This window comes from Rhodamnia argentea, chromosome 7, assembly GCF_020921035.1.
Source record: "Rhodamnia argentea isolate NSW1041297 chromosome 7, ASM2092103v1, whole genome shotgun sequence".
NCBI classification, from domain to species: Eukaryota; Viridiplantae; Streptophyta; class Magnoliopsida; order Myrtales; family Myrtaceae; genus Rhodamnia; species Rhodamnia argentea.
The window spans coordinates 11,601,038-11,662,607 of NC_063156.1; the positions used below are offsets into that span (position 1 = coordinate 11,601,038).

At 38.2% G+C, this 61,570-nt stretch overlaps 4 protein-coding genes across 6 annotated transcripts; 3 read left to right on the plus strand and 1 right to left on the minus strand.

Annotated features, from left to right (window-relative positions):
* The first annotated feature begins 2,146 nt into the window (after positions 1 to 2,146).
* On the plus strand, positions 2,147 to 6,819 carry LOC115737779 (calcium load-activated calcium channel). 2 transcript variants are annotated; one of them, XM_048282724.1, is made up of 3 exons: positions 2,147 to 2,882; positions 4,405 to 4,441; positions 6,412 to 6,819. In XM_048282724.1, exon 1 carries the CDS (start codon positions 2,236 to 2,238, stop codon positions 2,827 to 2,829), a length of 594 nt encoding a protein of 197 aa, XP_048138681.1. In that variant the 5' UTR covers positions 2,147 to 2,235; the 3' UTR covers positions 2,830 to 2,882; positions 4,405 to 4,441; positions 6,412 to 6,819. The 2 variants fall into 2 exon arrangements, with proteins under 2 accessions (XP_048138681.1, XP_048138680.1); XM_048282723.1 differs by lacking the exons at positions 4,405 to 4,441; positions 6,412 to 6,819 and adding an exon at positions 4,977 to 5,175.
* Positions 6,820 to 7,423: 604 nt separating this feature from the next.
* LOC115737749 (regulator of MON1-CCZ1 complex) lies at positions 7,424 to 17,694 on the minus strand. The gene is made up of 15 exons (XM_030670072.2): positions 17,458 to 17,694; positions 17,180 to 17,249; positions 16,253 to 16,354; positions 16,028 to 16,147; positions 15,746 to 15,937; positions 15,327 to 15,586; positions 14,152 to 14,305; positions 12,715 to 12,824; positions 12,543 to 12,630; positions 10,955 to 11,293; positions 10,800 to 10,874; positions 9,533 to 10,119; positions 8,462 to 8,570; positions 8,179 to 8,358; positions 7,424 to 7,890 (listed from the first exon to the last, which is right to left on the minus strand). Exons 5-15 carry the CDS (start codon positions 15,911 to 15,913, stop codon positions 7,717 to 7,719), a joined length of 2,244 nt encoding a protein of 747 aa, XP_030525932.1. The 5' UTR covers positions 15,914 to 15,937; positions 16,028 to 16,147; positions 16,253 to 16,354; positions 17,180 to 17,249; positions 17,458 to 17,694; the 3' UTR covers positions 7,424 to 7,716.
* A 7,114-nt stretch (positions 17,695 to 24,808) lies between these two features.
* Positions 24,809 to 26,424, plus strand: LOC115737761 (defensin-like protein 155). The gene is made up of 4 exons (XM_030670086.2): positions 24,809 to 24,815; positions 25,072 to 25,099; positions 25,381 to 25,583; positions 26,113 to 26,424. The coding sequence occupies exons 1-4, from the start codon at positions 24,809 to 24,811 to the stop codon at positions 26,295 to 26,297; spliced, it is 423 nt and encodes a 140-aa protein (XP_030525946.2). The 3' UTR covers positions 26,298 to 26,424.
* A 10,802-nt stretch (positions 26,425 to 37,226) lies between these two features.
* On the plus strand, positions 37,227 to 44,900 carry LOC115737763 (carbon catabolite repressor protein 4 homolog 1-like). 2 transcript variants are annotated; one of them, XM_030670091.2, is made up of 12 exons: positions 37,227 to 37,860; positions 39,527 to 40,280; positions 41,145 to 41,231; positions 41,303 to 41,386; positions 41,468 to 41,554; positions 41,649 to 41,735; positions 43,328 to 43,381; positions 43,479 to 43,570; positions 43,653 to 43,767; positions 43,861 to 44,008; positions 44,111 to 44,263; positions 44,591 to 44,900. In XM_030670091.2, the coding sequence occupies exons 1-11, from the start codon at positions 37,703 to 37,705 to the stop codon at positions 44,254 to 44,256; spliced, it is 1,812 nt and encodes a 603-aa protein (XP_030525951.1). In that variant the 5' UTR covers positions 37,227 to 37,702; the 3' UTR covers positions 44,257 to 44,263; positions 44,591 to 44,900. The 2 variants fall into 2 exon arrangements, with proteins under 2 accessions (XP_030525951.1, XP_030525952.1); XM_030670092.2 differs by having other exon boundaries at positions 44,600 to 44,900.
* The last annotated feature ends 16,670 nt before the right edge of the window (positions 44,901 to 61,570 follow it).

Below are 61,570 nucleotides of genomic sequence, written 5' to 3' on the forward strand. Positions count from 1 at the left end.
TTGGTATAATATAATGTGTAACAGCACGATAATCCGTCCGATTCAAATGGCATTCAATTTCAATATCAATGTGTAATTCACAACAGTGCACAATTTATATAGCATACAAGTTCAACCAGCCGAGCGCTTTCATCCAATCAGCGTACACCTCGGGCGTCCACGTGTCAATTCAAGCTTATCATGCGTTTTACCATCGACATGAATAGTTACAATACGCTAGAAATAATTTTTTTTTTTTGGGTCGAAGACATGCTCGATTTGGATGCAATATTTTAAGATTTCCAATGGTACCATACTCGCAATCCGACATATCACTTCATAAATCAATTTTAACAATGCTTGCATTATCAAATATCTTTCGGAGAGAAATTTTTTTTTTTCCAAATTATTGATCGATTATAGAGACCAATAGAGTTGTTATCGGATAAAAATGATACACCACAACATATGGACAAGAATATATTATCAGTTTTTCCTTAATAAGCAGTGTAAAAAGTTTGGCATCATTTTGTGAATTTAAAAAAACTATTATTATGAGGTTAAATCGATAATATACGCAAATAAAGAAAATTTGCAAGTAAAAGTGCCATTAAATTTATAAGGATCGTAATAATTGAATTTTCTTAGTTACCTCTCACGAGAAATTAAAAGATTAGTGTATTAGTTAATGTGAGCATAATCTTATATAATCATACTTTCTATGACAAAATGATAAATTGTAATTGACAGGTCACGTCTTTTATATATATATATATATATATATATATTATTACTATGTAATTCTAAGCCCACCGAAACAATTACCATTTAATGATTTTCCCATTTAAAAAATTATTTTTAAGGATAAAGAAAACCAAGGCCTTTTTAGATATTCCTCAATAAACATACCTAGAGATTCAAGATATTCGATTTTAACTTAAAAATCGGATATTAAACTGAAAACCATAAAAGTATGAGATCAGTCACTTTTCCGCACGCGACAGAAAATTTGAACTTTTAATGTGTTTTTTTTTTTGTTTTTGTAAAGGTAAGATTTGTATTGACTTTAACCAAAACACAGTTTTACAAGGGTGAAACCCGACACCAACAGAAAGAACTTTCAATGTTTTGTTTGTATGATAAGGAACTGATAAAGCCCTATGAGTACTGGATTGTGTGAAGAGACACGCATGGCCGAGATTCCTAGTTGTGAAAAATAAAAAATTGAACAATAAATAAATAAGAACAAGGAAATAGATTGGAAATCGAATTTATGTGGCTCGGTCAATGGTGTCTGCTCCACGCGCAAGAAGCGGGATTTCACTCTAAACCAAGCGACAGCGGAGATTACAACTAAATTAGAATTATTCAAGCACTCCGCGTTTCTCAACCCTTGTTAAATCCGATAAGTGACTTTTGATCCTCTTGATATCTCGCAAAATAATCTCTTAATCTTACGAAAAAATTCACAAATCTTACCACGAGACGGATTGACTTGAACACCAAAAGCTCCTGGTGAATGCAATTCACGAAGAAGACTTAACTTTTTATTCATAAAAGATTCGTGTACAACATAAAAAGCTCATTTTCAAATCAAGAAATATATTGGGGATTTAGGAAAATTTTCAAATAAAGACTTGAAGTGTCATTATTTTCTAAAATAATTATCTAAAGTAGACATTATTTCAAAAAAAAGCATGAAGTTCCCTTTTTGCTTGAAGAAGGAACTCGACCAAGAACATTTCCGTTATTTTTTTTTCTTTTATGTATTCTTCAGTCTTTTTCTTTTCTTTTCTTTTTTTGGTGCCCCTCCTTCTGGCCAATGGCCGATCTCCAGCGATAACCAGCCCTCGCCTGGACAAGGAGAATCCGTCGAGGGCTGCTCTCATCATGCCTAGGCAAGGGTAGGAAAAAAAATAGAAAAAAGAAAGAAAGAAAAAAAGAAAAAAGAAAAAAAAAAAGCAAATGAGAAAAATGTCCTTAATCAAGTTCTTTTTGAATAATTAGGATATTTCAGGGTCTTATTTAAAATAATCTCAATTTATGCTTTTACTTAAAAAAAATGAGAACACTCTAAATCCTCGTTCGTAATCTTGTCACCGATGTATGACGAGAGATACGGAAGAAATTAAAATTTTGGGTGTATTTTCACTGAGAGTATATGTACAATTTTGAGTCTTTGACATTCCTCCCGTCTTTCTCTCTCTCTATCTCTCTCTCTCTGACTCCGCGTCCGCCTGTCCGCCCCACCCACCCATGGCGGCGACGCCCCATTTCCTCTCCTCCTTCAAGTACGGCGACGCCCTCAACGTCGTCGGGATCTCCGTCTGCACGGCCCTGGTCTGCGAGGCCATCTCGTGGGTCCTCATCTACCGCACCGCCTCCTACAAGACCCTCCGCTCCTCCATCGACAAGGCCTCCAAGAAGCTCGAGACCATGAAGGCCACCACCGCCACCTCCGCCGCCTCCTCCGCCATCAAGAAGCCCTCCAAGTCCAAGAAGATGGACCGCGTCGAGTCCAGCCTCAAGGAGTCCTCCCGCGACCTCTCCCTCTTCAAGTTCAAGTCCGGCGCCGTCGTCGCCCTCGTCCTCGTCGTCGTCTTCGCCCTCCTCAACTCCCTCTTCGAGGGCAAGCCCGTCGCCAAGCTCCCCTTCACCCCCTTCGGCCTCGTCATGAAGATGAGCCACCGCGGCCTCCAGGGCAACGACGCCACCGATTGCTCCATGGCTTTCCTTTATTTCCTCTGCTCGATCAGCATTCGCACGAATCTGCAGAAGTTCCTAGGGTTCTCACCGCCGCGGGGCGTGAGCGGCGGGCTCTTCCCGATGCCGGATCCGAAGATGAATTGATCGATCGGCTTGGTCTCCGCCTCGGTATTTCCCGCCAAACTGTTTGATTCGAGGTCATGGAAGTAGTTTCTCTTTATTGTTCTAATTTAGATTTATGTGATATGATGGGATTCTTCAGTGAGAACAGAAGTAGGCTGATTGGGATTTGGGATTTTGCGAGATCGCAAAAGTGCGAGGCTTGAATTGATCAGTATAATTCGTGTAGCGACAATTTCCTCGTTTTCGTCAATTAATGTCTCTCTTTTGAGAATGTCATGTGTGACGATGAATCTGTGAAAATGTTCATGTTAATTCGGGGCTTTTGTGTAGTGACTTTGTACGCGGCCGTATGTGTTGTGTCCAATAGCTATAGTTTGAATCTGCTTGAACTGAATGTCCTAGTATTAATTATGACATTTGGGAATTTTCTGGATTATGATTGGAGGTGTAGTACTGAATTAAATGACTTGGTATGTGACTACTGACTAGTGTTCCTTGTCGACTCTCTCCTTGCTTCAATGCTTTTCTTGTTCCGTCCCTGCGACTGTTTTACTAATTTTCGTGTTTATGTCAGCATATCTTTATCTTTTGGTGCGAATGCCTATTCGACTTTGCCAGTTAAAGAGCTCCTTTGTCATTGCCACAGGGGAATATTGGCCTACTGCCGGTATCATCAGTTTATTGAGTTTCTATTCCGAATGTGGTTATAGTGCTCTGTTTGCTCATTCTAATTAGTTTCTTGGACTGCACTGAAGGTAAAATTACATGCGTGTTTGATGTTGTGAGATAGGAGGTGAGAGAGTTCTTTTTCTTGGTTGATCTGTTAATTACTTGAAGATGTTGAACTTCATCAACATAAACATTGCAATTGTTTTTTTTCTCTTTTTAGTCAATGCCTAATTCCAATTACTTGACTTGCATGCTGTACTAGATGTCGGGATTCTTTGGCTTGTATCTGAGCTCCTTCCCTTCTGCGACTTCTTTTCTGAGTGGATGTGGTGTTCTCTTTTTTGTGCCCATCGACCAGACTTTTCTCTTTCAATTCAAAAGAAGTTCTCTGATTCTTCTTGTGTTTTAACAGATAGTTGCATTATTAGGAGCATATAAACTAGATGTGAGTGGTTAATTTTGACTGAGTATCTTAGAGTTATAGATTGCTTTGGTACTGCACTGAGAATGAGATTTATTTTGATTCAATAATGACGAGGACTTAATATGAAGTATTTGAAGTATAGAAAAGAGAACAGTGAGAATAATTCTTTACTGTGCTCCTTTTTTCTGATTATCATAGTTATCTTCAGCTTTTCCTGTTGAGACTCCATGTGCATTTAGCATAAGTTCTGCTGGCTTTAGTTCAACACGCTGCAGGAATTATCAATGACAATAGTTAGCTAGCATATTAACCCTGGTTTGATTGAACCGCAGTGTATCATTAAGACTTAAGAGGTAGTTATCTAGCATATTAAGCCTGGTTCGATCAATCCGCACTGTATCATTAAGACTTAAGAAGCTTGGAGATCTATTTTAGTCAGTACTATTCCCAGTGCCGCTATCATCAATGTACTGCTTTCAATACTGAATGAATTGCTATTTCAGGTTCATTGCTTTGTGGTGAATTCTTATCACCTGATGATTTTGGAGTTAGTGGCCCTTTCTTGGACTGCCTTGCAGGTGAAGTAGGAGTCTGTTCTTAGATCTTCTAAGTAGGAGAGACAAGATGGTTTTGTTTCTTAGGTTTTTTAACAAGTAACCTACTAACAGACAGTGGGTTCAAAACGCCTAATGTGAGTGTTGACTAATCTGGGATTGCATTGATTATAAGCTACAATAAGAGGAGGGGGAACAATGTGGAACAAGAATCTCACCTTTTGAAGGGGATTTGTTTCCTTAGTTGATGATCTGATTATTTGTCGAATTAAAGTTAGCTAGAAATAGATGTTCAGTTACCTAATATGTAGTTCGAGTTACGTGGCTTACATGTTATATCGAATATTGGATATTATTTAGCTTTTGTTTGAACTCTTATCTCTTGAGGTCTCGTTTAAATCGAATGTGGGTTGGCTCCTTTTGTGGTACCCATTGATTAGAATTCATTCGTTGATATTCAAAAGGAGAAGATTAGTTCCCTCGTTAGTTTTTTTTCTTTGACAAAGAGCTACATATTCGAGGTCATGGCAGTAGTTTCTCTTGATTGTTGTAAGTTAGATTTATGTGATATGATGTGATTCCTCAGTCAGAATAGAAGGAGGCTGATTGGCATTCAGGATTGCGCGAGATCGCAAAAGTGCGAGCCTTGAATTGGAATTTAACATAATTCGTGTTGCAAAGATTTCCTCGTTTGTTGAATTGATGTTTAACTTTGGCGGATGTCAGGTGTGACAATGAATCTGTGAAGTAGTTAGATTAATTTGGGGCATCGTGAAAGCGTGATGCAGTCCTATGTGTTGTGCCGATAGCTATAGTTTAATGTGCTTGAAGTGAAAATCCTAGTATCATTTTTGAGATTTGGCAATTTCCTGGATGATGATTAGAGGTGTAGGACTGAATTAACTGACTTGGTATGTGACTACTGACTAGTGTTTCTTGTCGATTCCCTTTTGGCTTCAATGCTTTTCTTGTTCTGTCCCTGCGACTGTTTTACTAATTTGCATGTTTATGTCAGCATATCTTTATCTTCTGATGTGAATACCTATTCGACTTTGCCACGTGCCACTCTGGAATATTGGCCTACTGCCGGTATCATCAGTTAATTGAGTTTCTATCCTGAACGAAGTTATAGTGTTCTGATTGCTTGTTTGGAATTTCTTTCTTGGACTGCGGTGAAGATGAATTAGATGCGCGTTTGATCTTGTGAGATAGGAGGTGAGAGAGTTCTGTTTCTGGGTAGATCTGTTGATTAATTGAAGAAGTTGAGCTTCATCAATATGCACATTCCCTTTGATTTTCTTCTCTCTTTGCCCAATGTCAGGTTCCAATTACTTGACTTGCATGCTGTACTACATGTTGGGATTCTTTGGCTTGCGTCTGAGCTCCTTCCCTTTAGCGACTTCATTTCTGATTGGATGTGGTGTTCTTGTTTTTCCTGCCCATTGACCAGACTTCTTTCTTTGAATTCAAAAGAACTTCTCTGATTCTTCTTTTGTCGTAACAGATAGTTGCATTATTAGGAGCATATAAACTAGATGTGAGTGGTTAATTTTGATAGATAGATTACTTTGCTACTGCATCAAGCGAGGTTTTACAATGTGATTTGTTTTGATTGAATAATGACGAGGACTCAATATGAAGTATTTGAAGTATAGAAAAGAGAACAGTGAGAATATTTCTTTACTGTGCTCCTTTACTGATTATCATTACTTATCTGAAGTTTTTCCTGTTGAATGTGTGTGCATTTAGCCTAATCTATGCTGGCTTTAGTTCAAAACACCGCAGGAATTATCATTGACAATAGTTATCTAGCATATTAGGCCTGGTTCGATTGGACAGAACTGCATCATTAAGACTTAAGAGGCTTGGGGATCTATTTTAGTCAGCAGTATTCCTAGTGCCAGTATCATCAATGTATTGCTTTCATTGCTTTGTGGGAATACATATCACTTGATGAATTTGGAGTTAGTGGCCCTTTCTTGGACTTGCCTTGCAGTTGAAGTAGGAGTCTGTTCTTAGATCTTCTAAGTAGGAGAGACAAGATGGTTTTGTTTCTTGTTTCTTAATTTTTGTTTGGAGGAGTAACCTACTAACAGACACTGGTTCAAAACGCCTTTCGCCGATGTTGACAAATCCCAGGGTTGGATTGATTATAAGCTACAATAAGATGCAGGGGGAACTCCAATGTGGGACAAGAATCTCACCTTTTGAAGGGGGTTTTGTTTCTTAGTAGATGATCTGATTATTTGTCAAATAAAAGGTAGCTAGAAATTGACGTTCAGTTATCCAATATGTAGTTCCAGTTACGTTACCTGCATGTTATATTGAATATTGGATGTCTTCTAGCTTTCATCTGAACTCTTATTTAGTGAGGTCTCATTTTAAATCGAATGTGGGTTGGCTCCTTTGTGGGGTACCCATTGATTATAATTCATTCTTTGATATTCAAAAGGAGAAGAAGATTCGTTCCCTCGTTAGTCTTTTTTCTTTGACAAAGAGCTCTGTTGCACTTAACCGTACATTTCCGTTGGTTTTTTCCACCCTTTGGCCGGAGATTAGGATGTGATACTTATTTGTTCGAATAACGACTGAGGATTCGTTTGTTGCATCAATGAAAGAACAGATTAGATCTCTGTTTTTGTTACTCCAATGACTGATTACTGCTGAGATAGGTTCAATGATAATCTCCTCTTGCTTCAGTTTAAAAAACTGCAGTTAATCCATGACAATGGTTATCTCACTACCCTTTAAGGTGGGAGGCAAATCATGAGTCGAATGTTGACAGATTAAAAACAAAAAGTAAACTCGTGAAATTGTTTTTTCATTTTGGACGAGAAAGCGGTTTACTGATGAAATTTATGGCGTGCACGAAATTAGTCCAAACTCTAGCCGGGATTGCCACAAGAAGTTAATGAACTGAAATCTTGAATTGAGGAAAACACTAGAAGGGTTCTAGCAGCCGTATATCATGTGCTTCCTTCCATTCAGCAGCAAATCAAAGCATCACTGGTAAGGGAATATTATCAGCCATTAAGCGTAAAACTCAGATCAATGTCATTCACTCCGCGAGCTACATGGGTGCTACATATTGCACACGAGATAATTAGTATAACATCTATTGCTGAAAAAAGTGCACGGGAAACACACCTAAACAGTATCTCACCCCAGAATAAAAGGGGAGAAGAAAAACAAAGCGAAAAGACCTATGCTATTCACATCTTCCACGCCGAAAAAGCTCCTTAAGTTCCTTTTTTAAGAAATCTAAGCAGCAGACATGTTCATCTCATTAAGAAGATGGTAATATGTGTTGTGGTCCGGACTGCTCCTGAATCCAGGAATATAATCTGAGAAAAACCTGAGGACCGCAGCTAGATGTTGTGAATCACTGGAAGCAAATGCTGCTTCGAGGAACATCGAAGGACGTACGGTAGTTACCTGAAAAATTCACTTTCTACATCTTAGGAATGGATGGTCGTTTGTCCAAATTAACAAACTATAATATTGGACAGATACCCCGCTATGCCTTTTTACTAGGAATTTGCTGTAAAATCTAAACAATGTAAATTACGCAAAGATAAGAGTTATTGGCAAAGAGCAAAACGTGAGTTGACTAGAAATACTGGTGCAAAACTAGGAAAGGAAATGATGATCATGAACCAGAACTAAGGTTTGTGACAATAAAGAGGTATCATAAAGACAAACTTTTGGCTTGGCACCATTTACCTTATGCTTCTTCATGTATCGTAGAGCTTCCAGGTAATATCCATCTTGGGCCAAAAATATCACATAATCATCATGCAAGGAGAGTTGCCTTAGCATGTCCAGACCCAACTTCCTAGTTTGTCGGTTATGCCTACCAGACTCCAATAATTGCAAGGCAACTTCTTTAGAAGGTTCAAGAATCTGCAACAAAATTGTTTTGAGTCTCATCAATAATGATACTATATATATTTTACTCTAAAGCACCTATGGGTGCCTTTACATGTCAAAGCAAACACTTGAGAACCTTGTTTATGATGAATAACCCGAGTTCTGCATATCTCTCATTGCGGGCCAGCAGTAGTGCCGTCAAGGAATAAATATTTGGCCGTACCTTAATCCTTTCCGAATTACAGCTAACAATAGAAGCACATCAGTACTCATCAAACCAAATTGAATAGCATTTAAACTTTGGCAAGAAGGAAAGAACATGAACACCACTCCTCAGAAAACTCAAATTTGTTATTTGCAATCTTTCAGCCGGCTAAGATGACCAATGGCACGATCCAAGCTTGTCCGGTTGTGTTGCCCATGTTCAGGCCCAGACCATGACTACTAGGTAGAGAAAGGGAAAAGGACACCACAAAATCCATAACTTTCGTACTACTCTCCCTTGAGTGCCATAACTTTTTTATGAATTACTTGAATGTCATTACTTATGTACATCGCTCACTTGAGCACCCTGCCTTTTAGTCTCATCGGTTGAGTGCCATATAACTTCTCAATCGATCACTTGGGTGTCATAACTTTTTTAAAAAGTTCACCACAAGTATCATGCCACATTGGATTTCCGGCAATTGGGTGAACGTTTTGAAAAGTTTGGCACTCAAGTGATCAATTAAAAGTTATGGCACTCAAATGGATAATTTTTAGAAGCCATGACACCCAAGTGGTTGAAAAAAAGATCAGGGAACTCACTTGAATACCCTACGAAAGTTGTGGCAATTGTAGTGTCCTTATCCCGGTAAAGAAGTACTCGGCTCTATAACTCAGAGCTGGCTAATTCATAAAATACACACAGTGATAACTTGCTAACCCACCTACACTGGCCAACTCTCTAGTGACCCACAAAAAAGCCTAACTAAAGAGGTGGTGGCCTCATAAGGAAAAAGATTACTTATACCATGTATAAGTCTGAACTGTCAACCCAATAACTATGGACACAAAGAAGCAGGAAAAAAGGTAAAAATTCAAGAAAAAAAGGATTTTTTTCACATTAACATTGAGGGGCATCATGGACGCATTAGATGAACAGCAACGGGCCATAAATAGTCTTTGCAGAGAAGTAGGATGGCAAAGGCATTCATTGGTCAAATACCTCCGAAGGAACTCAACAATGACCGCAACCAGGTATGATGGGTCTCCAGCCATCTCTTCTTCAACCGGAGCAAATACGTATGTATACATCTCATCAGGAGAAATTGCAGGTGACGTAACTTGGGGTTCAGGCTGTAAAGTTGATCTCAAAATGTTGTTATTTGCTCCGACATATTCAGAATGTAAAGATGTTTGACCTCCAGTTCTCCGAGTTTCAGCACCCAACAACAATTTACTGCCGCTGCCGTTGGAGTTGGGCCTCACATATCCTGTATTGCCATTTTCATCTGAGTCTGTCTCTGAAAAAGCTGATCTTTCAAAAGATTCTCCACCCAATCCAGCAACATATTCATGTTCCACAGACTTTCCAGTTGTATCTGATCTGCTAACATTAGCACCAGTACCATGAATAGCAGCATATGCTGCACCAGAAGCTTGTGCTTTCTCAGCTTTTGCTCCCTTAAAATAACCTGTTTTGAATGAATTGGAGAAGGATGTAACTAATACATCTATTGCTTTGGCAACCATCGTTACAGGTCTGCGTTCTAGAATGGCAGTACGTGCCATTGCCAAACACAGGTGTTTAGCCTGAAATAATAGAAGTAAATCCATAAGATAATTGATATGGATGTGTTCACAGAGAAAAGCTGAAACGATAAAGAAAAGACACATTTAGATTCTTTTGAAACAATTATTTCGCAATTGACAGAAGTTCCCAAGTTATATGACCCAAGTCTGCTTCAATGGAATCTTACAGAAATATTGAAGTCACCTCTTGCACGAACAACTGAAGTAGCCATAATAGTACGAGATTACCTCTAAATTTGCATCATAATCATATCTCATAGGACAATATTATTCTGTTAAACACATACTTTTTCCATAGGCAGTTTAAATCTAACCCAGCACCAGCCATTGCAGCCAAATGCAGATTAGCTATGCTCCCTTTGATTGCATATTACATGTATATCAAATGTCATCAATACATCCATCAAAATAAAGTCGCTACAATGTGCACCAATCTGTATGACCCATGATCCATAATATTTTGCGATATCAATCATCATTGAGTAACAAAATCGTAATAACCATTGCAACTTTTTATGCATAAGCTCCAAAGAAGTTCTCACATGACTACTACAATTAGATCTTCTAATAGCTACTGAAGCATATAATTTTAAATTCCAGTCTGCTTTGGTTTACCTTTCAATGGGTATGTCCTTTAATAACTAGAAAGATAGTTTTAACAAATGAAGAAAACAGCAGACCTTGTAAGCTTCTAATTTCCGTCGTTGCAAGAAATCAAGTACTGATGACACTTCTGAACTACTGGAAGCAATGGCCTGCACATAAGAAAGAGGAAACTAATCCAAGAAGAAAAATGCCATAAACAGAAAGAAAATAAATTTTCGATCAGATCTACCTCTAAATCAAGATAAATCTTCCACAGCAGTTTACTGGAAACGTCACATATCAGGTCGGGCACTAGGAACATCCAGTCATCTCCGTACATGGTTGCTTCATGATCACTTGGATAGCTTGCCACCTCTGAACTTTCTCCATCTTTAAAACTGGACCGTGCACCCAAACTACTGGATCTTGGAAAACCCCTCAACAAAAGTGGAAGTGGAGCCGATATTGGTGCTCGAGAGTCCAGAAATATGTCATATAGTATAACGACCTTGGCATCCACTTGATGCACAAGCAACACATTATCAACCACACTGACTGCAACCTTGCTTGAATAAATCGGCAAAGAGCCCTGGAAATTGAAATGGACGTTATTTACAACATGAAGCATGGTACAGCATAGTAACCTAAGATACTATTATATTAAAGGTAGATGCTGAAATTTTTCCTACATAACTTGCTTTCCGTGCATTCTGAGATCAAAAGAAGATACGCTTCAATTCTAACAATCAGGAAGATCATGTGAAAGTTTGAAAAACAGCAATAACTACTGTGAGAATGTGAGGATGGGTCTGAATGCAACGAAGGGATTAAAAGCTTAGAGGTGGACTATTGACACTAACAATGGCTTTCCAGAGTACATCAGTTGTTCGATTTTATTCTATTAGAATAGAAAACAATTGATCCATTCTATGACATTTCAATCTCACAAGAGTGACCTAGTGACACCGCTCGAATTTGGCTTGAACAAAAAAGAAGAGATAAAGTAAAATAATCTTCTTTAGCCAAAACCAAAGACAGGTCTCATTAACTTTTTCTACTAGTTTACTGAAGCCTTCTCTTGTTCCAAAGTGATAGGAGTGAATTGATACACATTCAGAATAGGAAAGAAGAAAAGAGTGTATTCTCCCCTATGATTTAACAGGCAACTGATGCCTGTGAGATGCACCATGAATTTTATAAACTTCATCATCGCAGCCCAGACTGACTGACTTTGTAGTGCTGGTACATACTTATCGCTTACTCCTTTTCCAGACTGATTGATTTTGTATCGTTGGCAAATACTTACCACTTACTCCTTTTCCTTTTTCGTTTTCTTAGTCTGGCACTTGGTCTTTTACTCATGGAGTGACAAGATCTTTCTATTAAATGATACAAGTTAGAACTTTACAATCCGTTTGGGAAACTATGTGAAGAGGACGGATAGAAAGTGGGAGAGGAAAATATGGAATATTCTTTAAATTCTTGTTAAAAAAGTAAGAAGGGCAAATCTTTAATTTGTGCCAATTTTTCACTCCAAACCTCCCCAATTTTCCCCACCTCTCAAATTCCCAAAGAAAGCATAAAGATCATGACATGCGCTCTTTAAAAAAGATGGGGTAGCTCGAGAATATTCCTAAATAATGCATTGTGATTTCAAGGGTGTAAATTGAGTCTATATAAACTGAAAAGAATTCACCTCACGTCAGCAGGGGGAAAAACACGCATCTACAAAGTAGTTAGTTCCATGGCATTGTAACAGGAATAAAATTTTGTCTTCAACTTACAGGAAAATAGCCACATTTGTAGCAATAGAAACAGAATCTTAAGCAGAAACATACCTGTTGCACAACAGCATCGCGATAAAACCGATAACAATGAAGTAGCATTGCCACTCTATCGACTTGCAAGCAGTATATTCTACCATAGCTGTCAATCAGGAGAAGTATTTATTTCACACTTGCTAAATAGGCACATTAAATTCTATAGAGGGGGGGAAGAAAAGGTACACACACGGTGACAATATAAACATCTTCAGCAGCCAGCACAGGCTTGTTGTTTGCCTCAGTCTTTGCCATGGACATCTCAAATTTTGGCAATCTGATGATTCCAACGGAAGAAAGCTGAATCAAAAGAGAACTGGTTATTATATACCAATGACAGAATATGCAGGAAAGGCTACATCTCATCCAAGTTTCTTCCATAATAGAAAAAGAAACTGCACAACTACTTGAGTTAAAGCCTAGAAGACAAAACCTAATTAAAAGACAGAAAATGACCTCACAGTGTCTGAAGCAACTAAATCCAACATAATGTTACTTTGGGGAACAAGAATATGAGCAACCCAGAATTCACGGGCATGAAGTTGAATGTAACCAAAAGTTAAAACAAGAAAGCTAAAGAAGAAGAAGAAGAAGAAGAAGAAGGAAATGCTTTTAATCAATCTCCCATTCTGCCATGGTCTGAATCATATGCATCAACTCAGGCATACATCTAGAAAAAAAAACAGTGCCATTGACATCTTCAAGGCAAAGATAAATTCAAAAGACAGCCAAGTCAAAACCCTTACTTACATGATCCATATAAGCATACCACCCGAGAAAAGTATAAGTGTTGAAATGCACTGGAAGGACAGTTTTCTAAAGTTGAATATGTAGTTCCATCTAATATTGATATCTTGGTCAGTCCATGCCCCATGAGAGCTACCAAAGTCACCAGAGATCCGTTTCTACTGATCCAATGAGTCCACCAACAATTTTGTGAAGAAGAGTAACTAGATTTGTGTCAAATTTAATAAATGTTGCGAAGGAATGAATTTAAAAGAGACCTCACAAGCACTAACGAAAGGCCGCTAAAGATTCAATAAGACATGCCATTTTTTAAGAGGCATCCTAGAATCGTGCATGAATTTGTACAAATTTTCATAATATAAAGGCCCAAAATAGTTGCACAATAGGAAGATAGCAAATGGATATGTTTATAATACGAATCTAGGACCACATAAATGCAACTCTCCCAAATGACATGCAAAGGCACGTTCAGTTAAGTAAAAGTGGAGCATAGGAAATTACAGATGAAACATACTACTTTGGTAAGTAAAATTTCTTTGATCATCCTAATCACCAATCCTTGAAAAATGGATACCAATATCCAAAAAGTTAGGATGCAATCAAATATTCAGAAGAAAAGACATGAGTGCATCAGATAAAAGAGAGCATAAGCGAATTCTGGGAAGTTCATTCCCTCTCAAAATTAGACTACAAGTTGTTTGAATACAGGCACTTCAGCTCCTGCAGATGAGCAACTAAAGAACAAATGTAATGCTCCTGACACATTTTCTACCATCTTAAAGCTTTTTGCCGCTAAAGGCCACTACTTTATGTAGTGGTTGACATCTTCAGACAAATGTCCTCATAACACAGGAAAACGTAAGGATGGAATAAAAGTCACCTGGAATCCAGTGAAAATCTTGCACTGCATTCCGGAAGCTAGTAGAACCAAACGACTTTCATGTGTGTACACATACCAACTCACGTTCAATTTCCTCGTCTCCACCAAATGAAGTGTCTTTGACTCAGAATTATAAGCAAACAAATCTAGCCCACTGAAACAAATATGTAAATTTAGAGTTATAAATCTCCGTCACAATTAGGTCAAGAACGCAAAGAAGTCCAAGAAAAGAATTGAAAGGCATAAAATGACCCTAAACCTACACACAAGCAAGAAAAAGGTACAATAATGTACATGGGACCGGTAAAAGCAACATGGCGATTCAATTGCTAATTTAAAATAGCAAACATTAAAAACAAGAACGAAGTCCCGAATTAGTTTCCCTGCAACAGTAAGCTTGAGCCTGGAAGCAAAACCTTAATTGATAATAAAGCAACATTGGCCTGGCACAGGACATCACCAACTTACCAAGGTCATATATACTTTCAAGGAATATTTACCACAGTATGTCAAAGAAGATGCCAATGGTATTTTAAGAACATTGGCTCAATGATCAAATCAAAAACTTTTGCCACTCGTAGCCTGAGGGGATAAATGTCCAATTAAGTTTTGGTCAATTAGTGTGTCATTCTGTGACTAAGGGGAGGCATAAATGATTGGCACTAACAAAAAAGGCAGTATCTCCATCTCACGATTCATTTACCAAAAATTGCCACCAAAAGGATTTCAACCTGGATGCTGTTTTATCTTGCATGAAGGAATTTTCACATAACTTCCAATTACTTCATTCATGCACCTATTAAACAATGTCACAATTGCAAATATTGAAAGAATGGTATCCTAACGGATCACTCCATAGAAGCAATTAATGCACTAAGTCATGTATGAAAGTGTGCCAGCATGTTGAGATGCTTCTATAAAACAGTGACAGAATAGCACATAATTCTACCTCTTATCAAACAAAACACGCCTTTCTTTGTCTGATAAGTCATAGTACCTATTCGACATATTTCGAAGTATAAGAGTAAGGAATAAACAAATTGATAAACTTGATCAACCTAGAAACTTCATAAACTCTTCTTACTGAATATCATGTTGTAATCAGGGGAACAAGATCATTCTATTCTACCAAAAGTAAGCAAAGAAATTGAAGCCAAGGTAAAGGTTATCTATACCTGGTTTTCACAAAAACGATGTCACACAACGGACAGTCGGTCCAAAAAAATCCCAATATATTCTCTGACTCTGATTTGCATCCCTGACTAAAAGTTTCCCCAGTTTCTCTATGCTGAAATTGTATTTCATGGTTTGAACGTTGAATAGCAATTAGCTTTCCATCCAAAGAAAATCGAATTGCAAGAATCGGCCCATCACTTATTGAATCAGAGATAGGAGCAACCGCAGGATCGAATGGAACAACTTTCCACGAGTAAACCTATGTCAGAGGCAAAAAAATTAACAGGAGGTAAGAAGAGTATATTCAGTTCAATTAAATGTAAACAGGCATATTGTTAAATTTCCTGAATTGAATAGGATTACTCATGTGCATACACTTCCAAAATACAGGAGTTCCATTTAAAGTCGATTACAACACCTGATCATTGGCTGGTGAAAGAATAGTCTTATTGCCATCGTCATAAAATAAACCCCTAGATCCTGGGATGCTGCAGCGCAGAGGTGGATGCTGTATATAAACGTGTGAAAGCCCACTCGACCCACTCATGCCAACAACAGGATGAGAACTTGATGCTAAACCAGACATCTATAGGTTCCTCGCTGTTCAACCTTGAGAATAACATTATGCCTGGTGTAAGCTCCAATAATTCATGTAGTGATTAACAAATATTCAAGGTAACTTGATGGATGCGCATATTACCTTCTTAAAAAGATGCTTCAATCTGCTAGTCAGGACTCCACAAACAACAGTTGCAGTATACTCACATGTCACCTCGACAAATAGATTGACGGGAGTATGTAGTCAACCCTTTCGTTGGAGCTATCACAGCAAGGAAGAAACATGAGACACAAGCGTTTTTTTAAAAGGAAATCATACTAGACAAGATCAAATGCTCAAGATATGTAAAATTCCAAATTGTCATACTGTTCTCTGCATGCAACGCTTAAGTGCAAGAAATTCCTTCAAACACATATCACGTTCAACCTCTGGAACCTTTGCTGCGACGCAGCTCCCATACAGTTTTGCCTGCACATACGGCACTTCATGTCATATTAAGCACTAACAAAGCAGAAGTTCATATTGACCCTCCATTCTCCCACCCAGACTACTGACCCTGAAAAGAACAAAGAGAAAAGAAGAGCACCCAGAATAAACCAACAGATGATATGAAATCCTTCAAAATGTTGAGGATGCAAGAAGAAATCAGAAAATCATACTACTCTTCACAAAACAATGAGGAACACCATCCCCAATTAAACGTCTTCCATGCTAGCAAGCTTAAGCCTCTCCATCCCATCCATTAACGTCGACACACCTAAGGGAAAAAGTGAACATGGAGTCCTCTTTTTAATTCTACCATAAGCTTTATCTGTTTTTTGCTTAACAGACTTTCTTATGAACATAGGCAAAACTTGTCCAATCATGAAGTCTCATCAAGCTTCCGCAATCATGTTGCTTATAATATTTAATTTTACTTGCCAATACATATTAATCCTTTTCTTACTAAAAAGGAAAGTAGGAGAAAACATGGACATTGCCCCAAGATCTGACTATGTGGCTAGAGTACCCAATAACTTGACTTTGAATGTTTTGCACCATTGTGTTACAGAAGCTGGTAGAATGTACATTCAAGGAATAGGCACTAGCGCAGCTTCTTCATTTTGTCAATCATTACAGATAATTGTGAGGAATAAGTAAATATCATGGCACGTACTCTAGGTATAGTAGGAGGAGCCGGAAAAACACATATATTGAGAAGAAGCTGAAAGCAAATGCAGGAAAAGGTTTCGCATAGGTGACAGTACAAAATGAAAGGACACACATTTACCAAAGGTATAGTCAAGTACCAACCTGGGAAGAACAATTCACCAAGATGCGGTTAAGCAGGGAAGTAGTATTCCTCTCCTTCATATCCCCATTCCTGCCGAGAAGATTCAGCTATATTAACATCAACAATTTCGACTGATGTCCAACGTGTCCCTCGCAAGACCACAACTTTCAACAATTAAGGAACCGTCCGAATGCCTTGAACAAAAAACTCTCATTCTATTCGAAGTTTGTGAACAAGACATAACATTTTCTTACAAAATTCAGAAAATCTATGACTATCGATAAAATCTTTCGTTTACCAAATGAAATGAATTGCCCCCACTTAATGAAAATATAAGAAGGTTGGATATTCAGGGTTTTGACTCCGGGCAAAGCAAAAATTCCTACTGTTGACCGATCAGATGAACCAAGCAAAGCGAAGCCCTAAACGAAATGCGCCAACAGCCGCAATCTTCCATTCCCCCCGATGAGAAATTCTTACATATTAATTTCTCATCTTCGAAGGTACCGGCCGTCGTCTTCTTCGAAATGGAGCGCTAAAGAGAGAGAGAGAGCATTCAGAACGAAAATGCACAGGAGTTGCAGAAATCACCTCTGAAGATGTCGAAACGCATGTAGTTCAATCCAGTATCTGAAGGAATCGAGTTCGTTCTGCTGTGTACATTCCGGGAGCGTAACAGCGATCAGCTAGAGAGTTGAACTCAAGCACCTAAACATTCTCTAATTCCTTTCTCCTAAACAGCCAGGGAGCCCCGCGGGGCAGCGTTCGCGGGCGGGTTGGGCCAATTTCGGGTCGAACTTTTTCGACCCGTACAGCCCAAATCAAAGCGTTTGTATTTTGGCCCGGAGCGAACTGGGCCATCGAGTGGGTCCGGAGCAAACTTTTAGATTCGTAATCTCATTGTAACCGGCTTACCGGACCCGTTGAGTTCGACGTTCCACCATCCGGCCAGGACCACGTAACGATGAAAAATATTTTCTAAAAAGTATCACTTGTATCTAAACCTATCAAAATGAGTCATAAACAAATTTCTTAACTCGTATAAGATGGGTTGAATTATTATATGGATTAGTTAAATTCGATAAATACATAATAAATGTGTTTAAATTTGGGTGTTAATGGATTTAGATGTGTCATAAATGAGTTTACAACTCACTTAGACTCAACCCACCTCTATAACTTTCTTTTCATTCTCTCTCGTCCTCTCTCGATCTCGTGTTCACTCATTTTGCACTTTTCAACTCGGTTTGGGTATGGAAGTGTTTTAGGTATGTGCCAGGTATGTGCCAGGTCGGGTACGGATTACTATATTTGCATTGTATGTAAATGGGTTAAAATAAGTTAAATGTGTTTATTTGGGTCGGATAATTTTGAACCCGACTCACTCACTTAACGAGTCTCCCCGTATCGTTTACAAAAAAATGAATGAACATAAAATATTTGCATTGCTCACAAAAAATATTCAAACATAAGTTGTTATCGGTAATGAAACATATTCATTGAATAATTATCTCTAAAGAAAAAAGAAAAACGTTCTCTAACTCATTTGTTTTTTTGCTAAACAAACATAGCCTTAATGTTGTTCGCGGAGAATCTTTTGTTCAGCTAGCTCTTTATTCTACCCCCAATGCTTGAGAGGAGATGCAAATCAGAAATTGCACTCAATGATTCAAAGATTCAATTTTACGTAGGGCGGCGCTATTTCCACCCCTTATATGATTAAATCCACCCAATTTTTACTAAAAAGACAAAATCATCCTCAATCGTATTATTACAATTTAAGGGAAATTTTCAAATAATGGCCTGAAATACTCTAAGGTTGCGTTTCGTCGTCGGGATTTCGGGTCGGGATATGATAAGAAATCTAGGGATTTGGCCATATCCTATCCACCGCTTGGTGAACTACGAATTTAAAGTCGGATATTCTCATATCATATCCTATCTTGCATTTGGTAGAAATCGTATATCAATATAAAGGACATATATGCCCCTACGTGATGCTCATGAAATATTCCGATCTTATTACTATAAAAATAACGTTCTCATACACACACAAAAAAAATTGAAAATATACACATTTTATTAGATTTTCAAACCTCTTTGCAAAAAATAAAATAAAATGAAAATAGATACAAATGAGATAAGAAAGTTGTCATCATTCTAAAAGTTAGCTTTTATATATCGGATAAGAGAAATCCTATCCAACCTTATCCTACTCCCTCCCCTCGGATTTTTTTATTTAGGTTATATCCCCTCTATATCCGACATTATACTATCCGGGACACCTACCAAACACGGGATAAGATAAAACATATCATATCCCGAGTTTTATACGGACGATCAAACACAACCTAATTTTCTCAAATAAGAGCTTAAAATGGACTTTGTTTCAAACGAAAACCTGAAGTGCTCTTTTTACTTTAAAGAAGGGCATGACCAAAGGGCATTTTCGTCTTTTTTATTTTTTTCCTTTTTTTTTTTTTGTTTTCCTTTCTTTCCTCTTTTTCTTTTCTTCTTCTCTTTTTCTTTTCTTTTTCCTTTTTCTTTCCCCTTCTCTAGCCAACGTCGACCCCCCTAAGGCAGGCCACGCCACCATCGGGCCGGGGTCGCCCTATCATGGGCCGGCGTCGAGCAAGGCAACCCTCGCCCTACATCGGCCTCAAGGGAAGGGCCGGCTCACCCAATCTGGTGAGGAAAGCCCTCGCCCGCTGGGTTGCCTCGCGAAGTATTTTAATTGATCATCATTTCATGAACTTAATAACTTGAGTTAGTTGCATTGGTGATTCCTCTAATCCATGTTCCTGTCATTTTAAGGACCCAATTTTGACATTTAAAATCAGATTTGCTTGTACTCTTTGGAAATCAACACGATGAATGGGTGCGCCTGGGGATCTTGCAGGAGTGGTTTGGTGTTCGCTTGTGGAATTCCCGAGAATTTGCTCTCCTCTTCATTCTAGCATTTGCGATGCTTCCGCTAGTCTTGCTGCGTCGTGTTGGGGAGTATCTGTAGGCCATCTTTCTTTTAATGGTCCTGCAGTCATGGGAGTGAGGCGGTTGTCGCGAGGAAAGCCCTCGCCTAGGCCGGCGAGGTTGATATTGGGCGAGGTTTCCTTGCCGGATCGGGTGAGGCAACCCTCGCACGACGCCGGCCTAGGTGAGGGCGACCCTAGTCCGACGATGGTGGGCGGTCTCGGGGGAGGGTGCTGTTGGTTCGGGAAGGGAAAAAAACGGAAAAAGAAAAGAAAAAGAGGAAAGAAAGGAAAACAGAAAAAGGAAAAATAATATAAAACGGTAAAAGACGAAAAGACCCTTCTTTGAAACAAAAAGAGCATTTCAAGCACTTTTTTTAAAACAAGATCCACTTTAGGCCCTTTTTTGAGAAAATCAGAACACTTCTGACCTTTATTTGAAATTTTTCCCAATTTACGGTGATGGCCCCAAATTTATTTACTTTCCTTCTTTTTTTTTTGGAGTTTTTCTATTTCTATGTAGGGCTTAGTTACCAAAAAAGATAAAAATTCCAATGTATATTGATGGCACTACATTTTTTTAATTGTTAGATTTTACTTCCATAAAAATTGATTTTATCGAAAAGAGAAATTTCCAACAATCCTCGTTCTTTTCTACATTATGATCAAATTTATGGATACATTGTCCACGCAGAATCTAGAAATAAATTAATTTAGACAATTTTTTAGTAGTTTATAAATTTTCAATTTTGTTGTGCATATTACCATTAAATCACGTCTTATCGGTCTTAAGCGAAAACAAAAAGTTCTTTGAAAGGTTTTCCAAATAGAATCGCAATTAAATTCTCCAACACGAAACTTTAAAGATGAAATTGAACTAAATCAAAACATTTCATAAAAATAAGAAATTTTTGTTAAAATGCCAATGAAATCACATTATTTTGGATTAATAAAAACTAATATCATCTATAGGATGTTTATGAAAAGATATCAAGATGTCTTATCATGCATAATATCCCCAGTGCACTTCTAGATATTTTTATAATGTCTTTCATGCTTTGTGTAAAAATATCTAGCAAATAGTCTTAAGAGATAAATCTTAGAATAGTTAGTGAAGAGACTTGATATATATTTTAGACTAATGAAATAAAAAAATTTGGCATAAGAGAGACAAAGAATAGATAAGTTAATATGAGGGCAATGATCAAAAACATACTTTTGAGTACAATAAAAATAAAACATGTGAAATGCTTATCATAACAAATAGATCCTAAATAGAAATAGAAAATAAAAAATGAAGAAGAAGGAATGGAGCCATCACTTTGCAATCGAACGATTGAGGGTTATTTTGTCCTTTTATTGTAAATAAGGGAGGATTTAGTCATGTTGGGAGTGGAAATAGCATCGCCCGTTTACATATCTCGTGTAAATCGTTTTCTTTTCCAAATTCTGAAGCTAACCATAGTAGATTATAGTAAATGGAACCGAAATTCCTTTTCCTCGACAAATCGGAAATCCATATCTGCACAAACCCGGATCGGGGAAATCCCACTCGGCTTACAAGCCTCGTCGTTCCTGCTCCTCCACATCGAGGAGTTTGCCAACGTGCAGGATGGGAACGTACAGGTCCGGCGAGACCGGAGGCTGCTGACGCCATGGGATCGGATCTTGCACCTCTTCATATGGTCCGTGACAACCCTTTCGTCACTACCAGAATGCTGGATGAGCATAGCAAGAAAGCTTGGTGAGATTGGGGGTGGTGTTGAGCACTGATTAGCAGTAGAATGCTTGGGAATGGGCCACAATGCTCTTCAGGTCTTCTCATGATCTGAATTTATTGGCCGACAAGGCTGTTTAAGGCTCGTCCCTCCCTGTACTGTACAGCCCATAACGACTTCATTCCAGAGTAAAGACGACCCATATTTTCTTTTTATTGAGTTAATTTAACCCCAAAAAAAATCTTAAACCGATATTTTCATTCTACATTTACCTCGAATTAATTTTCGTATAGCAAAAATCTTAAATTGGAATATTCCTTCATTTGTGCAGCGTTTACCTCGAATTGATTTTCTGATTAGAAAGAAATTATGGATAGGTATAGCCGTGCCACGTTTACCCTTTGTTTATTTTTCGTGTTGCACAAAATGTCAAGCTGGTAAAAGGCAAATCTACCAAAAAATTTGGGGAAAATTGGGGCAAATAACGTGAGGGGGCTCTTAGTGCAAAATTAGCATATTTCCTGATCTCAATTCATTATCTTCAAATTTTGCTTCCCAAAATGACTTGGAGACCAACTTGTGTCTAATTCTACTTTGAATCCCTATGTCACTTGCCAATCATCTGAGTTGTTTTCCACGTGTGTTTTCACGTCAGCAATATAACTGGGACATTAGACGGAAGCTAACGAGAGAGTAGATTTGTTCGGTATACCGGTTTGTGATTTTTTGTAACACAAAAAATTAATTTTGAGTAAATGTGGCATAAAAGTACCGATTGGGGATTTTTTTGTGACTCGAAAACTAATTTTGGGTAAATGTGATACGGGTGTACTACTTTAAGAAAATATGTACCCATTTAAAAAGTACAGAGTTCGTTAAACTACAGCTGATGTGTTCTACATTGTAAAAGAGAATTCTCTTGAATATGATGTGTGAGATCATGTAACTTTAACAATCGATTCCCATTATTGGTCATTACAGAAGTTCTTCAATTCATAATTCACAGAGACGAGCATTTTAATTGCTGGTCATCTAATGAAAGTCAGTTTTCATCGTAGGTCATCTTTCATATTTTCAAACTAAATAGACTTATCATATGCTATTGTTAACATTTTACCACATTGGTTCGGGATGACCGTTACTTTTTACGTTTTCTTGGATTTTGCTGTGCAATTCGCATTTTTACTCTTTCCATAGTGCTGAAATTTTTAACAAAAACAAGTAGATGTCGACGTATAAAATCATATTCAATTCCACTTTATAATTATCTTTTAGAAATTATGTAATACCTTTTTTTAGAAGATTTTGAAGGGCCTACCTAGTAAAAGTTTTGCCCAGACGAGCAATTGATGATTTGAAACGACACACTCGCCTTCGATTTGGGACATGACGAGGCGCAGAGCCTCCCACACAGTACTTCGATTTGCTATCCCCAACCACGTTTTCAATGCCCCCTGCTGATGGCTCCTCTTCGGCCACCACCACTCAGCGGTGATCGCCACAACCACCACCATCGCACTAGGGCCACCGTCGGTGACATCTCTCGCCACAACCACCACCATCGCACTAGGGCCACCGTTGGTGACATCTCTCTCTCTCTCTCTCTCTCTCTCTCTCTCTCTCTCTCTCACGAGAGGAGCTTATTACTCTCGGCCCCGATCTCATCGTTTGTGCAGCAAAACAAAGCTTCAACACTAATCAGGAAAAAAAAAAAAACTTACAAATCTTTAACGCACCATGGCGCGTAAACAGTCTTTCGAGAACCGAGAAAATTCCAAATTAATCGTCGTCGTCGGGTGTCTTGGAGGCGCTCGTTAACACGGTATTCTTTCAAAAGGAGAGAGGGCCATAGTTAAATATTAAAAAAATTTATCAAAAAAATCATAAACTTATTACAATCATCCAAATTCAGTCCTAAACTTTTTTTTTTCTTGCCAATTAAGTCCTAAGTATTTAGCATTTATGCCAGTTCGGTCCATCCAACCAACTATTACAATAAGTTTATGATTTTTTTTTATAACTTATCCTTTAAATATCTCACCGACTTTGATCGTCCCCTCCGTGAGGGCATAAAAGGAAGGGTAAATTTATTCCTAGTCTTGGATAAATGCGGGTCTTAGTTTGGGGCGATTATCACTTTTAACTTTTTCTTGCATTTTGCGCAATTCGTATTTTTATTCTTTCATAGTGTTGAAATTTCTAACAAAACAAGTAAATTTCGACGTATGATATCGTATTTAATTTCTAATAATCTTTTAGGAGTTATGTGATATTATTATTTTTATTATAAGATTTTGAAGGGCCAACCTAGTAGAAGTTTCAGCCAGACAAGCAATTGATGATTTTAAAAGACACACGGTCCCTCAGTTGGGGACATGACAAGATGCAGAGCGTCCTAGACAGTTGTGCAAGAATTTATGAGTTGAGCTCGATGTTAACAGAGGGAAAAAGAAGGATTAATGCTGGAATAGTTGTCATATAGTCGGGATAAAGTAAGAATCGGAGCTTTGTATCGTGTTGGTTCTTGTCTAGAATCGGAGCTTAAGCGAATAAATTATGACTCGATTAGAATATATTAACTACTCCGCATCATATCAATTTCTCGAAATGAAAATTTTTCTGACACGATTCACGCATACATTCTAACATATAGAGCAAAGAACATAAAATTAATTTTGGGAAGGAATCTGAGTCTCCAACCCTTCAAATTTTAGCGTAAGTTGGTCGAAGATTTGCTATTCCCAACCACGTTTTCAAAGCCCCGTGCTGATGGCTCCCCTTTGGCCACCACCACTTAGCGATAATCGCCACGACCATCACCGTCTCGTGCCGGTGCCACCGTCGGCGACATCTCTCTCTCTCACGAGCAGAGCTTAGCGCTATCGACCTCAATCTCATCGCTCGTGCCGCGAAGCAAAGCCTCAACACTAATGACAAAAAACTTACAAAATTTTAACGCACCATGGCGGGTAAACAGTGTTTCAAGAATTGCTATAATTCCAAATTAATCATGGTTATCAAGTGTCTCGGAAGCGCTCATGAACACGGTATTCTTTCGGAAGGAGAGAGGCCATAGTTTCCTCCTCTTCTTCTTTTGTCGGAAGAGGCCATAGTTAAATACCGAAAAAATTAGCAAACAAGTCCTAAATCTATTCCAATCGAGCAAATTCAGTCCTAAATTTTTTTATTGGCCAATTGAGTCTTGAACCCTTTACATTTGTGTAGGTTCAGTTCATTCAGCCAACTTTGACAGGCAGGCGCTGACATTGCAATAGATTTATGACATTTTTTTTTGTTTGTAATTTCCCATTTAAATATTTCACCGACTTTGGTCGTCCCCTTCGTGAGGTCATATCAAGAAGTGAAAATTTATTCCTAGTCTTGGTTAAATGCGGGTCCTGGATTTCTCCTCCTTCAATTGAATGGACGCGACAAATCCGGACCAACTTCTGACTAAATGTATTGAAGAGCCTCCTCTTCTGGTGGCCTCAATAAATGACCCCTACGCTCCGGTTCGGGCGTCGGTCTATATAGCGAGCGACCTCCCAACCACGATGCACGGAACCAACATTCTGATTCAGATCCGGCCTTCATTGCTCTCTCTAGCCCGCCAGCTTACCCTGCCTCGGCACGCACGAGAAGTAGGCACAGCGACTCCGTCTCGGGTCCGGCCATGGCTACTATTAAGCTTCCTCTCTCCTCTCTCTCCCTCCTCCTCCTCGTGCTTCTCCTCTCAGGTAAAAACGCCGGTTCCCTACTCCCAACCCATCGCATCCCGTGGCGGTGATTACACGGTGTTACCGATCGACCGCCAATACCCACATGCTGAGAATTTCATCGTAATCGGTCGGTTACATCACATGTCGTTGTCACGCGAAGTTATTGGTCTAGGCCTTGATCAAGGGCACAGGTCGGTGTGGTCCAGTGTGCGTCAGGACATAGCAATTGCCACGCTCGTGTAGAATTAATCACATTCCTCTTATCCTCGAGCAAGTATTGCACAGCTCGAGCCAATCTTGGTCATGTATACATCACATTAAATATGGACTAAGTGTCGGCAATATTTTTCTTCCTGGTCCCCGTAATCCAAGTTCGCTCCCGACGCATCGGTCCTGTTCAGATCGATGGCGAAAACTTGCTCGAAAAGCCTCGTTACCTGAAAGATCAGATGAAAGAACTACAAACGTTGCATGACACTCCTGTTCCGGTAATTTGGTCTTTGTTCCGTCATGTCTTTCTGACTTCCAATTCCTGATTCATCTGTAGCTGCGTGGATGCCGCCCAAGGCGAGCGCTCAACCGAGGACTTGCTCCATCGAGCTGGACCCGACCGGGTGCAATCCCCGGGATTGCGTCGCCAGGTGCGCCAGCCAGTACCGCGGGCTCGGCGAATGCGCTCATCAGGAGTATGTGAGCCACTTCCACTGCGTTTGCCTCTACGCTTGCCTTTGAAATGGCTCCTTCCGTTTCTCCGTCTCTCTCTCTCTGTCTCTCTCGCTCCCTCCCCCCTCTCCCCCTAGTCTCCACGAAGCCATCAATCATCGAGAGAGACCGAGGAATCAAATAAACCCATTGGGAATGCGCGTTGGTTTGTTTGTGCTATCGTTCTGACGTGAGGAAATGTCGGTGGTGCTTGGCTTTTAGTTGTTCGGTTCTTACTAATAATATAAGCTCGTGATCGCGTGTTCGATTCACAATATCTCCCGCTCGGGGTTTGTTTTTTTTGAGACTGCTTCTTGCCGTCCTGTGAACTGGAGCGGGTCTTCCGCGATACTAGGGGACGAACCGATACAAGATCAAAGGCCGACGTGCCAGAACATCAGAATTCGAGCAATAATGGAGAATCTGAGATAGAGCTAACGTGTAAAGCAACGTAATGATTCAGTGGCCAAAGCTAATGCACGAGAGAGAGAGAGAGAGAGAGAGAGTAAATGAGGCACCGAATCCACTGTGCTTATGATGGGCCATGACAAACTAAAGCATTTATGAGTCAAGGACGAGTAGGAACCGCCCGCAACAAAAAATGTGACTTTGCCAGCACCACCTTCAGAACATATCTGATGAGGTTTCCCCAGGCTGGGGCGACCATTACGAGGTTGCCACCTCTCTTTAGCCTTCTTCACAGTAGAGAGAGGGGGGGATAGAGAGAGGGAGAGGGAGAGATCGGCACGACTCTCGGTGAGCAATCAATCGCCGCCAGATGCGATGGCGGCAGTGGCAGTGGTGGCGGCGACGTTGTAACGAATCGAGACACGGGTCAAGCCCCAAAAGAAGTACTCCAAGGATAACATAAATTAGAATGTCCATTTGGGTGCGGGTCTTCTGGTTATGAATTACTCAACAAGGCCGCCTCGCCCATCTAAAGTGGGACTTTGGGATGTACGAACCCTTCACTTAAAGAACGGGAAAAGCCGTACGCCTATGGCATTTTTACCAACTAAGTTATAAGACCCATCAATTTTGTCAATTTAATTTTAAATATTTTAAAACTTTGTAACTGTAATCCATCCGACCAATTTTAGTCTTAATGACATGGATGTCGACTTTCTTACGTGGTATGGTAGATGTTGTGAAACTTTTTTGAAATTATTTTTTTATTAAATTTTAGCTTTTCTTTTCTTTTTTTTAATGTTAAGGGCCACCTGCCACCAGTAGAGGCTCGACAACCCCCTCTAGCCACTAGGCAAGGGCCTACGAGTGTCGTAAATCCCACGATTGCAGCTAGCAAGGCGTTGCGGCTCTCGCCCAATGGCTAACGGGGTTGCCGGGCCTCGGCTGGTGGCTAGCGACCCCCTGCCGGTAGTTAACAATAAAAATGAATAGAAACGAAAAAAAAAAAGATTAACAAAAAATTCAAAGAAATTCAAAAACCTTGAAAAATTTCAACGTTAACATTAATCATGCCTCGTAGGACATTGGGCATCCACGTCAAGCAATTAGCAACCAAAATTGGCCGAAATGACTAAATTGATAAATTGTCAAAAGGTTTATGACTCGATTGAAGCAATCGAAAGATTTAAGACTAAATTGACATAAGTGGAATAGGTTTATGATTTTTTTGGTAATTTTTCCCTTAAAGAATAATGGCCTAATCCTTAAAAATACCTACAACTACGGATCCAGTCCAAATTCTTAAGAAAACCCAACTTTAGGTTTAGTTCCAATTCTACCATAAACTTTTTTGTCCTATGAAAAACCCCCAACTGTATGTCATGTCTCAATTCAACCATCCAACCCCAATTTTAACCTTTTTTTTAATTTAATAAAAAAAACACCAACATTTACCGAAGTTACAAATCTGCCCTGATTAACCCTCTGTCCAAAATTTCTCGTTGACAATCGAGAGATGAAAAATTCTCAAACACGAGCTATTCGAGCATCCTAAGCTAAGTGTCTTGCATGAGCTCTCCAATTACGAGAGATGGAATACTCCCGAACATGAGAGATTGAAGACCGACCCCAAAATCGAAGATTCTCGTGAGAGATGAAAGGAAGACTCTCTTTAAGAGTAAGAGCAATTGAAGAAATCTAACCCTAATTGCTCTAATTTTAACCTAAATTTAAGATATAAGAAGATGATATCACAAATCATCTCCAAACGACATATTCTTGGATACGAAATTTGGATAAAAGCTAGAGCAATGACATGGAAATGCCCTTTAAGACCGCCAAGGGTGATTTTGGATGGGAGATTAATGGGGGCAGATTTAGAACTCAAGTAAAAACTAGTGATTTTTTATGAGATAAAAAAATTAGGGTAAAATTAGAACTCGACCTAAAGCTGTGATTTTTTTACGAGACAAAAAAAAAATTAGGGTGGAATTGGGACTGGCACTAAAGTTGAGGGTTTTTTATAAGATAAAAAAGTTTAGGATAGAAAGTAGACTGGGACAAAAGTTAGGGGTTTTTATGAGACAAAAAAAAAAAGTTTAGGACAATATGGGGACTAGACCTCAAATTGGGGGTTTTTATGAGACAAACAAAGTATAGAGTAGAATTAGGATTTGGGCTAAAGTTGGGAGTTTGTGAGGGTGTTTTGCCTAAGAATAATTGATGTTCTATTTTCGGTATTGGAATGTGTCACCTAACAATACACCCTCGTTAGCTGATGTGTGATTTGGTCAATTCTTTCATCCCATACGTCTTAAAAGCTTGCCAAGACCAAGTAAGGACGACAAGTGAGTAAACTAATGAGGCCGAATGCCCCCACTAAAATTTTCAAAGTTTTTTTTTTTTTTTGATAAAAAACATCACAAGTGCCATAATTTTAGTATGGCTCGTATTTTAGCACCAAAACTTTTTTTAAAATCATTTATTCCCACTTTTGATAAAAAAAAAAAACAATCACTTAAGTATCAAATCTGATGTGGCCAATATAACAAAATTTTGTCATTTTTCAAACCGACATGGCCAAATTTTGTCATTTTTCAAATCAACATGGCCCGCCCGCAACTTGAGTAAGCATCTGTGCCCCAGGTGATGTCCTTTTACCATAGTTTGCCCCAATTTAAAACCCTAACTCGGCCAAATCGACCAAATCCCATCTTCTTCAACCCTAATTCACAACTTAGCAATTTGGGTAGAGAATTTCAAGGTGAATCTTGCAATGGAAAGTAGGAGCATGACAAGCGGCTCAATTTATGTGTTTCAAGAACGGATGTGTGAAGGGTCGAATGAGAATGGCGAGCTCTTGAAGAGCGCGAACAAAAGCTTCAAAAATAGGGCCTTTTGGTTCTTCTGTGGCATTGACTCTAGGTGAAACTGGAGCTTCTACGGCCGTCGTCTAGGGGATCCAGGAAGGAACGAGCTAAGGCTTGAACCAGAAGAGCGAGCTCTTGAGCGATGGAGAAGAGCCTCTCGGGCACAGCTCTCCATCGACAGCAACAATGGTCATCGACTGTCTTGGAAGCACACCGAAGGTAGCGTCAAAGACGAAAGAGGGCTCAGTGGTGAGAAGGCATGAAAGGAGATGAAGCCGAGCGAGGGAAAACTAGAGGGAAGGAAGATGGTGGCGATAGGGAAGATGGATGGGTCAATTGGAACGGCGTGTTTGGTTAAAAACAAGAGAGCGTGGCCGAAATTTCCAAGTTGGCTTTTCTTTTTCATAAAAATGCCACGTAATCATGTATAATTAATTTAAAAAATCACGTAATAAACATTCAATTATAAATGCAGCATAGATATGTGGCCGGAATTTGTCTCCAAAGGCACTTAAGTGGTTGTTTTCTTCGATATGACAACGTTATCGACAAAAAGTTTTGACACCAAAATGAGCGTCATACGAAAGTTATAATACATATAATGTCATTTTCTAGTTTTCTTTAATATATGTGCATTTTCTAAGTTAGTATTTATTTGACCCCATTAATGCAGTAACTTTGACCCTAGTAAATTTTCGGCACCATAATATGTCCCTTTTATATTTGAGGTGTCGCAAAAAAGGAAAATATTTTCTGCACTTTTGAATGTGTTTTTATCATGGGTTGAAAATGTTTTCCTTGATTAGCTTATTTTCAGCAAACCAAATGCCAGAAAATCTGGAAAACATTTTTTTGAAAGTTATTTTTCGCGAAGTAAACAAAGCTTTTGTTTTATTCAATCAAGTACCTCAAGTTTCCAAATTTGGCTCAATGGAAGGCATCCTTAAATAAGTAGTCGTGTCAAGTGATTTTGCTAAAGTGGCTCGCTTAGTCAGCGAAAAATAAGCATAATTGATGATGTATAAATGATTTCAACATGTACAGAGCGCGTTCGAGCTAAGTTTAATTAATCGGTGTTATGTGCGGAAATAGTCATGTTATGTGTGCATTAACCCTTTTAATGCTTTTTATACGTTTTAGACACGTGCAATTTAAATTAATCATCTTGTCATTCGTGTTAAACGGCGAGGTCAACGATGTTTTGACATGGTTGGATTACTTATAAACACATTTGACATGCATATGCATGAGAGCTTATGTACTTTTTTTTAAAATGTTTTAAGCATGCGGTATCCTTTAACCTATTTAATAATCATGAGCTCGAAATTGAGAATCGTGAAAAATATAGTTCACTATACTTATGACATGCATATAGAAATTACCCGCACCCAACCCTAGGGGATACGGGATTAGACGCTACATATTGTAACTTTAGTTCCCAAACTATGTCTTAACAAAATCTAGCTACCTGTCGTAAAATGATTCATGTGAAAAATGGAAAATGCATCGAATCCGGGAAAGCTAATAAACTTGTAGAGACAACTTTTTACTTTAACTTATAATGATAATATTCTTGTCTAGGTTTAGTTTTCATTCTATTTTTATGGTTTTGTTTTTATAATTATATCAAATGCTCGAAAATATTATCGATGAAGGTATTTTATGCTTTTATATCTTGTTGGCCCCACCGGTGAAAATCTCCATGCTTCGTCCCCATTGGTATGAGCGTAGATAGTCCACGAACCACACATCTACACAAGAGGGAGCCATGCTCTAAATATCATTTGTTCCGACCCGATCTACTTTAAATTTCGGATAAAGTTTCTTAGGCTGCGTTTGGTAGTCGGGATAAAAATCGGGATATGATAAGATTTATCCAATCTTGTGTTTGGTTCCTGTTCATGATAGGATAAAATGGAATATAAGGGAGATATAGCCTGGATATAATTATTTCATGGGGGAGATGGAATAATGGTGGATATGATTTCTTATATCCATGATATAAAAGCTATTTTTTTAATAACAAAATTCTGAAATAATAAAATTAGAATAATAATTAATTTTGAATTATATTTGAATTCAAATATTAACGCTAACATAAAAAAAATTAAATATTTTATATATACTTGTATGTATTTATAAATTTGAATTTCTTCTACTTTATAATATATATATATGTATATATATATATATATATATTGTGCATAAACACACACTTCATATCCATATCATTACATATTTTAAGTATGGTAGTATAGTTTATTATTTAATAAAATCTCTATTAAGAAATGATGGAACAGAATAGAAATAATGAAAATGATATATAAAAAATAAAAAAATCAATAAATAAAAATGAAGTAGAAGAACCACATTTTAATTGAACAAATTCGAACTTGAAAATGATCTTTCTAATTCTAAAAAAATGTAGGACGATGAAATTTCTAAAAAAAAAAAAAGGTAGAAATCTCCATCTTCTTATCTTATATATCTTTGGTTTACGTTGAAGTTTCAACATTCCATTGTAGTTTTTTAGTTCATGTCAAAACTTTACAAAAAACGGCAAGAGAGTCGAAACTTCTTCTCGATAGTAGGTTTTTGGTTCACGTAAAAAATTTATAAAAACAGAAAGAGAGTCAAAACTCATTCTCCTCCGTAGCTTTATGGTTCATGTTGAAGTTTAACCAAAGTAACAAGAGAAAATACTTTTCATAATTACAAATGTGAATGATCATATTTTCTTTCTCTTACTAGAGTTGGGAGTGAATTATGAAAGATTCTTCTCTCTCCGTTTTTGCATTTTCAAATTCATTTATATCAATATGTACAAATGTCAAACAATGAACATTATAGGATATTCACATATCCGACTTTATTTATGCGATTCATCAAACAGTGGATAGAATATGGCAAAATCCCTAGATTTCATATCCTATTATATCCAATCATATCCTGGCTAGAAATCCAAACGACCAAACGCAACCTTAAAGCATAGAAGTAGTTGGGTCAATTTGCTAGTTGGATAAGGTATAGTTATGCCTATTTTTTTGTTTTTTGTTTTCAAAGATTTACCTGTTTTGAAATTGTGAAAATAAATTCTTTATATTAACTGCTTCCATGCAAACACCGGATGAAGCGACAGGTTAAAATTTAGGGCGCGCGTGACAACGCTTCTAATGTAGAATTTTTCCTCCGGAAGTTCTTATGGAGCATAAATTTATTTGGTAACGCAACTTCTAAAGCAAAAATCCATTTGGTTACACAATTTTATTTTTTATACTTCTGAAGTATTTTTTTGCTTCAGAAGTAATTTTCGAACCACTTGAAGAAGAAATAAAAACAAATTTACTTCTCTCTAGAAGTGAAAATCAGAAAGAAACAATCCGCCGTCGGTAACCATTGTTTTCTGTCGCCCGCCATCGCTTATCTCCTCCGAACGATTAATAAAAAAAATTAAAAAATTATAATAATTTTTCTCTAAATTTATATTGCATGGAAGTGTTTTAGCAGTATCATTTTTTTAATGAATTATAAGAAATAAACATTCCATGATTTGGTTAAATGGCATCTCATAAAGACACAATCAGGCATAGTAGACCGAGCAATTGACCCAATTATTTGTAAGCTTGACGGTGGACGAGGTTAAAAAGGGGAATTGGGTCAATAATTTTTCGTAGAAGATTTTGTGCCAATTATGTTCCGTAAGTAGAAATTTTAAACAGTTACCAAACGAATTTTTGTACTAGAATCATAAATTTTATCATGTTATCAAACGCTTTTCTCCGATCAGAAATTTACTTGTAGAGTAAAAGTAGAAAAATTAACTTTTGCTCGGAAGCAGAAGTAGAAATATCAAACTTCTAGCCATAATCTAGAGCAAAAGTGTTGTCTTGCTCGCCTTAGCGGCGACGCCAACAGTACGGATCCAATTGGGCTGAAATCATGTCGAGGAGCCTGATTAAAATTTTTGAAATAGTTCCCCTGGTTCCTTTATCCCAACAATATTTTGATAGTTAATGATAAAAAATACATATTAAGAAATGAACATCTAGCGTGGGCCATTCAAGGCTAAGGCCCAGCTCCCAGGCATTCTTTGGGAACTAGGCCTTTGGTTTCTTAGTTTGATGGCCCTGATATTCTTCACCAGAAGGCTACTAGGGCTAATTTGTGGCCTCTGAGCCAATTTCAAGCAAATATTTTTGACAAAATTGTCACGAAGGACAGCTGGCTTGTTAGCAATTTTCGATAAAAAAATGGTTGGAACGACTATATTAAAATTTTGTGTAAAATTTAATGACTGAATTGAAAAATTTAAGACTGAATTGACATTCTTACGATAGATTTAAGACCGATTGGGTAATTTTCCTAGATGAACTTTGCGGTGTTATCGCTCCAACCATATTTGGAGGAGCCACTTCTGCCGATTCCAACGAAGCCAAACGTCTAACAGAAGACCGTGTCTTGTTTGGTGTATATTGAGGAATGTGGATGCTTTTTTAACACTCCACTCTCATGCTTTCTCCTACTCTAACACCATGTGAGATTTTGTGGGATCATTGCCAACTGTTCTACAATCTTAAGTTTCTAAATAAATACGCAGTTTAGTATTTATATATTCTAACAATGGGTATGATTTATTTTTGTCCATCTATTATATTATACTTCTATTTTTAGTTTCTTCATCGAAAGAACATTTTGGTACAAATGAGCTCTTAGTTTAGGGAAAATTTTTATGAAACTACCACATTGAGACTATATCCCAGTAAGTTGTTTTTGGGGTTGACTTATAAAGTAAACTAATTCGGATAATTATATAGATTTTATCAATACTAATAGACAAATTAAAGAGAACCTCCTAATTATAAGAGATTACATGTGCACAGATGTTTCATAATGTGGTAAATAATTCGAATATTTTGCAGCAAGCCGATTATTCGATACGTGAGAAAAGAAACGCTATTTCCGTAGTTTATGTATTTATCGTTGAAGGAGAGGGAATATGGTGCCCGAAAATGAATATGATTTGTTCTATCAATGGTATGGAGTTTGCGGTTCGCATGACTAGAATTTGAATACAATTATCAAAGACATCAAAAGTTTAATTTTCACCCTTTCTTTTGGCAATTGATATACTTTTTGGCCTGAAGCTGACCAGCTTTTAAGACCCATAGCGGCGGCGAGCGAAATGGGAGCAGCCTAGAAAAATGCTGATTTTTTTGCGAATATGTGACCAGTTTTATCAATGCCATGTCCTAATCATTTCTGTCTCACCAAGTTAGCATTTCATTGGATAATTGATTGAACTCCACTTAAGCTGGATCATTTATTTAGAAAATAGGAAAAACAACATCATCCATTCAAAATAATTACCTCGTGAGTTCCAAACCTTTTTCGAAGAATATGTAATACATGTATACATAGGTTTATACATTAGATGGCTAAGCACGTGATATTTGAGAATCCAGATAAATATTTATTGTGTTCCCTCGTGACATCATGCATATGTTCACTTATTCATTAAAGAAATGTATTTATCTCCAATCCATGCATAAGCCTTTTATGTTGTGCCGCAAATGCATGATTTTGTTTGTGGATGGAATATTTATGAGTATGTTATCCCGGCACAAATAAGATTTTATTTTCGCAATAGCCAATTAAAATCGATATTCACTAAGAACGGGTTAGATATAACGTATTTTTGCATATATTATTTGAGATTGTAACCCGTCGAGGGTAGGAAATACCAAATAAAAAACATTAGAACTCTTACATATGTGGCTAAAAAGTTTTAAACTCACGATTTTGCTAGGTAGATGTATGGTAAAATACCGGAAGATAAGAAAATGGATATTATTAGGATGCGCATGATAATACTTACGGAAGTGGATTTCTGCTCCGGAAGTGTTTCTGAAGCGTAAATCCATTTGGTAAAAATTTTACTTCTGAAAAAATTTCTACTTCTGAAGTGAATTTCAATTTCTGAAGTTATTTTTTTCCCAATTTGAGAAGTTAAAAAAAATAGTTTCTCCAATTCAAGAAGTACTTCTCGCCTCATCATCTTTTTATTACTCCATCACTATCTTTTTGATCATACCCACATCAGCCACCCTGCGTCGCTACTGATTGTCGCCGACCTCCGCCCAACGCCTACCTCCACCGGTCGTTGCCCACAACCACCACTAACCGCCGACCATCACCCGCCCTTGCCTACAGGAGACCTCCATCGGCCCCCACCCGCCGACCGTCCCCGGTAGCCAACCACTGTCGACCTCCGCCGTCTGCGACTGTCGACCACCGCCGTCTGCCACCGTCGACCACCGTGGACCACCAACCACCGCCCACCGCCAACCTTCACCGGTCGCGATGGCCGCCAACAACCGATCTTTGCCGGCTACAAGCGTCGCCAACTGCCACCCCCTGTCGCCAACCATTGACCATCACCTTGGCTGTCACTGCCGAGTCACTATCTCCGGCTGCTAGAGTGAAAAATAAATAATAATTTTTTAAAAAAATTTAAATAATATTTTAATAATAAAATTTATTTTTAAATAAATTTAAAAATTTCAAAAATGAAGTGAAATTTTTTTGGCTATCGATAACAATTTTTCATAGAGTATTTTGTGTTAATAATATTTCAGAAGTAGAAAATTTCAATAGTTACCAAACGAATTTTTTCGATTAGAAATAACTTCTAGAGTATAAGTAGAAAAATCAACTTCTGCTTTTGAGAAGGAGTAGAAAGATCAACTTTTGACAGGAAGTTGATTTGTGAAGTAGAAAAGTTACCATGTGGGCCCTTAGCTTCTCCACAATTTTTATGTAAATTTAATTTTAGAGTGTGATTTTTTTTTTTGTGTCACGATTAATGTCACTTTCAATCAATATTTTGAATAGCTAAATGAAAACTCAAAATTGTCTCCTCCTATCCATTATGTAGATTTTATGTACACACTGAAGAAAATATATTGAACAACAAACTAGTATATTATAGCTTGTTGAAATTCTCTCTCCTTTTTTTTTCTATTGAATTTGATATTGTACACATAAAATTTTCTAAAAGGATATACAATATATTTAAAAAAGAAAAAAATCACAAAAAAATTCTAAACTATGGTCGCCGTGATATATTTACCCTCAAACATTTTTTTTTTTGTGAAACGAAAAACCCCAAGCTTCTCAAGAGTTTATTTTCCTTTTATTGTCCGGATAAAAGCCATAAAAAGTTCTAAATTATGCACATTTGTGACATAGCTATCCCTTTTTTTATTTTTATTTTTCCTTCCTCCTTAATGTTCCGCCGCCCTCCATCGTCGCTATCCTCGCTATCGCCAAACCAAGAAAGAAAATAAAAGAGGAAGTTAAAAAAAAAGAAAATAAGAAAAAAAATACATAAAGTGAGTTGATATATTTTAGCCATAGCGTCTCTTGCTTCGTGTTGTCCACGTAGGCAACGCCATAAGATTTTCGGTGGTGTTTGTTAATGTAATTTTGTCGGAAGGTAAATGTATAAAAAGATTTATGATAAATATATTATGGGGGCATAATTTTTTTGGCTTTTTCCTTTTTTTTTTTTTTAAGGTGCAGAAGAAATAGGAACGAACCAAACGACGTCGCTGGAGCTTCCCGTCCGTCCTCTCGTCAGTCGTCTCGCGGTCGCCCCCTCTCTCTATAAACCTCCTCGCATGGAGTGTGTCGCAGACGCAGCAGCAACCGCCACCAATCACCACCACCTCCTCCTCCTCCTCGTCCCCCGTGCCCGCCCAACCGCGTGCCTCCTCTGCAATTACAGACTCAGTACCACTACCATCTCAAAGTCTCAACACTCTTCGTCGACACGGCCATTAACATCACACTCTTCTCGTTCCCTCTCTCTCTAAACCCTAATTCTACATTTCCTCTGCTTTCGCCATCTTCTCCACCGATTCGCCTCGATCAATCGCGGGGAAAACTCTTCACTTCCGTGCGAGATCCGTGAGGGGCTGTGAATCCTGCGGATTGCTATGGGTAGCGCCCGGTAGGGAAGTCTGGCGTGCAGTTTCGTGCCCGTTAATGGCGGATCCGCCGCGCGTCCGCAGCTATAGAAGAGCCGCCGCCGCCACTTTCGTGGATTCGGATTCTTCGATTGAGCTTGGAGGAGTCGAAGATTGCGAGGATTAAAGTATGCTGAGCGTGATTCGCGTGCACTTGCCCTCCGACATACCGATTGTAGGCTGCGAGCTCACGCCTTATGTGCTTCTGCGCCGACCCGACAAGACCATCTCCAACGAAGACGTGTCCGACTTCGCTCCCTTCGATGGCTACTTCCTGAGATACAAGTGGTGAGGGATTTAGTTTTCTATGAGGCTTGTGTAGGGTGAGATGGAAGATTTAGTTTCAAGTGCCCCGCTCTGAGTTCTTGAGGATTCTCTATATTTTGGGTTTCAGTTCTCCTTTTTGACCTAGGATAGCTGGACCTGGACTAGCAGGTTTTTGGGAATGAGATGGATTGGCTTTGTTTACTTGCGTGCAGAGTGGGGAGATGGTATGGTAAAAAGTTGTGTGAAATGCTTATGGCCTCTTGAATATGCTTAAGTTGGGAATGCTACGTTTATTTGCTCAGTTTTGTGGTCAATCAATGTTTCTTCGATCAACTTCCCTCCGATAATCATTGTATGGTCCCTTTAGGTTCGTTTGTAATATTCTGTCATTGGGCTTGCTGTGTCTTTCTCATTCAATTTTGTCTCTTATGGTGAAAGCCGTGCAGTTTCACTTAAATTTCTCTGCTCTGGTAGATGTTGGGTAAGCAAAGCAGAGAAAAGAATTTAATCGCCACTCTTTTGGGGAAAACGATAATTCTTTTCTTAAATTTCTCAGCTCAGGTAGATGTTCGGTAAGCAAAGCAGAGAAAAGAATTTAATCCCCTTTCTCTTGGGGAAAACCATGATTCTTTTTCCCCTGGAAACTGTGTCTTATTGTTTTTCTTTTTAACCTAAGGAATTTCCACGAGAAAAGATTTGAGTTCTATTTGTTTCCGTCCAAGTGATAGAAAAAGATCCCAACTGAGTGGAACCTGGGATTTTGAGGGGCAATTGGAGTTGCTCGTCAAGGTCATTAATCACTAGAAATTTTGATATGGTACTGACTCATCCTTTCGTTAGGATGCTGGGTCTTTTCCAGAAATTGGGGGGGGAGAGTTTGCATAATGGAAAGAGAAGCCCACATCCCAATGGCTGGAATAAGCCTTTCTAAAACATTTAAATATTGTTATGGCTTATTAGGAGATAAGGGAATATAAATTTGAAGGCCTTTCCATTTTCATCCTATATATGAGCCACTCTCTCTGTAGGAGTCCTGGCATTGGAGTATAAGTACAAAATAAGCCTTACTGCACTAAGTAGGGATTGAACTATGAACTAGAAGAGTTCATGCTTTTGCAAAATCACATGGTGCATCTCTTTTGAGTATAATTTTCATGTCTTTTATGTGATTTCATTCAAGATTATACTTCGCGGTACTTTGTCGTGAAACCAATCTTGTGAAGGAAAACAATCTTAATCGATCTGATGTCACCCCGAAGTCTACCTGAATGTAGTATTTTAATATAGAATGGTTTGTTGCAATGTTTGACTGACTTTAGCATTGTTGCTACTCTGATAATCAACTTCCACACCTATATGTTGTGTAGAAAACAACTTTCCATGTTGTAGCTGATTAGGCCGGTAAAGAAGATGCCTTTCTGGCACATAAATTCTCTGGCTCGTGCCAATTACGGCGTTTTTCTCACCTTGAGCATGACACTTCAATTATGTTTGTTATTAGTTTAATTTTACTATCAAGGAATTTATACTTGTCTATTTCTAATGAGACTATGTTTAGTTTAATTATATTAGGTGATGGGAAGGAAATATTGGTTCAACTTGATGAATGCGCAACATATCTAGTTTTCTCTGATTATGTGTCTGGACCTAATCATTGAATGGTTGCTATGCAATCTCCACTATGCAGGTATCGTGTCCAAAGTGACAAAAAAGTTGCTGTCTGTAGTGTGCACCCCTCAGAGCAAGCCACACTGCAGTGCTTGGGCTGCGTGAAGACCAAAATACCTGTTGCTAAAAGCTACCATTGTTCGCCCAAATGCTTCTCAGACGCATGGCAGCATCATCGAATTCTACATGACCGTGCTGCGAGTGCTGTAAATGAGAATGGAAATGAAGAGGAAGAGTTATTTGGGCGTTTCAACAGTTCGGGATCTGGAAGTATAAGCGCTAGTTTATCTAGTTCTGGTTCAATTCCTAGTCTTGCTAATGGTTCAGCATCTTTATATCCGGCAGCAGCTACTCAGAGGGCTGGTGGTGAAACTTTGATTGAAGTTGGACGATCTAAAACTTACACACCTACAGCTGAAGATATCGGTCATGTTCTTAAGTTTGAATGTGTGGTGGTAGATGCAGGAACGAAGCTTCCTGTCGGGCATGTCAGCACCATAGTAACTTCTCGTGTCATTCCAGCTCCCTCCCCTAGCCCTCGTCGATTGATTTCAGTCAGTGCAAATGATTTGATGGGACATTTAGATGCTGATGGTCGCATTTCATCGTCAGGAACATTTTCCGTGTTGTCATACAACATTTTGTCTGATATTTATGCCACAAGTGAATTATACAGTTATTGCCCTTCATGGGCTCTTTCTTGGCCATATCGCAGACAGAATCTGCTTCGGGAAATTGTTGGTTACTGTGCGGATATTATTTGCCTTCAGGAGGTACAAAAGTGCATGTGCAATCATAATTTCCATCTTATTAGATTGATGTCAGTTTTCAATTCGAGTTCAGGTGCTTCTGGGAACTTGTCTATCTTCATGACATTCTCTGGTGCATGAGACATAGTAGTTTACTTTTTACAGCCATTCCATTTAAAGCATGTCCAAGCAATTCTTTTTCTTCTTGAATTCCATGTCGAGGAGATGGTTCTTGCGTCAATTGTAAATGTCCCATGTCCTTTCATGGTTCGACTTCTGATTGACATTTATGAGATCAACACATAACTGATCCTTATGTACAAACCAGATTGACTTGAGTGAAAATCTCCTGCCCCTGACTTCACTCTTTGTCATGTGATTGACTTAAGCTTAGGTTTGGACCATAAATTCCTCCTTTGGTTGTTCTAGATGGAGGTTTTCTGTGATTGTCAGGTCTGAGTTTGATATGTGGTTCTGTTCCTTTTTTATCAGCGGGCATAAACAGATTTCTAGGTGCTTAATCTCATTTTATGCCATGTTTGATATTTTGAGCCCTTAGACCTTAATCGCCCAAATGGAATTATATAGCCCACTGCACTCAGGGGGATAAAGCTTAAGTAATGCTGTGCTACGTTTGGTATTTGGGTTTTCCAAGTACACATATGACAATTCTGCTCTACTTTTATCAAATTGCCAAAAGGTCTTGTTAATGGATAATTTTTCTACCAATTGAAATGGTTAAGGAAAATGTAATTCAAATTATGATTATTGAGGATATTTGGTCCCTGCTCTATCTGTTTGAATGTTTGGACTTCAAGTATTTGCTTCAGTTTGGAATTGCTTGATGAAGTTGCATAACTTCTAATTGTCACTATAGCTTCTTTTCAGGTTCAAAGTGATCACTTTGAGGAATTTTTTGCTCCTGAATTGGAGAAGCATGGCTATTTAGCTTTATATAAAAGAAAGACAAATGAGGTATGTTTTCTTGTACCCGTTAGTCTCTGTCCATGGGAGCTTCTTTTATTACTTCTTTTTGCTATTTACAGGTTTACAGTGGGAATTTCAATGCAATAGATGGTTGTGCAACATTTTTCCGGCGAGACAGATTTTCCCATGTTAAGAAATATGAGGTCTGGAGTCATAGGCTTGCGACTTTGCATCTTGTATTGTTTTTGGTCTATTGTTTATTTAAAAGACGCAATTGATTGCAGGTTGAATTTAACAAGGCTGCACAGTCTTTGACAGACGCTTTGCTTCCTAGTGCACAAAAGAAAAGTGCCTTAAGCAGATTGGTGAAGGTGATTCAGTTTTTTATCTTGGCAAAAGTTACTCCATTCATGCCCTGCTGTCATGTTGATTAGCTTCTGCTTATAATTTCCTTCTTTGTGATAGGATAATGTTGCTTTAATAGCTGTTTTGGAAGCGAAATTCAGTAACCAAGGAGGTGACAATCCTGGGAAAAGGCAGCTTCTTTGTGTGGTAAGATGTCTAATTCTTATTAGTTCCTTCATAAAACTAGAAAGGAAGTTGTCTGCGACCATGCATTTTAATGTCGTTAAACGTAAAATCCTACTTAGACAGCTGATCATCAGCTTTGTGTTCTGTGAGGCCCTATTTTACAGCTGTTTCACTTATGAGATTCAACATGTGGAATGAGGGAATTAGCTAAAAGGCAACACCACTACATTAATGAGGAATGAAATCAACATTCAGAGAGATCCTTTTGTAACACACTATTGATTAGAACCAGCACCTCGAATTGCCGTGATTGCTTGCTTTGGACATAGTCTGGGGGGTTTTGAAGTGTTTTAGCTCTGAGTGGATGGTGGGTCCTTGTCTCTTTGGAGTGGGCTTGTTTCTGTTATGTCGTGTAACCTGATGCCTATTTTTTAGGTTCTCATGTACATTAACAGTGAGCATTAGGCAGTCCATTCTGCATCTCTGAAGCTTTAAACTGGGCTTCATTGACAACTTTGCTTACAGTTTTAACAATAGCAGAGTTAGGAGGCATATTAGAGAGAGGAGTTTTATTCAGTCCAGTTATTTCCTTGGGCTTTAGCCACTGAAATGCAGGACTGTCCTCTAATGTTCATCTCTTGAAGTCATTTTTGTTTCTTTTTTGTTTTTTGGTCCACATTTTTGTTTCTTCTTTACATTAACTGTTTTTTTGGGTAATCTGGTAGAGTATTTTTGCTTCATAGATGGTGGTTCCATACAGTGGCAAGAATTTTCTACTGAGAACTGTTTTGGTCTTGACCTATGAAATCATAATGTCGTCATTCCCTCTCGCTAGAAACCGCGCTCACGTGTTGCGTGAGTGCAAGAAATTGACATTTGAAAGATCAAGCAAAATTATATTTCCACAAAATATTTGAATTATAATAAAATGGAAACACATTATGGATAAAAATACGCAATGTGGACAGTGTGTATGAATATTTATGGGATGAGACAAATGTTATGAGATTTGAAATCTTGTTAAGAAAGCTGTTATGGGTAGAAAATAATAGATATCATAATAAAGAATGCGAGAGATAAAGTTGAATTATGAAATTGCGTATTTGTCCATGGACATAATATTAATAAAATAATTAATTAAGGATATGTGAGGGAAGGAAAAAAAAGGACTGAGATCTCTTAAAAGTACAAGGCTCTCTTTGCTTTATAGAATAGTATGAACTACTGAAGTTCCCCCTTAGATTTGCCTTGGTGGTTTGAGAAGAGGGCCCTTTTTGTTGAAGCTGCCTTTTATGGGTTGTCGGAGTTTAACCCCTATCAAGACTTGAGATGCATGAGCTTCCTTTTGATAGAGACACTCTAGAAATATTCTGAGCAGTGGATATCCCTTTATTGTCCCCTGATTGTCGGACTTTTGTGGTATCTCTGATGTTTTTCCAATAGTCTTAAAAGCTACAGTTGTCAAGGTAAATTCTTGCTTTTATCTTCAATATCTTTTAAAAGGATTGTTAGTTAAGTTATACACTATAATATCTATTCTAGTTGTCTTTTCTGCTCATCTTTGGGCTTTATGCATCTTGTGACCATTTCATTTTTTTCCTGCTGGAGTGTAGGCCAATACGCATGTTAATGTCCCCCATGATCTCAAAGATGTGAAGCTTTGGCAGGTACTTTCCCATATCTCCATCCTCGGTGGCCAATCTGTTTCAGCTATTCCACATTTTCTCCTTTTGGACCTCATTGTCCTTTTAATTGTCATTTTAGATCCACACTCTATTGAAAGGATTGGAAAAAATAGCTGCCAGTGCAGACATTCCAATGTTGGTGTGTGGGGACTTCAATTCAGTTCCTGGAAGGTGGTTAGCTGACTCATGACTCTTCGGCGACATGGCTGTAATGAAATGAATTCGATGTGATGATTGTTAATGCTTCTTGCAGTGCTCCTCATGCACTCCTTGCTGAGGGAAAGGTTGATTCTATGCATCCAGATTTAGCGATTGACCCTCTAAATATCCTGCGTCCTTCTAGCAAGCTGGCTCATCAATTACCACTGGTAATTTTTTACATGCATAATGACTGTTTGAAGCATAACACTATTATATATACCCCAAAAGTGGCAGTACCTGAGAAACAGTTGATATTGCAGGTCAGTGCGTACTCGTCTTTTGCAAGAATGGGTGTTGGTCCTGCTTCAGAACAGCAGAAGAAAAGAATGGACCCCACAACAAATGAACCTTTGTTTACAAGCTGCACTAGGGATTTCATTGGCACCCTGGATTACATTTTTTACACAGGTGAAATTGTTGTCGATTCTTCTCCTTCATCTAAGTGATTTTTAATTTCTACCTTGAAAAGAGATCACCTTTGTATGAATGTTTCTTTTGTCGCTGCTGTAGCGGACTCTCTAACGGTGGAGTCCTTACTAGAGCTCTTGGATGAGGAGAGCTTGAGGAAAGACACAGCTCTTCCTTCTCCAGAGTGGTCTTCAGATCATATAGCTTTGTTAGCTGAATTTCGCTGCAATCCTAGACCCAGACGTTGATGTTCAGGTGGGCAAGCTTGTCTTTTCCTGTGGTTTATTTTGTAGGACTAGATTGTTTGGACGACTTTGGAGCTGCTTCGTGGTAAGATCAGAAGCCCTTCCATTTGTTGTCTGAGTGTGTCATTGTAAACTTCTACTTGCAATTTTCTCATGTCATCAGCTCCCGTGCCACGTAGTAACCTGAGTGAACAGTAATTAGGATTTGTGGTCAGGTGATCTTTTGACCATCTCTTAACTGAGCTGAGATTTGCTACCTGACCAACATCTTTCCTCCTCCATTTTCTTGACACGTGCAATGTCGATAGTCTAGGACTAATTGTGTGTGATGCTGAAGCATTTGTAGGTCACATTGGAGACACCAAGGAAAGTTATAAAGAAGCAAATGACTCGACAGCACTCACTTGTTGTAAGAATGGTACATATTCTTTCTGCAATTTTCCCCCAGTTGGGGATCCTTGCTGTGATCTTTTTGTATCATGCCCCCTTTTTTCTGTCCACAGAGAAAAGACAGTTAGTCCTTTAGATGTGTTTTCTTCTCTTTTGGGGCTAACAGAAATTTGCTTAGAAATGTCCAGTTGCTCTTTGGGTGTACTAGAAAATCCTCGCCCAGCCAGCAGTTAATATAGTATGCATGCCCTGCTTTTCGTCCTGGGTTTTCCACTCTTGGTTAGCGTGTGCAAATTTGGTATGTCTATATCTAAATATCACATGCCCTGATACAAGATAATAAATTGGCATGGCAAATTTGGTATGTCTATAGCTAAATCTTGTGTATTAGTTGAGAGAGTATTTGCTTACAAACCATTGTGGAAAGTACGAGAAAGTACTTGAGACTTTAGAGAGAGTTTGTGGCGATTCTTCTTTATGGGCCTATGATCGATTAAAATTACCACGTTTTCAGTTCGTAAAAGGTTTTACTTATTTTTACCCCATCCCCTAATTGGGTAATTAGTGAAGAAGTATGACAAATGGTGCAAGTATGACTCGGTTAAAGTCCAAAATCTGTACTACTGATTTACTTGCAATATACAAACTTTGATTAATCTTGTATAGAGGCGCACACGACTTGAATTAGTATTGAAAGTTGGATAGCTAACCCTCTTTATTTAATATTTAAGCTTTTGAACTTCTGAGGTGAGTAAATTTATATTTACACTTGTTCTTATTGATGAGTCTTGAACAAGCTGTCTAATATGTGCTAATTATTTCCAACTGAATCGGCAGTGAAATGCTCAATGTTCAAGGTATTTAACAGCATTCGGAGCTCTCTAGCCTTGATAGTGTCTCTCAAGACTTCTTCAAGAGTTTTCTTTAGATAAAAAATCATTGGAAATGCACATCCATATTCTGAAATCAAATTGTTCTGGGACCTTTTCGTTGTTGTACGTAAACTTAGCAAGCTCGGTTTTACCTATACATCCCATCCCAAGTAAGGGAGGGCATGCGCTTCGAGCTGGCTCAGCACGCACTTTGCGCTGTTGAAAAGGATCAATTCGGCTGTTTTCTTATCTTGCCATTGGATAAACAGTTTGGGCATCAAGAGAGCTTCATGAATGGCAAACATCGTCTCGTCTTTGGCAAGTGATCATAGTGGCTATACTAGAAACAGTTCCAACTACTAGGATCATTTTGTTTTATAACCAACGGACCGAGCATTATGGTCCAAGCTGGCAATTGGTTCTAAGACACGTAGGTTAATTGCCATCTCTTTGTCTTCTCACTTCATGATGAAAATTGTTTGAGCTTCGGATAGCAATTTGGCCAATTACATCTCTGTCTTCTCACTTTCATGATGAAAATTGTTTGAGCTTCGGATAGCAATTTGGCCAATTACACGGACCAAGCGGTCTCGACCTCATCCTCATCCTCATCTTCAGAATCTCTAATTTGGGCAGTGGTGGAGTAATGAAATTGTCCAAGGAGGTCCCGAACTTGTAAGGAAGTATAGCATGCACAATCATGAGTTCAAACCAAAATGCTTGGGAGACATTGACAAGGGCTTTGACCAAATAACAAAAACTTTATTGTTCATGAAATTAGCCTTTGTGCATTCATATGTATAAGCGAAGTAAAAACAATTAAAAAAGAGAGACATATGGTTTTTTAAATGCATTATTTCTAGGAAACTCTTTAAATAGCCTAGTGGAATAATTATGAGAAGATTCGGTGATTGGCAATAATTTATCGGATAAGATTCGATGATGCCACGTGGTTTCGTACACTAGCAGTGCATGTAAGATAAATATCATTATAAGAACATGCAAATAGATATAATTCGAGAAAATTACCATAAAAGTCCTAAACTTATTGCAATTGTGCCACTTTAGTTCTAAGTCTACTTTTTCGCCAATTGGGTGGTTAATTTTTTGTATTTGTGTCAATTTAATCCATCCGGCCAACTACGATTGGAAATCGTTGATCTGGACATCGGTCATCTTACGTGGCGCAGCTGACGTTGATGTTAACAAATTTTAATACTACTTTAATATTTTTTCAATTTTATAGTTGTATTTATATATTTTTATTTTTTCTCCCTTTTTTACTTTTTTTTTCCCTTCATTCTTCCTCTAGTCGATCCCCAACCAACCGGAGGAGAGGCTTGGCGAGGTCGACCTCGTCAACCTTTGGTGAGCTCCGGCAAGGGCAAGCCTTCGCAGAGCGAGGTTGGCCTCACCTAGCCATGGCGAGGCTCAACCACACCAATGGTTAGCAAGGGCAAGTTTGCCAAGGGTAGACGACTGGTTGGAAGAAGAAGAGAGGAAAAAAAAAAAAAAAAGAACGAGAAAGAAAAAAATATATAAATAATTATACAAAGTATTAAAATACAACTAAAAAGTTTTCATATCGGTCTTGACCGCACCATGTCAGCACTTTACATCCGAAATTGATTGGATAGGCTGAATTGGTATTAATGCAAAAGTTTTGAAATCAATTGAAAAATAGGTTTAAGATTGAATTGGGACAACCGCAATAGGTTTAAGACTTTTTTGGTAATTTTCAAATAATCCTATAGGTGGTCTTATATAATAAAAGGAAACTTTGAGCTCATATTGGATACGAGTTGAGTCTTTGCTTTGAGCTCTCATTGGCAACCTTTGAATTTCTCTATATCTTCAAATAAAATAGTATAGCCTTGTCCAGTCCTAACATTCCCTTTGAGACATCCGAATTAGAAGTAAACCCTCGTAAACTCCACAAATCAAGAGAGTTGGCCCGACCATTCTTCTTAGTTCCAGTCTCGATAAGTAAGGACTATAATTTATAACATAACAAAGTTGTTGTCGAATCTAATGATTATGATTATACCATTCCTTAATTAAGGCCTTAATTCATCTTTCAACAACTCAATTTAAAGAGCCGGGATAGCACCCATAGGCGCGAGTCTTTGGATGCACGTATTTTGTTTATATTCTTGCGTTGTTAAGACAAAAATAGTCCCCAAGGCAACCGCTTGTGTCTTTCTTGGACATGCTCAGTAACAATAACTCAATTAAAATACACCCATCGATCGGTAGCCGAGTTGGTTTGAGTTCGGTTTCTTTCACGAGGGGTCCCGAGTTCAAAACTCCTTGGCGTTGATGTCTTAAGTGGGGGGTCGTGGTGGTGGGCTCTTGCGCTAGCCCCTCCCGAGGACTAGTCGTGCTCTACCGCCGTGTTGAGCGAGGCTCGCCGGTGGCGCGGAACCTCGGTCATAAAAAATAAAAATAAAAAACTCAATCAAAATACAATTATTGGATACGAGTTGAGTCTTTGCTTTGAGCTCTCATTGGCAACCTTTGAATTTCTCTATATCCTCAAATAAAATAGTATAGCCTTGTCCAGTCCTAACATTCCCTTTGAGACATCCGAATTAGAAGTAAACCCTCGTAAACTCCACGGATCAAGAGAGTTGGCCCGACCATTCTTCTTAGTTCCGGTCTCGATAAGTAAGGACTATAATTTATAACATAACAAAGTTGTTGTCGAATCTAATGATTATGATTATACCATTCCTTAATTAAGGCCTTAATTCATCTTTCAACAACTCGGTTTAAAGAGCCGGGATAGCACCCATAGGCGCGAGTCTTTGGATGCACGTATTTTGTTTATATTCTTGCGTTGTTAAGACAAAAATAGTCCCCAAGGCAACCGCTTGTGTCTTTCTTGGACATGCTCAGTAACAATAACTCAATTAAAATACACCCACCGATCGGTGGCCGAGTTGGTTTGAGTTCGGTTCCTTTCACGAGTGGTCCTGAGTTCAAAACTCCTTGGCGTCGGTGTCTTAAGTGGGGGGTCGTGGTGGTGGGCTCTTGCGCTAGCCCCTCCCGAGGACTAGTGTGCTCTACCGCTGTGTTGAGCGAAGCTCGCCGGTGGCGCGGAACCTCGGTCATAAAAAATAAAAATAAAAAACTCAATCAAAATACAATTATCTCCAAGCATAAGAAAACAAATGTCAGTTATGCTTAATATATTTAGTTTAATCTATATCTATCTTCATTCCACCCTTTATTTAAGTAGTTTTTTCTTAGCCAAATTATACAATTCGAATCATTCTTAGATGCCCCGAGATGCATCCTTTCCTTTTGTTAGGTTGGTTCACGCGCGCGCAAACGAGCACCAGCCCCAATAGCAAGAAACTTTGATCAATAGAGTCAGACACTTAGCTACATCCGCACGCAAAAGGAATATGGTTCTAGTTGAGACTTTATTTCCATAAAGGGGCACAAGACGTGGGCCCTTATGTGTATTGAACTTATCCTCAATGCGATTAATATAAATTTCGTAACATTTTCATATTTTTTTGATAGACGACAATTAAAAGGAGATATTGCATTTTCTCTATAGAGAAATTTGCAATACAAACACAAACATTAACAAAGAACAACACTTGTTCGAGGAAAGCATAAAAAATTAAAACTTCAATGGCCATTGTTTTCAACCCTAAAAATGGAAGAGATTGACGAAGCATTAGCCACGTGTACATTTAAATCTTTGCGAAAATCCACATGGCTTGACAAATGGGTCATGGGAGTTCATTTGCGGTCAAAAGGGAAAAATGGAACGAGCTTATAGTATTACATAATATTAAGGCATTTATTGTGGTGTCATACAAAATTGGGGAAAGTACCAAACAAATTCTAAACCTATTGCATTTGTATAAATTCAATCATAAACATTTTAATTGGATCAATTTAGTCCTAAATGGACAATTTTGACCTGAAATTGTCGAGATGGATATCGATCATCCTAAGCGATACGATCGATGCTAACGAGGAAAAATTTTAAATAGATTTTTTGATTTTTTATTTCCTATTTCTTTTTTTTTTTCCATTGTGGTTGACGAGGGCGGACCATCTTCGGACAAAGGCCGATCGGTTGAGCCCTCTCCAACTATGATAGAGGCTGCCCTCACCGAATTCGTGAGGGCGACCCTCTCCCAGGCCAGGGCGGCCTTCGCCTAGGCGTGACCACTAGTGAGAGCTCGACTCTCAAGGCATGGGTGAAGGCCGCCCTCATGGCCTTTGGTGAGGGCTTGGAGACCCTCGCCAATGGTCAATGATGGCCTAGGCAAGGGCCGCGCCCCTAACCAACGACCGAGCCGACGACACTCGTCAGCCATAAAATAAAAAGGAAAATAAAAAGACAAAGAGAAATAAATAATAAAAAAATTATAAATATTTTTCATGTCAGTGCCGATCATGCCATGCAAGACACCTTGCATCCATGTCAATGCTTTATGGTCAAAATTGGTCGGATGGATTGAAGTACCAATGTAAAATGTTTAAGATTAAATTGGTCCAATTGAAATGTTTAGTACTGAATTGGAACCAATGCAATAAGTTTAGCACTTTTTTAGTACTTTTCCCAATGTATTTGTCATTCTTATATATTCTACTTATGAGATATTTGTCATGGTTAGCAAACTTAATTGTTATATGGATGTAAGATTTCTTTCAATAGAAACCGATGTACAAGTTACTGTTTTGTATAGAAGTATGTGAATATTTTCGTTCTTATAAGTGTTTCTTAATTTCTTTCCTTAAAAAAGAATAATATCATGAGTCCAAAAGGACATGTATCAGAAATAACACATGTAAACTGTACTTCTATTCCGACCAAAAAAAAAAAAAAAAACTGTACTTCTATGTTTTGTGCACACAGTTTGGGTAAGTGGATACCTAGCTGATGGTTCACACTATTTTGAACACTGTGATAATGGAACCGAGTGATGACTCCTGAATTATGATTAATATGGTGCCTCTAATCTAAATCTTATCACACACACTTTGACCTTTTGTCAATCCAAAACATCTGAAACTGCACAACTTCTATTTAATACAACTTCCAGTCTTCTAATCTAATTTAAATATGATTTTACCCTAATAAATATTTTTATGTAGTTATTTCGTCTCACATTTCAGTAACTTGATTAAATAGTACTTCAATTTGAAGAATTACTTCTTATTTTCTTTGAGTTTAGAATATTAATCTTTTTGTCAATTTGGTATGGATGAATCATTTTCAAATGGAACTATTTAATATTGTCTTCCTTTTGCAATTTAATAATATTATTGACTGAATATTAGTAAATATTTTTATCACATCATTTCCTTTTTCTAATTGCAATGCTTTAAAAAATTTATGCCAGCTGAAGAATTAAATGAATCTCAATATATAACTATACTGCATCTAAGAACATAGAAGAAATAGATAGATGTGTACCAAATCGACTGTACATTGTAAATTTATAAGATCGAGTTGGATTCGAGGAAAGTGGCTGATTTCGGGCCAATCCTCACCGATTAGTGGTTGACATCTCTCGCTCGATTCACCACTATGTATGATGCATATTTTTTTAGGGTAGTGACTAGTGAGGGACCGGATTCCTTGCGGCATGGATGATAAGTTGAGATGTCTGATGAAGCAAATCAATTTGAAACATGTATGTTTAGACAACCATTCCGGTACAACCATCAACCTCAGGCAGTTGTAGACGAGGGACTCCAAAATGCAATCAGATCCTTTGAGACATTGCAGCAGCTCCAACACTTATTCAAAGTTTGTGGCAAAATTACAAAAAAAGTTATAAATCTATCGTAATTGTACCAATTCTGTCATAAATTTTCTATTTATTCGAGTCCTATACCTCTTGCATTTGTGTCAATTCAATTCATCTAATCAATTTTGATTGAAAATTACTGATGTGACGTGGACAATTTTTCATAATATTTTAATATTTTTCATTTTATTTATTTTTAAAATTTTTTATTCTCTTTTTTTTTGTCAAGGTTGGCAAGAAGCCGGCGATCATAGGCTGAGGCTTGGCAACCTCGGCTGGCCAATGGTGAGGGTCGCGAGTCCTTGCCCGGTGGGCGACGAGGCTCACGGGCGCTCCTGCAGTGGTCGGTGGAGGTCGCTGGGATTCGGCCGGTGGTTGACGGCATCCTTTCGGCACCGCAAAAAAAAGAAAAGAAAAGAAAAGAAAAGAAAAGAGAGACATAACAAATTATTAAAATAAAAAAATTGGAAAAACTATTAAAATATAATATAAAAAAGTTCACGTCGGGGTAGACATGCTAAAATTGATCGAATGGACTGAATTAACACAATTGTACAATGTTTAGGACTGAATTGAGAAAAAAAATAATTTTAAAAAGCTCAAGTCGGGGTAGGCTGGCTAAAATTGATCGAATGGATTGAATCATCATATTTGAAGTGAAATCTTCCAAACTCTCTAGTAACAATTCCATCATCGTGTTTGAAGTGATATCTAATTGCACGTGGCCTCTTTGAAGTTGGCTTTCTTAGAAAAGTTGGGACTCTTATCAAAACTCGAGATTTCCTCTAACCAAATTATTAAGTACGTCTCGAATTTGAGCCCATCAAATGAATCCTGGCCTGAGTTGAAGTGGTTAAATTAATCGGTCACGTAAAAGCGAAGTACACGGACTCCTGTTGAGGAAATTGAATAGAACAAAAAAAGGAAAGATGGCCACATAATTTCTTCGTTACTGGAATCGGCCGAGGTATAAAAGAAAAGGAAAGTTTGGTCAGAGAAAGAATGAAGATATTGAAGGCTCAGATCTTTCTGGTCCTCCCTTTTTGCAATATACATTTGGGTCTTTGCCTTTCGATATTTGGTGAATCCCCATTTCGACCGAGTGCTTGACATGGGATTTCTTAATTTTTTAATCTATTTTTTTTTTTTGTAAAATTACATCAATAATTTTACAAGAAGATTAAATCTCGTGGTGAGATTTGTTAATTTTTTTTTGGGTGAGTTTAAAAGATTATTTCATGGGAGTTGGTGGGACTAAACACTATGTAAATTATTAGGATTAGAAAACACTGAGACTATTTAAGTAACTTGAGTGTGATTGTAATTTCTATTGTTTCGCTTGATTTTTGGTGAAATTCTGAGTCGCTTTCTCCACAGAAGTTGGTCTCACCCACCGATCCATGATTTATTTTTCTTGTTCAATTTATTGTATTTCTTACTTTCCACAACACAAATCAGTCCTAAACTTGTATGGATATCGGCTCAGTTATTAAATTTTCAGTTTTGCCAATGATTCTTGAATGTATGCATGAAATTCCAAAGTAGTCCTTTCAGTTAATTGTCATAAAAAACTTGCTGACGTGATGTTCAATCATTGGCAATTATCTTACGTAGTTTGTTGACTTAAACAACTTCAATCCAAATGATGCCTTATGTGGACATCCATATTTAATAATTTTCGACGACAACTGATCAGAATGATTGTATTGAAATTTCGCGTGCAAAATATTACATTGATTAAATTTTTGGAAAGTTTTAAATCGAGTTTGACATTGCACCCAGTTTGGGACTGAAACTGTAATTTTTCCATAGTCTCTGTCCTCTGCACTTCGGTTGTGGCACTGAGATTTAGAGACGAAAGGTCTTTCAACTTTGATGTTTGAACTGACACGATAAGGACATAATCATTAAATGATTTTAATGATTTGATCAGTATTTTGACCAACCACAAGAGGACTGTACCTTCTTATTTCATTTTTTTTTTGAGTTTTAATAAGTTAAAATGGTTATAACGATGTACAAATTTCCATGGGTGGATTTAGATAAGTCATCATACACAAGCCATGAATAAAAAGTTCGTTACATCATTACTATACAGTTTCATAAGCTTATGTTAATATATCTAAGGTAATGCTTCTTGTTAATCATGCTTTTGTTATCTACATTCTACATTTGCAAGTTTTTTTTTCCTCGTTTTGTTACCATCACTTTGCGCTAAAACTATGTATACTGCCTGTTTTTAAAATCATGTGATATGCAGTAATATTTTAGATTTATTTGTAGATCAATGAAGACAAGTCTCCAAGACTAGATAATAAAGTTTGCTCGGATGAGATTATAAACGTAGCATAATAATAGTTTCTTTTGAATCGCCCTCTGCTTAATCTTTTTCGGAGTTGTAACAAGTAACGATAAAAAAAAAGATAAACGTTAGGCAGGACCTCTAAGTTAACGGATGATATTATGAGTATGTAACAACTCCATCGCAATTCACTCGTTATATGTTATGAGAGAATTAGACGAATGGATTAGATTGCAGGTGGGAGAACTGTGAACTATACGTAAGCGGTTCTAATCGGTTGTCGGGAAATTGGAATTGTGGTAACTAGATCTGTCGCTTCTTGAATCGGCATGCTCAAAAGTCGGTCTTTCTTGAAAAATCTCATTTCAAGGTTGGTTCGACATCAAATTTTTCAAACTTAGGTCTCTCATAATTGAGAATCGAACTAATTGACTACAAAATCGGCACGGAATGATACGACCAAGGCCGTGTTTCAGGAAGTTCCTCGATTGAATTTCGATCGGACGGTCATTCCCACATAAATTTGATGTCCCGTTAACAGTGGAGATTCCAGAATAGTTAACAAACTCGTTACCTACAAGCACTTCAAATTATTTCCGAGGCAATGAATTCTTTCCTAGCATTACCATGATTTCTCCAGCAATTACGAATACAAGGGAATTGAATGGGATCGCTTGGACAACTTCAACTAAAAGTTTGAGCTACCTCTGCAGCAGAGAGAGAGAGAGAGCTACAGAGGCGTGTGTAGCCCCATATCTGCGTGAGCACGCTAGGACGTACGCCCCACGAATTCCCGGAACATCCGTGTCTGCACGCTTGCAGCATTTCACGTGAAGAATCCAGTTCACTGTAAATTAATATCCTGCCTCTCTCTGTATTGGTCTCTCGAAAGGGAAACAAATGAAAAAACAAAAAGACCTGATATTTTTGAGGATTAATACTATGGAAAGTTTAAATTGATACATTCGTGACAAATTTATCTCGAGCTAATTTTTTTTACTGCAAAAAACTTCAAACTGGTACGCTTGTGACAAATTTACTGCAAAACTAATTTTTTGATCACCAAAAATCTCAAACTAGTATACCCGTGGTAAATTTACCTTCTGTTAATTTTCGTTAAATTGGATTAGCGAATACAACTAAAAATCCCACACCGATAGTCTGATACATATGTGATATACGAAGGGTAAAAATTCCAAATTGGTATAGCCGTTAACCGTTACGTGTTATTTAACTCAACAATTTGACGGTAAAATTTGATGGAAATTAATAGAAGGTAAATTTATCACAAGTGAGCCGATTTGAGGTTTTTGGTGGCAAAAAAATTAGTTTGAAGTAAATTTGTTAAATGTATATGTCAGTTTCAAATTTCTCGTTGTATTAATTCTATTTCAGAAGAAGCTCCGGGACAAATTGGGAGGGTTCTTGTTTCCTGATGTCGTGGAGAAAAAAAATGGCCACCTCCGTCTTTCCTTTTCCTCGTCTAAACAAAAATAATTCATATGAAGAAAAACAGGAGGGCCTCAATCAAAGACACGTCACAAAGGGTTGATCTGTTGAATTTGGGGATCTCCATACAGATGTGAGGTTTGTTCTTCACTTGGTTTGACCAAAACAGTGTATGGGTCTCTCTCTTTTCCTGCTGCTTCGGAAGACCCTTCCATAAAGAAGGCAGACACAGCGACGCGTGAGGGAATGATGTTCGTGTGGGTGCGTGCGTGTTCTGTCCTTTCCAATGTAGATTTTGTGAGTGTTTTTGTCGAGACGGACGAGATGAAGGGGCACAAGACGGGGGAGATTGACGATGTAATTAGAGAATGAGAAGACACCTGCTGTTGTTGTGGCATACATGGGACGGTCCAGGCAAATCGATATTGTTCTTTTGATTCTGTTCTATTCTATTTTCTCAGAACCTCATCTCTTTGTGAATGTTCCTTTTTTCTGCATCTCTCTCGCTCTAGATCAAGTGAAAATAAATGAATGGATGAGATCTTTACATCATGCAGCTGCTGCTGATGATCTCCTCGTGTTTCTGTTTGCTTTCGGGGGTTTCTTGTCTGATATTCTCAGTTTCTGGGATTCGAATGAGATAAGTATGTCCGCAAAGTGCTATCAAAGGTAATGTTCATGTTGTCGTCAACTGAAAATTCAATCCCAAGCATGTAATTGGAAGGAGCAGTGCTTGCCTTGGATGTCGATTTCAAGGGTTTTATCTTTTTGGGCGATATTACGATGTTTTTTCCATTTGATATTCCATCGTTCCAAATACTCCATATGCCTATATCCATCCCTTATGTTCGACATTGTCCAAAAGACAGGATAGGATAAAGATCTAGATTTCATATGTAATCTAGTCTGGTTCGACACCGAAGAAAATTCCACATTTCTGAAGTAAAAAATAGGCCTTGCTCTTTCATTGTTGAAAGAAAGGGCACTGTAGTAAGGAATGCAGGTATAGGAATGGTATACGAGATGGTGCATCCGGTCCAATGACACTTGGTTGCAAATGGGTTTTTAGCGTGGGGATAAAAAAGTTGTGCTGATGGCCTTACACAAACATTTAAGGCAAGATTAGATGTCAAGGGTTTCAAACACAAGGAAGCCATTGATTGTTTTTAACACAGTATGCTCCAGCAGCGTATCTAATTTGCATCGACATATAATTTGCATTACAGCAAAAGTATGGTACGACCGCTTTTCTAAATGGTGATTGTAATTGAAGCGGTGTATATGGAGCAACCGGAAGGTTTTGTGCTTTTGGGAAATGAGAATGAAGTACGAAAACGAATTAAGTCATTGTATGGTCTCCAGCAACCTCCTAAAGAATAGCATGGCAAGCTCAATTCCACGATACTATCAAATGCGTTCAAGCATAATAGTGCCGATTAAGTGTATTTACTGCATAGTTACCAAAAGAGTATATGGTATTAGTACGTGTTTATGTTGATGTCATGCTAATTTTAAGCACAATCTGGACGAGAATAGATCAGACAAAAAAGTATCTAGCTTGTGACTAAAATTAAGGGGCAAGCTCGTTAGCTGAATTTCGCTGCAATCCTAGACCCCGACGTTGATGTTCCAGGTGGGTGCAAGCTCGTCTTTTTCCTTTGGTTTTCTTTTATAGGATGGTGGAGCTGCTTGTTGATCTAGAAGATCAGAAGCCCTTCCACCGGTTGTCTGCGTGTCCTACTCCTCAGAGACTTGCATTTGGAATTTTATCATCTCGTAAGGTCCAGTGCCATACAACAATCTGAATCAACATGTTCGTACCTAGGATTTTCGGTCCTGTGATTTGGTGACCATATCTTTACTGACCCAAGATTTGCTAACTGACCAACATCTTTCCTCCTCCTCCTCCTCCATTTTCTTGATACTTGCGATGTTGATATTCGAGGACTAGTCGTGTGCGATGCCGAGGAAAGGTTATGAAGAAGGAAATGACTCGACAGCACTCGCTTGTTGTAAGAATGGTGCATGTTCTTTCTGCAAATTTCCCCTCCAAGTTGGGGATCCTTGTTATGATCTATTTGGATGATGCCCCCTTTCTTTCGTCCACAGAGAAAGAACCAGAAAATACTTGAGGCTTGAGAGAGAGAGATTTCCCTTCTAAATTCTGCACACTGTCTGTGATGCCGAAAACAATTGATCCAACTAAGAGGATCGTTCTGTTTTACAAGCAATGGGCGGAACATCAAGGTTTTAATATATGGTGCAAGTCGATCGTTGGTTCTACTAGGACATGTGGGTCAGCAATTATCTTCTGGTTTTCTCAATTTCAAGGCTCGTTTCAGCCACGAATGATGCTGATTTGCCCAATTTGGGCAGTTTTGTGCGCTCCATTGCAGTCATGAAAAGTGACCAAGGGGTGTTGGATCTCTTGGAAACTATAGCATCCACAAACCACAATCACGAGTTTAAATAGAAAGTACTTGGGAGACTAGAACTGACAAATGCTTTGAGCGCATAACAAAATCTCTATAAATAGTCAAGGGGAACACTTACTAAAAGAAATCAAGTTGCTAACACTAATTTGCGAAAAAGAAGATTGGATGGTGCGGCGTGATTTCATTCAATGTCTCTCAACGAAAGATAAATAACATTTTAGGAAAATCCAAACCGTGATAAGGCTATAGTTGGTCTCATGTAATACGAACAAGGCATTTTCTCCGTAGAGATTTTCGCAATACAAACAAAAACAAATAATAAAGAACAACACTAAAGGAAAGAAAGAAAGAAAGAAAGAAAGAAAAAGTACAATACCAACTACCAATGTTTTCATCTTTGAGAATAAGAAAAACCGACGAAGAATAGTCGAGTGCAAGTCCAAATCTTTGCGGAGACCCAGATGGCGTGGCAAATAGATTATGGAAGTTCATTTTTCGGTCAGCAAGGTTTCAATTAATTGAAAACAAACGAGCCCTAATTGTATTTTTTAGTTGAGGACCTATATATTATTATCCTAGGTCACTAGCTGGTGAACCTGTCCCTCGCTCGGGCCATTTGTCATGACAAATTACAAATATTGATACCTCCATAGATGAACACTTCAATGAGAGCGACTCAAATTATTAGCAATTCTTTTATTATTGCCAAATCAATTGATAATTAATCTTTATCATTATTCAACCTTGTGAGAAAACTGACATCCTATTTTGTAGAAACACTATAGTGCCAAACATAATTAGAAATAGTTATAAGAAGTCGAATCACATTACCTTAAGAATTGTCAATATAGATAAGTGCAACCATTTTTATTTAACAAATTAAACAAAGACATTTTGAAATTTCTATAAATAAGATCGGGAGATCAGTTTTTCTCAAGTAGGAGAATTAAATTAAAAGTGAATAGATTTCTCCGTGTCATCTTTTCATGCGTATCAAGTTAAAATAAAGCCGACCAAAAGAAAAAGTTAAAATAGATAATTGTTTTATCGGATAAATCGTCTTTTGTAATGTTTTTTTCATTTTGGTCGAACTTTTGTAACGTTGATCGTGGCCATTTCTCATGGGCTCCGTTCGACACTCCTACAACTGGTATTAAGCCAAGTGTATTGCCAACAGAGATTATCCCAAGCCTTCAAAAATGTTATTTAACATTATTGTCAAATTAAAATGAGGGAAACAGTTTGCAATTTAAACTTTAAAACTCGAAATAACATTTCGGTGGTCTACGTACTGCCATTCTAATTTCTAAATGTAACATGGAGTTTTTGAAGGCCGCCTATTTTATGTACTTAAGTGGCAAGATTGAAAACTTTATTTTCAGAAAACCGAAAATGTTTTCTATAATCAACGGCATTGTGAATTTCGAGAAAATTCCCAAAAAAGAGTCATCAACTTATTGAAATTGTCAATTCAGTCCCAAACTTTATTTTTCGGCCAATCAGGGCCATCTCAATATATATGATTGTATCGCATCTAAGAACGAAGAAGAAATGAAGGGAGAGGCACATGGGTGCGTACCTAATCATCCATCCGTTGTACGTCTATCAAATCAAGTTGAATTCAAGGAACATAAGCGATTTTGTTCCAATCCCTCCCAGTTTGAGGCTTACTTCTTTTGCTCAGTTCACCGCAATGTTTGCATATTTCTTTGAGGGCAGTGATGGACTGGCATAAATGATAAGTTAGGACATCCGACCAAGCAAATTGATTTGAGATGTGCATGATTGGGCAGCCAGTCGGGAACGACCGACAAACTCGAGCAGTCAAAGACACAAAAGGACTCCAAAGTGCATGCCGATACTTCGAGACATTGGAGCAGCTCCATCACTTCTTCGGAGTTATCAATTACCAGTGTGCAAAGGTACAATGGAAAGTTGGATTTATTCTCCGAGGTCAACACGAGCTTGCAAATATAAATATTCAAGTACTCTAGGGCGATCAATTCCCCAACATGCAGAAATATTGGTCTCCCCAATTTACAATAACCAAGCTTCGAACGCAATTCAGTTGGCAAGTACCTTCAATCAAAACTTGGAGATTTGTGCAACTCTTGAGACTAAAATATTGCATATTTTCCTGGTGTTGTATTCCACTTTCTTGCAAACTCTTTTGCATTGTTGTTATAGATAGATGTCTAAGGCTGACGAGTCTTTCCATAGTTTTTGGTAAATCGCCTAGCTTTGAGCAACCATCGAAGCTTAAATCAGCAGACTTCGCAGCTCGCAAATGGTAGCTGGAAGTTTCTTCAGTCGCTTGTCCTCATGGAGATGTAATGATCTCAATTGCTTCAAGTTGCATATAGAACTTGGCAGCTCCTCAAAACTACAGTATGACAAATCCAGAAACCGCACATGGTTACACTTGGAGCTGCATGTTTTAATTAACTCTCTAGTAATAACGCCATCATAAACTTTGTATTGAAACATATTGGTACGCAGCCTCTTTGAAGTTGGCTTTCTCAAAAAAAGTGGACTCCATTGAAATTTGAGATCCCCTCTAATGAACTGCTAGAGAACGAAATACACCGAACTCCCTCTGAAATCTCTGCAGTATTTAAGCCAACAATAGAGCAATCATTTTGTGCCACACTCGTTGCAAGAGAATGGACAAGATCGTGTACTTTAAATACTAACAATGCTCCGTATTCCTCAACTTCTTGGATCAAAGATCTCTTCCACAACTCTTTGGCATACTCAAGAGTCAAGACCAACATCTTCCAATGCTAGTTTTTCCTTTGTTGAACTAATGAGTACTAAAGCCATCCATAACCTCACTAAATTAGGGCTCTTGACTTTATATCCTCCGGGATAAAGTGAAAATGCGGCAAAACAGCATTTTAAGCTTGAGTACCGGCAAAATGTCCCTTCGCTTCTGCTAACTCCGATGTTTCACTATCCCTTATACGTTTCCAATGCCTATCGTCATCCTTTGAATACAGAAGGTTCCCTAGAGTTTTCACAAGGAGAGGAACTCCTTGAGATTTTTTCACAACGTCATTTCCAATCTCTACGAGATCGGTACGCGGCGCCTTTTCCTTTTCGTCAAATGTCCATTTTTTGAATAAGGCCATAGAGTCTGCATAAGAAAGACCTTTTAGATTATGTGTTGGATGGGTATCCATGATAGAAGCAACTCCCGCACTACATGTAGTAACAATTATCTTACTTTCACTACCCCTCCGGTTAGCAAATCTCTCAATTCTTTTCATCTACTGCGATTATTGCTCCAAATGCCATCCAAGACTAGTAAAAATTTCTTTTCTTTGATGATGTCTTGCAGAGAGGTTTGTGATTGCTAAATATCAAAGTTACTCAAATTTTGACCAGTTGCATATTTGATGATTCCTTCAATAGTTTTTTTCAGATCAAAGTCCTTGGGTACATACAGCTCATAGTAGCAACTCAAATTGCCTTTTCACTCTATCATCATTGTAAACTAATTTAGCTAGGGTAGTCTTGCCCAAACCTCCTATTCTAACAATAGGAAAGGCCGAAAGATTTTTGTCATATGGCCGCGTCAACATCTCAATTATCTTTTCCTTATCAATATCTCTTCCGAAAACATCCAACTTGTTTATGAAAAAATAAGTCATCTCTTGTGATTGAGTATGTGCCACAACATCGTCAACACTCCGCACATTAAGATCAAGTTGATCTTTCTTAGTGGAAATTCTGGGTAATCTCTCCCAAATCTCCTTGATTTTATAACTGATTTTCACAAGGAACGTGAGAATTGGAGAGGGAAAAGAAGTGGCGTACCTTCACTTTGATGCCTCCGTAGCAACTTATAACCTGCTTCTGTAAGACTTCACATTCGAGTTCATCAAGCACATCCTCCGCATCGTAAAATACATGTTGAAGCCGATCTAACCACACTTGCAGACGGTGGTTCTTGGCCTGCTGCTCCTCAGCATCTGACAACGCTGCCTTAATGGCAGTCAACGTCTCTCTAAGCTCGCTGATCAGGTCTTCAACGATGTACATTGCAACGGCTTCTTTGGAATGCCGGCGATGCTGTTTTCCCCA

Excerpts from the sequence above, each read along its gene's own strand:
- LOC115737779 (XM_048282724.1), top strand. The coding sequence starts at position 2,236 with ATGGCGGCGACGCCCCATTTCCTCTCCTCCTTCAAGTACGGCGACGCC.
- LOC115737749 (XM_030670072.2), bottom strand. The coding sequence starts at position 15,913 with ATGTCTGGTTTAGCATCAAGTTCTCATCCTGTTGTTGGCATGAGTGGG. Across the intron at positions 12,631-12,714 it reads GATGTTTATATTGTCACCGT|CTATGGTAGAATATACTGCT; the intron begins GTGTGTACCTTT and ends CCTGATTGACAG. Across the intron at positions 11,294-12,542 it reads GCGATGCTGTTGTGCAACAG|GGCTCTTTGCCGATTTATTC; the intron begins GTATGTTTCTGC and ends TTCAATTTCCAG.
- LOC115737761 (XM_030670086.2), top strand. Across the intron at positions 25,100-25,380 it reads CATTCAGCCAACTTTGACAG|CGAGCGACCTCCCAACCACG; the intron begins GCAGGCGCTGAC and ends CGGTCTATATAG. Across the intron at positions 25,584-26,112 it reads CCTCGTGCTTCTCCTCTCAG|CTGCGTGGATGCCGCCCAAG; the intron begins GTAAAAACGCCG and ends ATTCATCTGTAG.
- LOC115737763 (XM_030670091.2), top strand. The coding sequence starts at position 37,703 with ATGCTGAGCGTGATTCGCGTGCACTTGCCCTCCGACATACCGATTGTA. Across the intron at positions 43,382-43,478 it reads AAGATGTGAAGCTTTGGCAG|ATCCACACTCTATTGAAAGG; the intron begins GTACTTTCCCAT and ends TTGTCATTTTAG. Across the intron at positions 43,768-43,860 it reads TGGCTCATCAATTACCACTG|GTCAGTGCGTACTCGTCTTT; the intron begins GTAATTTTTTAC and ends TTGATATTGCAG.